At 34.9% G+C, this 72,089-nt stretch overlaps 2 protein-coding genes across 2 annotated transcripts; one reads left to right on the top strand and one right to left on the bottom strand.

The window, feature by feature from the left end:
• The first annotated feature begins 49,204 nt into the window (after nucleotides 1-49,204).
• Nucleotides 49,205-55,084, top strand: LOC141707957 (DEK domain-containing chromatin-associated protein 4-like). Its single transcript, XM_074511410.1, has 12 exons — nucleotides 49,205-49,361; nucleotides 49,719-50,342; nucleotides 50,436-50,469; nucleotides 51,498-51,577; nucleotides 52,002-52,061; nucleotides 52,177-52,287; nucleotides 52,688-52,768; nucleotides 52,873-52,956; nucleotides 53,477-53,927; nucleotides 54,108-54,220; nucleotides 54,410-54,440; nucleotides 54,649-55,084. The coding sequence occupies exons 2-12, from the start codon at nucleotides 49,734-49,736 to the stop codon at nucleotides 54,798-54,800; spliced, it is 1,806 nt and encodes a 601-aa protein (XP_074367511.1). The 5' UTR covers nucleotides 49,205-49,361; nucleotides 49,719-49,733; the 3' UTR covers nucleotides 54,801-55,084.
• A 962-nt stretch (nucleotides 55,085-56,046) lies between these two features.
• Nucleotides 56,047-59,066, bottom strand: LOC141707956 (cysteine synthase 2). The gene is made up of 6 exons (XM_074511409.1): nucleotides 58,778-59,066; nucleotides 58,611-58,685; nucleotides 58,280-58,423; nucleotides 57,804-58,193; nucleotides 57,485-57,720; nucleotides 56,047-56,807 (listed from the first exon to the last, which is right to left on the bottom strand). Exons 1-6 carry the CDS (start codon nucleotides 58,979-58,981, stop codon nucleotides 56,582-56,584), a joined length of 1,275 nt encoding a protein of 424 aa, XP_074367510.1. The 5' UTR covers nucleotides 58,982-59,066; the 3' UTR covers nucleotides 56,047-56,581.
• Between the last annotated feature and the right edge of the window lie 13,023 nt (nucleotides 59,067-72,089).

Raw genomic sequence — 72,089 nt, 5'->3', positions numbered from 1 at the left:
GAAAGAAAGCAACTTTCTTCTACAAAGATCCCAACATTTAATCTGTTGATGAAGAATTGGCCAAGAGACTATACCTTAAGGATAATCCAGGAGTGGATTTAAAGGAATTAGGAGAAAAAGAAGCTAAATTTGTTGTTAAGAAGAGAAAACCCAAGTCAAAAGCTTCTGATGCTAAAAAGCCACCAAGGCCAAAAGAAAAGGGGTTGTGATAAGAGAAAGATCTGCCACAGAGATTCCTAGATCAAGGACTAGATCTCAAACTACTAATGATCCCAAAGACAAGGGAAAAGGAAAAGTTGGGGAGACAGTCAAGAAACAGAAGATGAAGATTCCTCGAATTCTGATGGATCATGTGTGCAAGATGGTTCAAGTCTTTGATGATGATACTGCTGAAGATGAAACAGTTGAAACTCTGAAGAGAAAGAGGATGACAGAAGAATCTGAGACAACCTCTAACACAGCTCAAGTTATTTAGAGTGAAGAAGTTCAGAACTTAATAAATCCTGAAGATATTTCAGAATAGCAAGCTACAGATAAAACTGCAAATCCTGACCAATTCATCAAGACATCAACCTCTGACACTGCTCAAGTTGACATAGACAGCTTAACATTAGAAGACAAAAAGAAGCTGCTATGTAACAAGTCTATTCCAGTTCAGCCTAAGACAAATCAGATGTTGAATTGACTTGCAGCATTTGGGGTAAAAGCCAAGCAAGCTAGAGACACTTTTGGATTAGGTTCTGACAGAGAGAAATTCCAGACTGGGATAGAAGTTGATATTAGAGATCCATTCACATTGACTGACAAGCCATATGAAGAGATCACACAGAAGCACCTTGACAAAGTGCTTTCTGCTCAAGTAGTGATGGATACTCATGATGATTATGAAGAAAAAGAGAAATTGATCTTATTTCTGATTCATGGAAGAACTTATAGATTATCTGAATCTGATGTGCTGAAAAAATCTGTCAAAGAGCTCCAATATATTCATTATCTACTGGAGGTAAATTCTGATATTACCAGGAAATGGTCAGAATATATTCTGAAGACAATAAGAGATTTACTCAGAATTTCTGGTGCAAGAATGACAGAATATACTCCAATGATGAGTGAGGATGATGGAAGAGAAATTTCTATGAGGAAGAATTCTGCTAAGGTAGAAGTAATTCTGAAAGGAAGATGTTTATGCTATAATGACGATTCAACACATCCAAGGGTAATCAAACTGGGAGACGGACTTGAAAGAAATCCAATTTCTGCACTCAGAGCTGCCATATATCAGATTGGTGATACTGAAGATGAAGAACTGCAGCAAGTCAAAGCTCAGTTACTTGAAGTTAAAAGAAATGCAGAGATCAAGCTGGTATCAGACTTTGTAAGGAATCATTATGGATTCAGGCTGATTCAGTGAATTTGGTAAAAGCTGCATGGACTGTAAGTTGTATTTAGTTGTGCATATAAACTCTCATTGCATTTGTACTTAAATGTTTTTGACATCATCAAATCTATAAACTTGTATATTTTTATAATTTACAAGTTGGGGGAGATTGTTAGATATATTTGTGATGTCATGTCTAAACTGATTTGTTTAGTTTCAGAACTTACTATCAGAACTTAACTGAAAATCAGAACTTACTGAAGACAGGAAGTTATCAGAACTTAAGCCATCAGGACTTACATCAGAACTTAAGTGCGGATACATTTCAGGGATGAAAAGCGGTTGATTTACAGGAGAGGATCTGGATTAAACAAAAGAAGATATGCTTTGAGAGTTGTACAGCTAAAGGACTATAGTAGATAATCTCTTATTGATGTATTTCAGGAAACAGAACATATCATATCAATTAGGAGATATCTTGTAACTGTGTAGTATATAAACACAGATTAGGGTTTACACTATATGTGTTATCATTCACGAGAATATTATTCATTGTAACCCTAGCAGCTCTTAGTGATATCATATATCACTGAGAGAGTAGATTAAACCTACTGTAACAGAGTTTGATATATTGAATAAACTTGTTTTCTGTTAAATACTTGTGTTTATAATCGAATTGATTGTAGATACTATATTCAACCCCCTTCTATAGTATCATTGAGACCTAACATACTACATCTAAACAAAAATCAGGAAGAAATGAAGTCAAGGAAAATACAAAGAAACAAAATATTAGAAGAAGTTTTGAAGTCTGCTTACATGTTACTGAAAATATTTCATTAATATGTTCATGCATCAGTGAAGCTTAAGGTTTGAACACTTTCAGGGTTTTAGAAGTGTTTAATATTCATTGTAAAAGTGTCAACAGATAATTTCAGTGTATCAGCATTGACTGAAGATTGACAGTGTTCAAAACATGAGAATATGAAGTATTGAAGACATGGTATAGACAAGGGTTAAAGAAGACGGCTACAGTCTTGAAGTTATACTCACTGAAATAAGTTCATTTATATATTCAATCGTCAGTGCAGAATAGTGGATGAAGTATTCAAGATTATAGTGGCTATGAAGATGTTGTCTGATTACCGGAAAAGATTCCAGTGAAAGTAATAGATAATCAAAGCTATAGTACGAATATCTGAATCAAGGTTAATCATCTGTGAACTAGACCAGTTGCACAAGATGTCAGCATTTCGTGAAAGAAATCCAAGTATTATTTGTAGAAGAATTGTTAAGTTGGAATATACTTGGAAATAATGTTCAATCTTTTAAAGTATGGAAGGTGTAACGCACCCAAATCCGGGGTTAGAGGATTTGGTCGTCACGATGAAACCTCAATGAAAAACAACTTTTTTAGGTCCAAAAGGTACATATATGGGGGGTGAATGTATGTTCTTCATTTTCTAAAATTAATTGCAGCAGAATACCAAAATTAAAACGAATTAAACACACGAAGAGATTCTGGGTAAATATTCTTTTTCTTCAAAAGTATAAATACCCGGAGGTTTGCTTACCACTCCAAATACAAAGATCTGAAGCAACAAATATAAAAAGAACCAAAGTAATAAGCTATAAATCTAGGGTTCTTCTTATCACTCTAAAAATCAAAAGCTCCCATCAAAAGGTATTAAATATAATCAAGAGACCTTTAGATAATGAATGTTACAAGTTTTTAAGCCTTTAAATGGTGTAAAACAAATTGGACATGACCTCCCCTTGTCAAATCAAGCTTTTAAAGTGCGCTGAGATAAATTTGCAAGAGCTTTGCACTTTGTAAAAATGGAGGAGATACAGATCCAATTACTGCTGATTGATTATATAGAGTGGTAAGCTGGAGAGAGAAGGGGACTACGTGGCACAATTAGATCCAAGCAACTTGAATTTACAGCTTACAAATAACTGTTTAAATCCAAGTTGCGACTCAGAAAATTGTAACTGGCGACAACATTTTGTAACTTGCGACTGAGTTTTTTGCTTCAACTTGCGACCAACAAAATATTCTATCAACTTGCGACTATTTCGAAGACTTAACTGGCGACTTGATTTCATTTCCTTTATTCAGTTTTTGAATAAACAAAACACAAAAGAAAAGGAAGTACAGTCGCGTGTGTCCTTGCATGTGAATTGAACAGGTTGGCAGGAATAAAATTCCAACTTACGACGAGTTGTTATTTTTCCATTTTTTTATGTTGCGACTGTATAAACCCAAAACACACAGTACAACTTTTGCTTTTCTATTCGAACAAACAACCAAGACAGGAAGTGAGAGATCAGAGGTACACGCGTGCAAACCAACGCAAAGATGAGTGAAGCAGTGTCACACACGCGTGAGTTCAGCAAAACAGAATAGCTCCCATTTGATTTTATTCAGCTCCCATTTGATTTTATTCTTTGCAAACTTAGGATTGAATAAGTTTTGATTTCTGTTGAAGCAAGGGAGTGGGTCCCGCGTGGAGTTCTAACTTAGATATTATTCATTTTTGTAAAAAATAATCAGAATCAATCCAATGCACGGTAACACAAATATATGGCTCACCGCAACTCGAACTCCAACAATCACTAGTTAAAGAAACCATGCCAGCATAATCACGAAAAAATTCAATTAATTGCGCACGTTGACTATAATATTGTTTTTGTGTGTGACGTTTAAGCGTGTTCCTAGGAATTCTTTTAAAAGCCGGGTTTATTGATTCTTTCATCATGTGCTCTAAATTAGGACTCTCACCGTGAGAAAAAGGTAACTCGTCTAGTGTAACATAAGTAGCAAAAGATTCGATCATTTTATCTCGACTATAGTGGAAAGGCATACCTCCACCGGGAGACGATGTCACAAAACCACCGATTTGTGTTTGTTGCGGTGATTCTCCGCGTGCTTCTCCACTTTCGTGACTTTGTTTCGAAATTCCGTGATGCGTTTTCAAGTGTCGATCAAGTGTACCTGTCGGCACCTTTAGAGTGAAGAAAAGGGGATTGATTTCGGCCGCTTTGAATACAAAGTAAACAAAAGCATTTAAATTTGTTGGGATCCTCCGGTGTTACTTGTCTCAAAAAATAATTCCAAATGTGCGAGGAATGTCTCGAAGAAGTACCAGAACTCCCTGCAAATTTTTAATAAAAATAGATTAGCAAAGTATTTGAATTTTCAATAAAAATAAAAAGATACAAAATTCTGAAAATTCGAACATATAATTCTAAGTTCAAATAATCGATTTTAAAAAATCATAAAAATATATAAAATACATATAATCACATTCACATAATCACAGGATCAAAATAACACATTTAATCGATTTTAATATTTTAAAAAAACACAAATTTATAAATTTACAAAAATAAAAACATAACATATAAATTTTACCAGCTTCTGTATTAGGTCGAGGGGGTCGCATGGAATGTGCTTGACTCGAGCCTTGGGATGACAGGGTGCCCCTCCCTTCTTCCATTTACTTGAAATTATTGCCTGAAAAATTGTAATGTTGCCTGAAAACTCGCCGAAAAATTAAGAAATCTCGCCGGATATTAAGAAACCTCGCCGGAAAATATGTGAGTGAGTGTGTGTAAATGACTGTAAGTGTAACCCGTGAATGTGGAGCTGAAGTGAGAAAATTAAGAGTGAACTGTATGTGACTGTAAGTCTGCAACTGTAAATATGGCCTGTTAAAATTGAAGTGAGAGATCGAGAGAGAGTTTAAGAGTGAAGAGGGATTGAGAGTGAGGAGAGAATTTATAGAGCTTCAATTTATCCATTAATAATTTAGCCGTTAGAATTAGAAGGAGGTTCTGTGACTGTTCTGTGACTGTGTCTGTGACTGTGAGCAGCAGCAGAGGAGCAGAGCAGGTGACCGTTGCAATCTGTGAGGCTGTGACCGTTGAACGACGAAGCACGTGGCCAGGACTCACGGGCCGAGCCGGTTAACCGCGGTTCGAGCCGTGCCGGTTCGCGCCTTCGAGTTCGTTGGCGATTACACCGTGCCGGGCCGGTCCGGTTCCGGGCCGATTACGGTTTTCAGAATGGTAATTTGTGCTCGGTTCATTTAAATTACCGGTTCGATCCGAATAGTGGTTCGGCACGTCACGAGGCGAACTCTACGAATTTCTGGCGAGCCGAATAGCGAGCGGGCCGATCCAAACCGTTCGTTTGGCCGGCTCTAGTTCTAAGGCATGCATGCATGCAATGAAATGTGGCTGGCAGAATAAATTTGTTCGAGAAAATAAAATAAAAATACACATTTGTCTTTAAAATAAATGAATAAATAAAATCTGATTTTATTTATCTATTTAATCAAAATTCAAACATTAATTTTATTTTTCCAAAATTAAATATTGATATTAAATTCAATAAATAAATGATTTGAAACTCATTTATTCATTTAATAAAAAATCAATTATTAATTTATTTATTTTAAAATCAATTGTGATATGAAATTAAATAAATAAATGAGTTAATTTCCATTTATTCATTTAATAACAAATCAGTCATTGATTAAAAATTAATCATGTAAATCATCAGGGTGTACTCATCTGTATCTGCATGCCATCTAATCTCCGGGTTTTGTACCTCAAAATATTTTCAGTCTTCTCGAGTACAAAAATCACTTAACAATATTTCTAAAAATAATACTCTGTTTTCTTTCACGGATCACTGACGTCTAGTGCATGGGTCTGGTTCACAGACGACTAGTTCCGCTCTCAGGCCTTCGTATTGTACCCGTACAAACCACTATTAACTCTTATACCAAATATAATCAACTTCACTAGGAATCCTTGAGGTCTTCAAACTGATTCCGATAACTGCTTCGAATGATTCCAACCTTATTCCTTCGATGCCTGAACATATTAATGAACTTCATACGGATCACTGTTGACGTCTTTTTCACTACAACTAACATAACCTTTTGTGCATATTCCCAATTAAACAATCTGTACTGATCCTAGTGGAACATAGATTATTTCAAAGTCCTTGTTCTATGTTGAGTTATCAAAACCAGTATTGTAGAGTTAAACGTATAGCTTCAATCTTGCTCAACAAACTTGTTTAAAAATAGATAAATGCTAGTACCTGCCCAGCAATCAAATTATATTATCTCGATTCAAATCATACCAAAATCTTTTTAGATTACAGTTCTAGAAACAAGAATTCCAAATTCCACAAGTAAACTTTTCACTTTTTTTAAAAAAAATCAAATTTCAAATCTCAATATTAAACCCGCTAGTATAACTTCGAAAGGAAGTATACTAGGCCCAAACTACACAATAATATAATTATAATATATATAAACAACTTTACAGAATAGAACTTACTCTAGTTCCGCAAATCTTGAACCCATAATCTTTATAAAAGCTTCTTTCTTTGTTTTTCTCGAATTACGCGGCTAAACAGCGCAAATCTACTTCTCACTGGAAGGTAAGATTTAAAACAGGCAAGTATGAGCGAAAGAATTGCTCAGCAAGTTCAGTATAACATATTTATGATCTTTTGATATAAAACTGACATCTGCAATGGAGAAGAACATTTAAAATCATAATTGCTGAACCAAGATATTTTTGTTAAGGAATCCAATAATTGTTTCCCTAACTGTATTCAAAATTCTTTTGATATTTTTGAGCAAAAATATTTCAGCAATACTTTAAATATCGACGAAAATAAAACTCATAAAACAGTGTTAGGAATATGTGTATTAGTTTGATGATAAGTTAAACAAAATACTTAAGTAGAAATCTAGTATTTGTAGCCTCAACGGATAATACCATTCTGGTTATCCGTTGATGGAGTAGCTTTACTTAGAAATAAGTTTAGTATTGTAGCACATTTCAGTTTCTGTATTTAAGTTATAATTTTTAGATGATTGTGGGAAATTATAAGTCATGTTGACTACTAGTGGATACGCAAATAGGAGGGCTAATTGTAAATATTTCATGCCTTGTAATTTTGTATAAGTGAAGTAGTATCAACTGATAAATTAAAGGCCTTCAACGGATGAGAAACAAAGCTTCAACGGATGTCTCTAAAGCTTCAATGGATAACATCCATCACCGGATGAGTGCATCAACGGATAAAGCTTCAACTGCTAATGCATCAACGGATAAAGCCATCAACGGATGAAAGCTTCAACGGATGCTCAGTTCAATAGCAGTTGACGGTGACAATTCATAAGCTGACAGAGGCACATGGGTTGACAGAGACAATTGGAATGTGGTAGCCTCTTGGAGGAATCAAGAAAATGCAGCATTTCCATTCTGGTGCAAACAAGGAAGTATTCAAAGATTCACATATTATCCTAGATCGCATTGGATAGAGAAATGAAGAAGAAACATGTGAAGAATCTTTTTAATTATATTTGTACTTTTGTCTTCACTTGTAAACTTGGTGTTATATAAACCAAGTTGCAGCTAGTAATTAGATGGTGAATTTTCCAGAGCTGTTTAGAAAAACATAGAGAGAAAATCATCTAGTATGTACTAGGACGCAGCTGTGATCAATTCTTTTGAATCACAGATTTTCTGAAATACACATCTCTGGTGGAACAACAAATCCACCAGAAAAGTTTTTAAAGCCTTTGTATTCTTTACATTTGTGTTTTGAATATATATCTGTCTGCACCTGTCCAAAGCAATTCACACACAACTGTTCATCAAAATACTTAGCCTTTGAAACTGCTCAAAACTTGAAAAAGTTTTGAGATTTACATTCAACCCCCTTCTGTAAATCTCATTGTTAGTTCCTTGGGAATAACAATTGGCATCAGAGCAAGCTCTTAACTTACAAAGAGTTTAAAGTTCTATTCTACTAACATCATGAGTAAGAAGGATATTGGTGTAAAGATTCCAATCCTGGAAAGAGATAAATATTATCACTGGAAAGTGAAGATGCATCTACATCTTCTCTCTCAAGATGAAAGCTACATCAACTGCATTGAAAATGGTCCTCACATCCCTCACAAGGTGGCCACAGCTGCAACTGCCACAGTTGCTATTGGACAGTCTATTCTCAAGCCAAAAGTAGAATGGACTGATGAAGATATTGAAGAAGTTCACAAGGACAAGAAAGCCAAGAAACATTCTGTTTAATGGCCTAGATCAAGATATGTTTGATAATGTCATTAACAGCCAAACTGCTAAGGAAATTTGGGATACTGTGCAACTTATCTGTGAAGGTACTGAACAAGTTAGAGAAAACAAAATGCAGCTTCTCATTCAACAGTATGAATATTTTCATTTTGAAGAAGGAGAATCAGTGAATGATACCTTCAATAGATTTCAGAAACTGTTGAATGGATTGAAGCTGTATGGCAGAGTGTACCAAGTCAAGGATTCCAACTTAAAATTTCTGAGGTCTCTACCAAAGGAATGGAAGCCTATGACTGTTTCATTAAGGAATTCTCAAGATTATAAGGACTTCACACTTAAAAGATTATATGGAATTTTGAAGACCTATGAACTTGAGATGGAGCAAGATGAGCTGTTGGAAAAGGGAAAGAGAAAAGGAGGATCATTTGCACTTGTAGCTGACAATGAGAAGACTGAAGCCAGGAATGAAGAAAAGACAATGCCAAGTCTCAAAATTGGCACAAGCAAATCAGAATCAAGCAAGGGAAAGGAGCAAGTTGCTGAGGTTGAAGATAGTTCCAGTCAAGATGACTCTGATGATGTTGATGAACATCTGGCTTTTCTGTCCAGGAGGTTTGCAAAGATGAAATTCAAGAAAAATGATAAATTCACTAAGTCAAACAAGAACATGGTGGACAAATCTAAGTTCAAATGTTATAACTGTGGCATAAGTGGACACTTTGCAAATGAGTGCAGAAAGCCAACCTCTGATAAGAAGAAATTTGAGCAAGTAGATTACAAAAAGAAATATTTCGATTTTCTCAAACAAAAGGAAAGAGCTTTTCTGACTCAGGATGACTGGGCAGCGGATGGAGCCAATGAAGATGATGATATGGAATATGTCAACTTAGCCATGATGGCTAATTCTGATGAAAATGATACTAGTTCATCAAGCAACCAGGTAATTACTACTGACCTCTCTCAGTTTTCTAAGATTGAATGCAATGAAGCTATAAATGATATGTCCAATGAATTATATCATTTGCGTGTTTCCCTTAAATTACTAGCTAAAGAAAACACAAGAATTAAAGAGAATAATTTGTTTTTAAGTGATAGGAATGTTGTGTTAGAGGGTAAGGTAATTGAGCTTGAAAAGATTAAAATCAAATGTTTATCTGTTGAGAGTGAACTAGAAGAATCTGTTAAGAAAGTAGAAATTCTTTCTAAATAATTAGAACGTGAACAAGAGGTAATCAAGGCCTGGAAAACATCTAGGGATGTTAGTGCTCAGATTGTCAAGGTTCAGGGAATTGAATCACTCTGTGAGAATGCCTGGAAGAAAAACAAAAAGGAAGTAGAATTAATTGATGGATTGTCAATGGATGTGGAATCAACGGATGATGAAAGTTATTCGTTGAAGGAAGAAAAGGAGCATATGTTGAAGGCTCATCAATCAAAACAGGCAAGTGATTCTAAAAAGAACAATTTAAAAAATCTCAATAAGAAGTTGGGTTCAACTTCCAAGAACTTTGTCAAAGAAGAAGCTAGCACATCCAAAGATACCAGTAAGGTGAATATAGGACACATGACTTTAGATCAGTTAAAAAATAGGCTTAAGATGGTTGAGGATAAAAAGGAAACTAAAAGGAAATCTAATAGAAATGGGAAGGTAGGGATTAACAAACACAACAATTACACACCTGATAAGTATGCTCCTAGAAAAAGTTGTGTGCATTGCAAAAGTGTTAATCATCTATCTGCTAACTGCAAGTCTGTTAAGTATGCTCCCATGCCTTTAACTCCTTCCATGCCTAATATGTCTATGTCACCTCTGCATGCTATGCCTATTATGTCTCAACAGAATCCTCATGCACATTTTGAAAACATGTCATATGTTAATAATCCTTACTTTGCTGCATTCAGTATGTCTCAAATGCCATATAACATGTCTATGTGGAATAATATGTTTGCACAATCTATGCCTTATCAAATTCAACCAAATGTGCTAAATGATTCTGTGACTAACCCTACACTTCAACCAACTACATCTGAGACCAAGGTTGACCCAATGTTATCTAAGTCAAAAGATGCAGGAGGTATGAAGTCTAGGAAAAAGACTGACAAGGCTGGACCCAAGGAAACTTGGGTACCAAAATCAACTTGATTTGATTTTGTTGTGTGCAGGGAAAAAGAAGGAATCTATGGTACTTGGACAGTGGTTGTTCAAGGCACATGACAGGAGATTTCACCCTGCTCACAGAGTTCAAGGAGAGAGCTGGCCCTAGCATAACCTTTGGAGATGACACCAAAGGGTTCACTATGGGATATGGCTTGATCTCAAAAGAAAATGTCATCATTGATGAAGTTGCATTAGTTGATGGTCTCAAACACAATCTATTGAGCATCAGTCAACTATGTGACAGAGGGAATATTGTTTCCTTCAATTCTGAAGCCTGTGTTGTCACAAGTAAGAAGGACAACAAAGTGGTTCTAACTGGAGTTAGAAAAGGGAATGTGTACTTGGCCAACTTCAACTCTACAGATGCAGATTCAATTACTTGTCTTTTCAGCAAAGCAAGTTCAGATGAAAGTTGGCTATGGCACAAGAAGCTGTCCCATTTGAATTTCAAGACAATGAATGATCTAGTCAAAAAGGACTTAGTTAGAGGAATGCCTCTAGTGGAATTCTCAAGGGATGGACTGTGTGATGCTTGTCAGAAAGAAAAGCAAAAGAGAGCATCATTTAGTAAGAAGCTTGAATCAGCAATTGATGAACCATTACAACTGATACACATGGATCTTTTTGGACCAGTCAATGTATTGTCAATTTCAAGGAAAAGATATTGCCTAGTGATTGTAGATGATTTCTCAAAGTTTTCATGGACCTACTTTCTTGAATCAAAGGATGAAGCTAGTGAAATCATTATCAATCACATCAAGCAAGTCAACAATAATCCAGATTTCAAAGTAAGGAATGTCAGGAGTGACAATGGAACTGAGTTTAGGAATTTTACCATGAGGTTGTCTAGTGAAGAAAATGGGATCATGCATAAGTTCTCAGCTCCAAGGACTCCACAACAGAATGGTGTGGTGGAAAGGAAGAACAGATCACTAATTGAAGCTGCAAGAACAATGCTTGAAGAGTCAAAACTCCCAACATACTTTTGGGCTGAGGCTGTTAACTGTGCATGTTACACTCAGAATATTTCTCTAATCAATCAGGCAAAAGGCATGACTCCCTATCAATTGTTCAAGAGAAGAAAACCAACTTTAAACTTTCTTCATGTCTTTGGTTACAAATGCTACATTCTAAGGAATTAACATGATCACAAAGGGAAGTTTGATGCAAAGGCTGATGAATGAATATTTGTTGGTTATTCTGCTGGAAAATCATATAGGGTCTACAATCTAAGAACCAACATTGTCATGGAATCTGTGCATGTTGTGTTTGATGATAAAAAGATTGATGGACTAACAGATTAGGGACATCATGAAGGACTCAAATTTGACAACATTGAGATATATTATGATGATAGTGAAGATGAGAATGATGGAGAAGGCACCTCGAAAAGAATTCAAAATCTGCCTTTAGATAATGCACAAAATGCTGCATCAGTTGAAAGTCATAATTCAGCATCCGTTGATAGAAGTAATGCAGCATCCGTTGAAAGACGAAGTGCATCATCCGTTGAAGTACATAATGAAGCATCCGTTGATCATAGTCTATCAACGGATAATCAATTCACTTCATCAGTTGATAGAACTCCCAGTTCCTTTCTAAGGATCAGTAACTCAGGGGGAGTTTCAACCAATCAACACTCTATCTCACATCATGACAATACTGAGGCAACCTCATCTAGAGCTAATATACCACCTCAAAGGAAATGGACCAAGAATCATCCTTTTGAATTGATCATTGGTGATGCAACATCTAAGGTGCAGACTAGAAGGGCTACTCAAGATGAATGTCTATACAGTAGTTTTCTATCACAGGAGGAACCTAAGAGAGTGGAAGAAGCTCTATTGGATCCAGATTGGATTTTAGCAATGCAAGAGGAGCTAAACCAACTTGAGAGGAACAAGGTATGGAAGCTGGTTACCAAGCCAAAGAACAAGAGCTCTATTGACACAAAATGGGTATTCAGGAACAAGATGGATGAAAATGGCATTGTCATAAGGAATAAAGCCAGATTGGTTGCCAAGGGCTATTCTCAACAAGAGGGAATAGATTTTGATGAGACATTTGCTCCAGTTGCAAGACTTGAAGCCATCAGAATCTTTCTAGCCTATGTAGCTCATGCCAATTTCAAAGTCTATCAAATGGATGTCAAGAGTGCATTTCTGAATGGAGAATTGGAGGAAAAAGTTTATGTAAGCCAACCTCCAGGATTTGAAGATCCAAATTTTCCAGACTATGTGTATTATCTGTTGAAAGCACTCTATGGACTAAAGCAAGCACCTAGAGCCTGGTATGAGACTTTATCAAAATTTCTTCTAGATAATTACTTCACAAGAGGTACTGTTGACAAAACTCTTTTCTTTAGAAATGTTAATGGCTCTACAATACTTGTTCAAATCTATGTAGATGATATTATATTTGGTTCTACAGATGATAAGCTTTGTAAAAAGTTTGCTAAGTTAATGCAAAGTAAATATGAAATGAGCATGATGGGAGAGCTAACTTATTTTCTTGGTTTACAAGTCAAACAAGTTAGTGGTGGAATTTTCATTAGTCAAACTAAATATATTTATGATCTTTTAAAGAAGTTTGACTTAATGGATTGTTCATCTGCAAAAACTCCCATGGCCACTGCCACCAAGCTTGAATTAAACAAGGCTGAAAAGTCTGTGGACATTACAAGTTATAGAGGCATGGTTGGCTCACTTCTATATTTAACTGCTAGTAGACCTGATATAATGTTTTCTACATGTCTCTGTGCTAGATTTCAAGCTGACCCTAAAGAATCTCACTTAGTGGCTATTAAAAGAATTTTCAGATATCTCAAAGGGACACCAAATCTAGGAATTTGGTACCCTAGAGAGTCTGGTTTTGATCTAATTGGCTACTCAGATGCAGATTATGCAGGTTGCAAAATAGACAGGAAAAGTACAACTGACACCTGTCAATTTCTAGGGAATAAGCTTGTGTCATGGTTTAGCAAGAAGCAAAATTCTGTTTCTACATCAACAGCTGAAGCTGAGTACATTACTGCTGGTAGTTGCTGTGCACAGATACTGTGGATGAGGAATCAACTATTTGACCATGGGCTAACTGTTGACAAAATTCCTAAATTCTGTGACAACACAAGTGCCATTGCCATTACTGAAAATCCAGTGCAACACTCACATAACAAGTAAATTGACATCAAGTACCACTTCATAAGGGAACATGTGATGAATGGTACAGTGGAACTTCATTTTGTTCCAAGTGAAAAGCATATTGCAGACATATTTACCAAGCCACTTGATGAATCAACATTCATAAGATTAGTAAGTGAGCTAGGTATGCTTAATTATTCATAAATTCATGTCCTTATTATAATTTGTTTTGAAGCCTGAAATGAATTTGTTGTAAGAACAAAGTTGGCTTTAAGTAAAGATTATTCTATCAATGGATATTCCCTATCCGTTGAAAGCCAAAATTGTTCTATCAACGGATGTTCACTATCCGTTGAAAGACAAATACATTTCTGGTAATTTTATCCTTCAATGGATAAAACTGTGTTAATCTTCAACGGATAACTATTTACCTCATCTGTTGAAGTGTCACATCAGTTGTTTTAAGTTAGTCACAATCGTTGATTCTTTTACTTAACCGTTGATACATATATATATATACACGGTTGTATGTATCTGTATTAAAGGCAGTTTTTAGAATTCATACAGTTTTCTTTATTCTTAAATGGCTGTAATTTACTTAAAAATATTGTTTAATCATTCTCCTTACATTTTAATTAGAGAAAGTATAAAAGCCCCTTGAATTCTTATTTTCACTTTACGCTTTCGTGCAATTTTTCAAAAGCTTTTACTCTCTTTCTCTCCCAAAACTCTCAACTTTTCTCTGCAACCTCTACCAACTACAATGGCACCAGTAGTAAAGATAATGTCCCAGTCTGGATTTGTCTATGAGAAAAACAATTTCGTAGCTTTGGTGGAAAAGAATGAAGCCCACTCAGATTATCACAAGATGATGGACTTCATCAAAAATTGCAAACTAAGCTATGCAATGCTGGAAGCCCCAACTATTTACTGTGAGGTAATTGAGGAGATTTGGACAACTGCAGAGTTCAACCCCACTGATATGACCATCTCTTTCACTCTCAAAGGTAAAGATTACTGTATTAACTGTGATGATATACAGTCATGTTTCAAACTACCTGAGAACAATGACATGACACCACACACTGATAATGATGTATCTAGCATGTTAGATTCCATAGGCTATTCTTTTGATTCTGTTAGTTTAGGGAGTATTAGAAGAAAAGGCCTTAGGAAAGAATGGAGTTTTCTTGGTGATACCTTTATCAAGGTTTTCTCTGGAAAAATTAGTAATTTTGATGCAATAACTTCATCTCTAGTTAATATGCTTTATATGCTAGTTTCTGATAAGTATTTTAATTTTAGCAACTATGTCATGGTAGAATTGGGTACCAGGTTAGGTAACAAAGCTAATAGACCTCATAACATCTACTATGCTAGATTCATTATGTTATTGGCTAACCATGTTGCTAAAGGTTTGGTCATAACCAATGAAAGTAATAATCTCAAATGCTGGGCATAAGAGAAAAGGGTCCTTGCAGACCTTTTGAGAATTAACCTCAACAATCAGGTGCCATTGGTATATTTGCCAATAATGAATGCACCTCAGGTAAGTGAGGTAAATGCTTCTTCAACTCCTACTACTTCCAACCCCATTATTTCTTTGCCTTCAAGTGTGGCCATGGAATCTGTGTCTTTGACCCAACAGATTCCTACCAAGGCCACCAAACCTAAAGTTTCAAGACCAAAGTCAAAGAAAGCCACCTCTGTTGTTTCTCAAAAGACAACAGTTGTAACAACTACCATAAACCCTGAGGGGAGTGAACAGGGTGTGAGTAGTGAGGGGAAGGGTGAACATCAAGAAACCCCCCAGGATAAGGTAGGAGAGGTGAGAAGAACAACCCTTCCAGAAGGGGAGGTATTGCCGAATGACTATCTATCTGTGTGATAGAAGCCTATTAGGATACCACATGTTATTTAATTGCTTGTCAAGTACTAAAGGTTGGCCACCTTCTGTACTAACTATGCAATAGAACAAGTGTTCATGATCATAGTGATCTCTCAACAAATTCCTTTACTTCTATATGATTGATCAAATTTTGGAAAATAGAAACAGCTAAAAAAGGAGTAGTAAAGTTATGGTGGTATTCGGAATGGAAACACATTCGTGATACTAAGGTTGACGTGGTTATTAAAAGGTTATAGAATGCTAACGAGCAAAAGTATAACCAGTATAATATTAGGAACGGAAGGTAGTAGCGATTACGAACTGGAAAAGAATGGGTATTGAGAAGCAAAAGCTCTAATGCTAAAAGCTATAATGAGAGTCTGTGCAATAGACTTGAAAGAATTTGGAATGATCACTTAACGCGGATTGAGTTTTCTCATGATAATAGATCGTATGTCAGGTATCGAGATGTCGTCTTATGAGATTTTTGAGGGAAGACAATGTCGATCCCACTTATGTTAGGATGAAGTTGTAGAGCGCAAGATGCTCGGACCAGCAGTGGTCCAAAGGACCAAGGATATAATAGATTTAATCAGAGGACGGCTGATAGTAGCCCAAGATGGGAACACGAAGTATGTTGATTTGACACGAAAGGACAAGGAAAAGGAAGTAGGGGACCTAGTGCTGTTATAGGTATTCCCTTGGAAAGGATGGATGAGGTTCGGAAAGAAAGGAAAGCTAAGCCCATGAATTGTTGGACCCTTTGAGGTATTAAGACATATTGGGAAGTTAGCATATGAGCTAGCCCTACCCCCGAACATGTAGCAAGTTCATAACGTGTTCCACGTATCAATGTTAAGGAAGTGTAATTTGGATGCCAGATAAATAGGGGCATATGAGTGCCTAGACATGTAACCAAACGTAACTTATATGGAGCAACCAGGAAGGGTTATGGATTGAAAAGGAACAAGTGCTTAGGAGAAGGGTTATCAAACTAGTCAGAGTTGGTGGTAGAACCACAATGTGGGAAAATTTACTCAAGAGTTAGAAAGTGCAATGCTAAGAGAGTATCCCTATTCATTTTCTATCTGATTCCGGGACGGAATCCTTTTAAGGAGGGGAGACTGTAATAACCCCATTTTTTTGGAATTTTTTTGAAACCCTTATGAATAGTGATTTTGCTGATTATGCTGAATAAGAAAAACTTTTCATGCCACACTATGTAGGGGTTCTTTTATTATTATTCTGAGATCTTATTAGTACTCTATATGATATATAAGTGTATGTAAAGATCGTCAGAATCCAAATTCAAACACTTTGATGTTTCCCGGAAATCTACCAGATACCGAAAGAATTGAGTATAAGGTAACATGATTAAAAGGATTTAAATTCAAGGATTATTAGAGAGGATCATAAAAGGAATATAATATATTGAGAAAGGTTAAGGGAACCCAAGTAATAAGATCCCGGGTATGATCCCTCAAATGATAAACGGGAACGAAAGTTAAGCGAACCGTAAAACAAATAAACGGTCAAGAAACAAGCTTGTAAAAGAATCAAGGGAGATTAATCAAGTGGAGTAGAAAATAGATGACATCATCACTCCATAAGAATTAGACAAGTGGCTAGATGGTGAGGTAAGCATGGTGATGCAAGCATTAATCAAGATATTTATCCAAGATTAAACCTCCACCAAGTATTCTAATCACATTTTTAACCAAGTAATCAACCAAGCAACTCCTTTCTTCTCTCCCCACCTTGTAGCTTCGACTTTTTCATGAAAAATGGAGGTTTAGAAATTTAAAGTCCAAGCTTGGCTCATTCATAATTCTCAAGGTAATTGCCATGGCTTCTTGATATTATAACTTAGTTATCCTAGAAGTTTGAGCTTCAAAAATCATGTCTTTATTAGCTAATTAATTCATCAAAGATGAAGATGAATAGTAATGAATAGTAACTTTCAAGAACTAACTTTGATTTCTTGATTTCTTTTGGAAGTTCAAGGTTGTTTAAGCTTAGATCAGGGCTCTCTTAGGAATTTCAAGGCTCTTTGATGGTATTAAGAAGCTCCAAGAAGGTATAACCAAGCTTTCCCCTTTGATTTAAGTTATAAGTTTGTATGAGCTTGGATTGTAAATGGAGGTTTTAATGGTTGAATTAGTGAATGAGAGAGTAAGCATGTTTAGTTATGTATGTAAGTTATTGTAGTTAATTATTGAGCCGTTATTATACTTGGTATTAAAATTATGATCCATGGATGTTTTGACTTAGAAAATGGTGGAGTAGTATGTTGGTTTGTTTGTGGTTGATGTTTGGATTGTTGTGGTTGGTTTGGTGTTGATTGGTGGTGATTTGATATTGAATTCATTTGGTAAAATTTGGGAATCGCTAAGGTATAGCCGTCGTAATGCCCAATTTTCCTTAGACTGTTTTGTGCATGACTTTTGCACCCGAACACTAACTACCATGAACTGACCATTACCATTATTAGATAGTTTATGATTCAAGCTTCGTTTTGATATGTGGTTCGCTTGAATCCGATGTACGGTTTAGGAGAAACGACCATTTTAAGTAACGGCGTTTCGCGAACGAACCATTACCCCTCGCCTTACTTTGAAACCCTGGTTAAGGCCCTTAAATGACTAATTGGAGTATGAAACAATTATTTAAAGTGGGCTAGGAAGTTATTAGGGTATTCACGAAAGCGTCGCCTTAAAATTTGTAACGGTTAATTTATTAAAAATGGTGGAGCCGAGGGTACTCGAACGACTTATGTGATTTGTTAAGCGTAGAAATGACCATAAGCAAACGTTAGGGTTCAATTAGTTAAAGTCTAGTTTCTTAAGCGACCCTGGTTTAATTCCAGCTTATGTTGTTGTTCATAGGTTACCGGCCCCACTCTAAGCTTAAGTCTACCCCTGGAGCACTCAGGCAACTTTTCATAACTTTATTTTAAATAATGAATATTAGTTGAATATTCATTTGAGGACTTATGACTCTGTTTATTTTAATTAATGAATATTATTAGTTGAATATTCATTCGAGGACTTATGACTCCGTTTATTTTATGAATATTATTTTGAATATTCATTCGTGGACTTATGACTCCTCTTATTTATTAAATAATATTCTTTATTTTATTAAAGAATAATGTTTCGATAATCAAACTTATTTTCGATAATCAAACTTATTTTCGATTATTCAAATAAAGATCATACTTTCGTATAAGTATATCTTTAGTTATTAATATCCATTCCAAGTATGAGTTTTAAAACTTCTACTTCAATTATTTTTATATAGATTATTCTTTATGGGAATATTATTTAAATAATAATATTCAGATATTTTCTAAATATATTGGGACTGGTTTATTTTATTAAATCAGCATTACTCCAAACATTCTTAAAAATATTTTCGAGTCTTCAAAATGATTTACTAAAAGTTAGAGCGGATCCCAAAACTCATTTTTGTATTTAAGATCTTCCTTTCGAAAGGGATTTAAATATTCGCTCAAAACCTGAGGGATCTGGCTCTGTGGTGTATTTTATATTCGCAACGAGGTTGCTGTTTTGATAAATGAATTGATTACTTACCCAAAATTCGGGAAGTAAGTCCATCTATTGAGTCGGCATAAGCAACATGGGCTCAGTGGGCGTCCATGAAAGTGTAAGTGGCTCAGTGGGAGTCCATCAAATGCATAAGTGGCTGAGTGGCAGTCCAGCATAAGGTCCTATTGCGGCCAGGGTGATGACCAGTGGGGAATTCGTCCATCTACTAGTAGAAAATGTTACTTATTGGTATCTTTGCCTGATCAGCAAGATATCAGGTTTATGCCAAGGTTTTCTCCTTTCCAAATTCATTGGATATTGCAACTCTGTTTATAATTTTCATAACAGAGGTTTTCAAGGAGTGTATGAAATGTATATATATATGTGTATATATATCGGGACTTAATGAAGTATCTCGTAACTTCATTATTTATAATGATATTCAAAGATTGAATCTATTCAAATCTTGTCTTATAGTCTCATCTATGTGATGAACTTTTGAAACTAATTATAACTTGAAGGTGGTAGTTCAAGTAGTATTCGGAAAAGATATAAGTATATTGGAGTATCTTGTAACTTCATCTTTTCAACTTATATCTGGTCAATGATTATCTTATGAATGACAAAGATTTTCACAAAAACGTTGAGACAAGGTTAGATATATGAGATCACCTTGCAACAATATTTTTATACAGTTATAAACTGGAACTCTGTGTATATTATGCATGGAAGAGGACTTCCAAGATTTTGAAAAGTATATATATACATATATACTGAATATTTTGCGACTTGGTCGCGTTAAGATATCAAACTTGGTTCATTTCTTCTTGACCAAGACTTTCATGAGTACTATAAGAATGCTCATATATTGTTAATTATTATACATATTATTTCGGTGGGCTTGTTGCTCACCCTTGCTTTCTTCTTTCATCACACAACATCAGATAGACAAGATGAACAGGACCAAGCTCCCAATTCGTGAGCGGATAGGAAACATTCCGCAGTTTCCTATAGGCGTTGATGTCGCTGTAGCTGAGGTAGGAACTACCAATAGGCTAGGCTTTCAACTTTTGATGTACCAGACTTATGTATCTTTATGAATTGTAATAATGGCAAAGAAATGTAAATTTATTCAGAAACCCTTTTAAGGTGTAATGGCATATAATTGTGGAATAAAATGACTCATGTTATTTTTGGATATTCATCTCTGAGACTATAACTTGTGGTGTGTGTGTTTATTGTGGGGTCACAGTACGGAGTAGTTGATTGTTTATTAAGATTGGATGTTATTAAGGGAAATGGAACTCGTGACAACCCGGATCCCCGACCCCGGATTTGGGGGTGTTACAGAAATGGTATCAGAGCCAAGCGTTATAAACCTCAGAGATGATATGACGTTAAAATAATAAGTTCACTAAGATAATAAGAACTCTTGCCAAGTTCATAGTCGGACTACCTAATGTAGTAATGACAGTTAAAACCCTTATGGGAACCCTTATAAATATCGTGATAGAAGTGTAGTTCGTTATCGTATATGGTAGCGGGACTCCGAACCCTGAGGTTGAGGAGCAACAACGCGATGATGTTTTATTACTGATTGGGGATCGGATTGTGGATCCAATGGAACACCCTAATGAGGGACCGGATGATATTCATATTAAGGATGTAGGGTTGAGGATGTTGTCCCAGAAGGGATTGTTGTTGAGAAGGATCTCGTGGAGGATCCTAACAAGACTGAAGAGATGACCGCTGAGGAATTGATAACCATGGTTAGGGTGACTACCAGAGGTAGGATTGGCCGGTCACTGTCGGAGGTTCGTTCAAGTTTGTAAAGATAGTAGCCCCTTTAACACGGCTTACTCGTAAGGCTGAGAAGTTTGAATGGACAGAGAAATGCGAGAACAGCTTTCAAGAACTGAAGCAAAGATTGGTGATGGCCCCTATGTTGGCATTGCCGGATGGAAAAAGGAGATTTTGTGATTTGTATTGACGCTTCGCATAAGGAATTAGGGTGCTCTTATACAGCACAACAAGGTACTCGCGTACGCGTCAAGAAAATTAAGGGAATATAAAATTCAATATCCCCACCCATGAGCTTGGGCTCGTGGGAATAGTTTTGCCCTAAAGATTGGAGGCACTACTTGTATGAAGAGAAGTGCGAAATTTACCTAAGCCATTGTACTCTAGTACATTTTCCCGTAGAAAGAGCTCAACATACGCCAGAGGAGGCGGTTAGAGCTAATCAAGAATTATGATTGGGAGATTCTTTATTATTCGGGGAAAGCCAATGGGGTGGCTGATGCCCTTAGTAAAAAGGAGAGACTCAAGATGATAATGTCTTTGGGAGAGTTTATAAGAGATTTTGAGAAAATGGAAATAGAAGTGAAGGAAACCGGAGCCGGTACCGAAAAGCTGTTTGAGATTGCAATACAGCCCGAATTATTGGAAAAGAACATATTGTGCCAGAAAAAGTGATGAATGAAGGCAGAGAGCCAACAAATAGATAAGAGATTAATACCGAGAAAGATGATAAGGGAATAATGAGGTATTCCTACAGAATTTGGGTTCCAAATGTTCAAGAGCTTAAAGATGAGATCTTAGATGAAAGCTAGTTTGAGGAATAAGATTTAGAGCAAACCCTGAACGTGATAGTCAGGGAGGTCGCCATCAAGATAGAAGGAACCCATAACATAATGAAGTGGAAAATGAGGATTTAAAACATGTAGGATGACCCCGATTATGGGGAGGAGGAGGGAATGTTCAGACTAAGGAAACAAAAGTCGAGTAAGGAAAGGAGACCCGAGACGGTACTCCTATACGATAATTTATGGACCTTTCTAGACAGAACTTAGACTATTATCCCCAACCACCACCCTGAGGAAACAATGCGGTGAGAAATTCTTTCAGGACCTTTAAGTCGCTAAGCTCTCAGAGTTCCAAAAAACAAGCTGACCCAGTCGAGGCAAGAGCCTGGCTAAAGGAAATATAGGAATCATTTGAGATTCTAAATGATTGACAAATCACAAAAGACTGTTTTTGTCACTTACCCTCCTAAGAGAGAGGCCACCCGCTGGTGAAAGACCAAGAAAGGCACGGAGCCAGAGGTTAGAATAAACTGATTAAAGTTCAGTCAATTGTTTTCGGGAAAGTAATTCCCAAGGTTATGGAGATAGTGTAAAAGCTTTAGAGCCAAAACAAAGGCGGACGAGTATGATGAAATATGAAGCTAAGTTGTAAAAGTTGTCAAGATTCGTTCTGATGACAAGAATCCCAGAACGATGTGATGTTTGAAGTCAATGATTAGTGGGTTCATGAAATAATGATAAGAGAAAGGAAAATAAAAAGAAGCTGAAGTGGAAAGGAATATAAAGGCAATAGAGTTTGAGGAATGATAAGGGAGTTGGGTATGAGGAAACCCTAAAGACTCGTAGCAATAGAAATAGAAAAGTATGTAATCGTCAGGATGAAGGTGATTCACCATGAGTTAAAGTTCATGATTGAAGGAATAAGAGATACATATATTTTATCCCCTGTAAGTTAGGAGGATTCGAGGAAACCTTGAGATAGTTCGAAGGATAAATAATGAGACGCGGATAGACTGAGGAGACAAGGAAGTAAGAAATTAGGAAAATTGGATGAAGGAAGTGACCTTCAAGAATGTGAAGTGTAAGACCGGTGGCTTGATACCCAGAAAGGAAGACGCCAGGTATGAAAGATATCCCAACATTGAGATGACTGTTGAGATAAACAACAAAAGTAAATAAGGAATTATTAAGAAGAATTTCACGTTGAACACGACCAATATCTTCCAGAACATCCTTGTTATCGTTACCAAATTAGGCAAGAAAAGTGGATAACCGTTGTTATCTTTTGGAGGCCATATTGATTGACCTCATTTTGAATACAGATGTTATTGTGAAATTAAGCATATACTATCGAGGTGGGAATGATTGAATAAGACACCCTTATCAGGGATATATGACTTGATTTATCCATGGAAGGATGTGTGTACCTTTTAAAGGTGGAATTAAGGATAGAACATCGGTAACTTAAAATGAATCCTAGGGGAATGCATAAAGGTTTGCATTTTACCCTTAATAGGGATAGTATGAGTTTTGACAGTATGAATTGGAAAGGATTAAGGTAATAACAACCTTTAAGAATCAGTGGAGAAATTTTTCAGAAGTATATAGACAATGATTCTGGTATTAATATATGGTATCTTGATATGCCCTGTATCTAGGGAATACAGGAGGAGCGATTCAAGGATAACCTTAGAGGTTTTACAAGGAGAAAGGTAATATTCAAAATTCTCAAGAATAAAAATGTTGATAAAGGAAATATGATGTAATTATAATGATGCCAAGTGGGGCACGTGTTAAACCACGAGAAAGTATGGATCGAACCAGTAAAGGTCGAAGTTGTTCAGGGCAATTAGGGCCTAAGATAAAAGATGTTCTAAGTATGATTGAGAGTCAGTCGTGACAGTGATTAACCTCTAAAGACTGAGGCAATAACTTATGGAAAAATGGTGCTATTTTTTTTACTCATCAGATTTTAAGGAAAACATCTTCACATAAACAGTGATTGAACCGAGGTAGAAAATTTATTTGGCGGTGGTTAAATGACATTGACTGTAAGGAAATTTTACTATCAGAAAAGGCAAAAGAGGTGGCCGACACTTTAAAGGTAAGAGGATAATTATAGGCGCTTGTGCCAAAAGGACACAGTGATGATGGTTAAAGTTATGAAGGTTGTATTATGGTTTGGAAGATTGACATTCCTTCTGATGACTGTGCAATACCCAACCGTAATAGTAGTTGGTAAAGGTTTAATTCGTGTAATCGCCATGAGCGGGCTATCTATCTCAGAAGGTACTATCTTGAGATAAGCCAAGACCATGTTTCAAAAAGGACTAGACGAACCTTTGAGTTAAGTCTTCTATTTAAGGCATATGATTAAGAATGGTATTAACCTGCTATCGTTGCTTAGAAGAATTCTATACGACATGTATGGACTCCGTATGGTTAGATATTAAGATTTTATGGAAAGTGAATGATGACGGTAGGTCAGTGGTGGACCATAGTAATGCAGCAATGATTCTGCGAGTAATGAGCTGATTACAACCGTGAGAGTTGTATTAGAATGGATGTTGAGATTGAGTACCACTAATCGGGTCGTGTTGACGTATAAGTTATCTTTGATAGAAAAACTAGGTCGATTATTTACCTATTGAATATCTATTCCTTCTTATCAATAGAGAGTCGTATTATTATACGAGGAAGGTTGCGATGCAAGCATAGAATTCTAGTAACGATGATGTCTAGAATGAGATCCCAGATTCGATTTTCGATATCGAGGGAGTTTCAAAGGTGATTGCGTATAAGCTCGAGGAAGAGCATGGGTCCATAGAATGATGGACGGAATAGTGAAAATATTTAGGCATGTGAAATATGATCCTATAATACTTGATGTTGATATAAATACATATATGTTTTGTTCTCCTATGACAAACCTCTATAGTTCAGAGGTAGATTCCAAGCCAGATATTTTATGGCAATAATTATTTTTTTACGTATATACAATTCTCTTCAGTTCGTTCTTTTCTCTTCTTTTCATTTCATGTAAGCTGAGAAGAACAACCCTTCCAGAAGGGGAGGTATTGCTGAATGACTATCTATCTGTGTGATAGAAGCCTATTAGGATACCACATGTTGTTTAAATGCTTGTCAAGTACTAAAGGCTGGCCACCTTCTGTACTAACTATGCAATAGAACAAGTGTTCATGATCATAGTGATCTCTCAACAAATTCCTTTACTTCTATATGATTGATCAAATTTTGGAAAATAGAAACAGCTGAAAAAGGAGTAGTAAAGTTATGGTGGTATTCGGAATGGAAACACATTCGTGATACTAAGGTTGACATGGTTATTAAAAGGTTATAGAACACTAACGAGCAAAAGTATAACCAATATAATATTAGAAATGGAAGGTAGTAGCGATTACGAACTGGAAAAGAATGGGTATTGAGAAGCAAAAGCTCTAATGCTAAAAGCTATAATGAGAGTCTGTGCAATAGACTTGAAAGAATTTGGAATGATCACTTAACGCGGATTGAGTTTTCTCATGATAATAGATCGTATGTCAGGTATCGAGATGTCGTCTTATGAGATTTTTGAGGGAAGACAATGTCGATCCCCCTTATGTTAGGATGAAGTTGTAGAGCGCAAGATGCTCGGAACAGCAGTGGTCCAAAGGACCAAGGATATAATAGATTTAATCAGAGGACGGCTGGTAGTAGCCCAAGATGGGAACACGAAGTATGTTGATTTGACACGAAAGGACAAGGAATAGGAAGTAGGGGACCTAGTGCTGTTATAGGTATTCCCTTGGAAAGGATGGATGAGGTTCGGAAAGAAAGGGAAGCTAAGCCCACGAATTGTTGGACCCTTTGAATTATTAAGACATATTGGGAAGTTAGCATATTAGCTAGCCCTACCCCCGAACATGTAGCAAGTTCATAACGTGTTCCACGTATCAATGTTAAGGAAGTGTAATTTGGATGCCAGATAAATAGGGGCATATGAGCGCCTAGACATGTAACCAAACGTAACTTATATGGAGCAACCGGGAAGGGTTATGGATTGAAAAGGAACAAGTGCTTAGGAGAAGGGTTATCAAACTAGTCAGAGTTGGTGGTAGAACCGCAATGTGGGAAAATTTACTCGAGAGTTAGAAAGTGCAATGCTAAGAGAGTATCCCTATTCATTTTCTATCTGATTCCGGGACGGAATCCTTTTAAGGAGGGGAGACTATAATAACCCCATTTTTTTTGGAATTTTTTTGAAACCCTTATGAATAGTGATTTTGCTGATTATGCTGAATAAGAAAAACTTTTCATGCCACACTATGTAGGGGTTCTTTTATTATTATTCTGAGATCTTATTAGTACTCTATATGATATATAAGTGTATGTAAAGATCGTTAGAATCCAAATTCAAACACTTTGATTTTTCCCGGAAATCTACCAGATACCGAAAGAATTGAGTATAAGGTAACATGATTAAAAGGATTTAAATTCAAGGATTATAAGAGAGGATCATAAAAGGAATATAATGTATTGAGAAAGGTTAAGGGAACCCAAGTAATAAGATCCCGGGTATGATCCCTCAAATGATAAACGAGAACGAAAGTTAAGCGAACCGTAAAACAAATAAACGGTCAAGAAACAAGCTTGTAAAAGAATCAAGGGAGATTAATCAAGTGGAGTAGAAAATAGATGACATCATCACTCCATAAGAATTAGACAAGTGGCTAGATGGTGAGGTAAGCATGGTGATGCAAGCATTAATCAAGATATTTATCCAAGATTAAACCTCCACCAAGTATTCTAATCACATTTTTAACCAACTAATCAACCAAGCAACTCCTTTCTTCTCTCCCCACCTTGTAGCTTTGACTTTTTCATGAAAAATGGAGGTTTAGAAATTCAAAGTCCAAGCTTGGCTCATTCATAATTCTCAAGGTAATTCTCATGGCTTCTTGATATTATAACTTAGTTATCCTAGAAGTTTGAGCTTCAAAAATCATTACTTTCTTAGCTAATTAATTCATCAAAGATGATGATGAATCGTAATGAATAGTAACTTTCAAGAACTAACTTTGATTTCTTGATTTCTTTTGGAAGTTCAAGGTTGTTTAAGCTTAGATCAGGGCTCTCTTAGGAATTTCAAGGCTCTTTGATGGTATTAAGAAGCTCCAAGAAGGTATAACCAAGCTTTCCCCTTTGATTTAAGTTATAAGTTTGTATGAGCTTGGATTGTAAATGGAGGTTTTAATGGTTGAATTAGTGAATGAGAGATTAAGCATGTTTAGTTATGTATGTAAGTTATTGTAGTTAATTATTGAGCCATTATTATACTTGGTATTAAAATTATGATCCATGGATGTTTTGACTTAGAAAATGGTGGAGTAGTATGTTGGTTTGTTTTTGGTTGATGTTTGGATTGTTGTGGTTGGTTTGGTGTTGATTGGTGGTGATTTGATATTGAATTCATTTGGTAAAATTTGGGAATCGCTAAGGTATAGCCGTCGTAATGCCCAATTTTCCTTAGACTGTTTTGTGCATGACTTTTGCACCCGAACACTAACTACCATGAACTTACCATTACCATTATTAGATAGTTTATGATTCAAGCTTCGTTTTGATATGTGGTTCGCTTGAATCCGATGTACGGTTTAGGAGAAACGACCGTTTTAAGTAACGGCGTTTCGCGAACGAACCATTACCCCTCGCCTTACTTTGAAACCTTGGTTAAGGCCCTTAAATGACTAATTGGAGTATGAAACAATTATGTAAAGTGGACTAGGAAGTTGTTAGGGTATTCGCGAAAGCGTCGCCTTAAAATTTGTAACGGTTAATTTATTAAAAATGGTGGAGCCGAGGGTACTCGAACGACTTATGTGATTTGTTAAACGTAAAAATGACCATAAGCAAACGTTAGGGTTCAATTAGTTAAAGTCTAGTTTCTTAAGCGATCGTGGTTTAATTCCAGCTTATGTTGTTGTTCATAGGTTACCGGCCCCACTCTAAGCTTAAGTCTACCCCTGGAGCACTCAGGGAAGTTTTCTACCCGTTATACTGTTGTTGTGATGTAAATATATGTATATGCATTATCTTGTGATAAGTGCATGATTGTTATTAGCAAATCTTGCGATATATTGGAGCATGTGATATGGTATATATGCATGTCTGTTTCGTAATCTTGATATCTAATTGTTGATTCAATTGCTTATAAGTTGCATAATACCTATGCTAGAGATAAGCAGTAGTTGCGTATACCCTTAGTATAGGGGACCCAAAGGTGAACATTTTCTATAACCGGGAGTCGATGTTTCCGAGTATATTATATATATATATATATATATATATATTGATATAGTTTTCAAAACTATTAATCGAATAAGTTTTATTCGATAACTTATGACTCTGTTTATTTTAACTAATGAATATTATTAGTTGAATATTCATTCGAGGACTTATGACTCTGTTTATTTTAACTAATGAATATTATTAGTTGAATATTCATTCGAGGACTTATGACTCCGTTTATTTTATGAATATTATTTTGAATATTCATTCGTGGACTTATGACTCCTCTTATTTATTAAATAATATTCTTTATTTTATTAAAGAATAATGTTTCGATAATCAAACTTATTTTCGATTATTCAAATAACGCCCCCAAATCCGGGGTCAGGGGATTTGGTCGTCACGATGAAACCTCAATCCAAAATAACCTGTTAAATCAAATAATAAATGCCAGCGGAAGATATTTATCATAAATGACCCCAAACTAATCCAAGATCTTTTAAGGTTACAGTTCTAGAAACAAGATATCCAAATTCCACAAATAAATTTTTCACTTTCTTTTAAAACTCTTTTCAATAAATTCCAACTCAAAACTAAACCCACTAGTATAACTTCGAAATGAAGTATACTAGGCCCAAATAAAATATACAACTATATATAATATAATATAAACAACTTTACACAATAAAACTTACACTAGCCCGCAAACCCTGGATCAACCACCTTCCAAAAGCTTCTTCTTTGCTTCCTCGAATTACGCAGCTAAACAGCGCAAGCTAATCCTCACTGGAGGTTAAATTTAAAAACAGGCAAGTATGAGCGGAAGAAATGCTCAGCAAGATCATTATAGCATATATAGGGTCTTTTGATATAAATCGATATCTGCATTAGAGCAGAACATTTAAAATCATAATTGCTGAATTATAAACTCTTTTTGATATTTTCAAGCGAAAGGCTTCAGCAATACTTTGAATCTTGACGAGAATAAAACTCGTAAAACAGTGTTTACGGAAATATCGTAAACCACAATAACATGAAACAATGATTATGGATTGAATCATAAACTTTACTCAAAACTCAACTCTTAATATTAATACTTATTTTGTTGTCATGTCAAATTAGATATCAATACGAACTTTGATGCTCACAACACCCATACTGAAGTCAACATCAATCATCTATACTAATACCACCTTTGATATTTAACAACAACGTAAGTATCCACAAAATCAGAAACTGAATCAAAGCCACAATTCACTTTTAATCCAAAACAGAATCAGTACTTTTAATCCAAAAAGAATCAGTTGATAAATTATTTATTCTATGAATATCAAAAATGATATGATAATTTAGATTAGGATCATTCTCCGACGGACGTACTATCACATGCTGATCAGCCCGTGTGATAGCACAAGGTCATGATTCATAGAAACGTGACCCCAAAAACACGAGTACTCAAACAAAAAGGCATAACTAGCCTGTGGCAAAATGGTGTCATAATATTCATATGGCACTTAGAAATAGCCCTCCGCTGGACCGTCCGTCCCGGTCACTTACGCAATTATGATCCAATCTTAAAACCTTTTATTGAAATGGGGTCATGATAACCGACACCCGAAATAATTTTATTCCCCCAATTCTTGGGTAGGAATATTCGCAACTAAATCACTTTTCTCAAAATCCAAAGCATTTATAAATCCGATAATTGGATAAGTAAAATCACTTGACTATTCTGAACATAGAATAGCAGAGGGTACTTGCGTAAACAGAATCATTTAATTTAGCGATATGTAAAACATTTATCAATTCTAAACTGAGAATAGGGAAAGCAATACTTGCATAATATAATTCGAAATAAACGTCACTTGAATGATAAGTGAAGTCAGGGGTACTTGCATAATATGAATCGAAATAAACGTCACTTGAATGATAAGTGAGGTTAGTGTACTTGCCTTTGGGTTTTAGCCGTTAGTCACACTCGCAAAACCACATCTATTCTGACATTCTGTCTCAAAACATCACCGTCTTTCTTTTCAACACTTCACCGATATGCTGCTCCTGCGATTGCTAGAAGCCAGATACCCAATACCATTCCATCTCATTCTTTATCCAACGTCTTGTCCTGATCAACTCGAATGATCCGCATCTATAATTAAAAGATACAACTTTAATTGTCTAAATGATAATTACTTGACGAACGGCGCGTCAAAACCCTATCGTCTACCCATACGATAGCCCACATATAAATATAACAGACAAACACAAGACTCTTAATCCACACACACACGTAATTCACATAGCACATAAGCACATAACTCATGTATCACTTAATTCATATCACATATGACTCAGTTCGTCAAAAGGGTCGACTCGATATGTTTAAAACTGAAATCAGATCAAAAATGTGATTTATCGATAAATAATCGACTTAGAATGACTTGTAAAACAAACGACCTTTCGAAACAAAAAGGATTTGGGTCTCGAAAGTATTTTTAATGAAAGCGGAATATTTTTCTGAGTCTGTACGCGTTCGTTTCGTATTAAACGGACGAACGGTTGATTTATTATGAATAAAATAAGAATTAAATAGAAATTAAATCAATTAATAATAATATTAATTGATTTTTAAATACCAAAATATAATTTTTTTTTTTAAAAAAACTCAAAATAATTTTTAGAATTTATTTGAATTAATTATAAATAATTGTATTTTATTTAACTATTTATAAATAAAATTAATCGATTAAATGAATTAACCAATTAATTAAACCTATAAATAATTAATTAAAATAAATTATAAATAATTAAAACAAATATGAAATTTTGAAATGAATAATAGAAATAATTCTTGGAATTTAAAACAATTAACAAAATAATTTTTGAAATTATAAATAATAAGTAAATGATTTTTTTTTTTTAAAGTTAAAATAAATGATTTCCAAAAATAGAAAACAAATTTTGATTTATTTTGAAAAAGAAAATCAGAAACAGATTGGTAGACAGGGTCATCCCCTTCGCTGGATCAAACAGCAGTTTCAGGGGTGGGGAGTCTCGCCGGGAAACGGGGAAGGAGACCGGAAAAGATGAACCCGTCGCCGGTTTCTGGAAAATCCAGAATTCCGGCCGACCTCCGGTCACTTCCGGCGCCCCCAAACTTGACAAAACCGGCTCAATTTCATCCGATTTTAACAGCAAAATGATCCAAATCACAATCACAACCCGAAAACCACTCTAACGTCCTCATAGCAATACCAGAACTCATTATCCGATCAAAACAGTCAACCCAATTCGATGTTTCCGGCGAAAAACGAAGAATAGCCAATCCTTAACCAAAATCAACGAGCTACATATCAAAACGCAGCTAAAAACTTGTACAATCTAACCCCATAACTCATATCAACCAACGATTAACAGGTAAACAAGAAAAATGAATCAAAATTCCAAAAATATTCATGAACTCGGTTAACTATTTCTAACAGTAAAAGATATCAATTAATAGCATAAATAAATTGCAAATCACATAACCAAACTATCACAATCATCAAAGTCATTCAAAAATCTCTAAATCAAAAAGCCCCAAATCCGAATAAGAACCCTAAAAATCGATTTTATAATTTACTAATCCTCTGATAATTTTGATGAGCAAATAGGAAAGAGGATGTTGAGAGCTTCAAAACGGATATTCATACTTGTGGTTTGGTGTTCAATAACACCTTCAAAACTGTCTTTGATTTTCAAAACTCTTCAAGAACACCAAGAACACATATTCAAGAAATTTTCAGAAAATCAAACCTTAATTTCTATATGATATTGAACTCTATTTTTGAAGTATAATATACCAAATCGACCAGAAAAACATGCTCTACAACATGGAAGCATCAAATCACATCAACAACATCAAGAACAAATTTTCATAATTTAATTACTAAATAATTCGAATATAAATAATTAAATAAGAAAATTATCATGATTTCTGGGCAGAAACTGATGATTGATTCAGAAAGAAGATTTTGAGAGCTTCGTTTTGATATATTGCACGCCCAAATCGGAGTTCGATAACGCCTTCGTTCGTGTGTTTGATTCTCGGGAACGTATCGGTTTTCTCGGGTTTTTCTCTGTATTTACGGTGTTTTAACTGGTTGCAAATGAATAAACGGAATAAACGAAATAAGAAATAGGCTATTTATATTTATGGAATATTGGATCGTTCTGGATCGTTTTGGATCATTAAATTAGTTGCTTAGCCGCTAAGTAACTACAAAAACGATACAATTCAATACCAGAATTGGATAATTATCAAAACCGAGCTTTTTATAAAACACTATATACGAGAATAACGTAAAAATATCCCGTCTCTCGAGAATACGGGTTTTATTGATTACCGAAATAACTATCGTATCGAAAATCTTGCGTCGGGCCGTGCACGGGTTAAACCGTAATCCGGATTGAAAAAGTCAAAACACGGAAAATGTCCGGAATTACCAGATTAGGTTAGGAAGGAGTTTTCGGAAGAGTTTCGGGTTGTAAAAACGCAAAAACGGTTGAAGTCGGACGATTCCCGACTTTATAAAATAATTTTGGTAATTATTCAGAAAATAATTAATAATTCATAAATTAATATAAAATCATCTAACAGTCCAAAAATTACCAGAAAAATATCACAATTATCTATATTTTATTCTGGACATATAAAAATTCAAATATTCAAATAATATCACATCTAAACATCCAAACATCAATTCCACTTATCAGATAATTCACCAAAATTCACCTAAAATCACATAAATAATTCCAATTAATAATAATAATAATATTTGAAAATATGGGATATTACAATCTACCCCCCTTATAAGGATTCCGTCCTCGGAATCAGCAGAAGAAAACACTAAGGGATCTTCTAGCCAACTTTCCATTTCCAAATAACCTCAATTTTCCATAATCTCAAACAAATCTTATATTCCTTGTATAATAAAACTTTTACAGGAGCTTCACCGTGCACCTTGTTCCATTCACACCCTTTGACCAATTCCTCAATAGAATCACTTTTATTGATCGCGAGAAAGAAGAATAGAGAGAAAGATAGAGAGAAGAAAGGAAAGAGAGATAAAGAGAGAAATAAAAGAACAGATTGACTTCGCTATATGCCACTGATATTCTAATCGCATTGCAGTCCACTGTCGTCCTTCGTAATTCCATCACATCGCCTTACTTTGACTTGACCAGAATACTCAACTTAACTTGATTGGCATGCCTTCGAATATTTGGGATGATAAAATCATAGAATTTCAAAAAGAAAAGAATTTGATACCATAATGGAACCAAAATCTGAATTTGAGAAAAAGTATTGTTGAAATAAAAGAATAACTGAGAGATCAATATGATCAAACGAACTTGGTATTGCGTGCCCAAATTAAGACACTACTAAAGGTTGTTAACCTTCATGTATTCACAACACACACAAGTGATGGCGTCCCATCCAACTCCTATCACACAGACAGGTATACCTTGTGTCCCCTATAGTTAGGGTTGTTCATCTCAGTCAGAATAAAAGAATATCAAAGGAATTCAAAATCAAATGAATAAAACTGAAAAGATTTCAAAGATGATATTTCTGAAGGAAATGAAATCCAGAGAACAAAAATTCTGACACCAAATGAGCAAGTGGTGTCACATTACCAAGAAACTATCAACCAAATAAGAAAAGTGGAATTAATTATCATAACTTGACAGAGCTATCAAAACCTGAAAAATAGGCTTCATGACAGCCTCTGGCACATTTAAAACACAATTATGATTGAAAATGAGTGTTAGGGAATATATCCTCTAACAATTACTTCTTTTTGAGAGATGTCAAAAGGAATTATAAAAAGAGAAGGTATTACCAAGGTCTTAATATTTATCTTCTATTTGAATTCTTCTGTTGACTCGTCACCCAATTCTAGACACTTCTCCACGTTCCAATGATATCGATAATCTCCATCGTCGTCGAATCGTAGTCTCGAAAGATTCCACAATAGAAGTTTGCAGCTTTCCGGAGTTCCATCCAGCTCAGCACAACCATCTCGAACAAATGCGCCTATCTTAACTTACTCGTTGGTACTATATCCAATAGTCCAACAGGAACTCGATATGAGCTCAAACGTCCTCACATAGCTATACACACTCCTACACACTCTCGTTTCTAGTTTACTATAACCTCAGCTCTGATACCAACCTGTAACGCCCCCAAATCCGGGGTCAGGGGATTTGGTCGTCACGATGAAACCTCAATCCAAAATAACCTGTTAAATCAAATAATAAATGCCAGCGGAAGATATTTATCATAAATGACCCCAAACTAATCCAAGATCTTTTAAGGTTACAGTTCTAGAAACAAGATATCCAAATTCCACAAATAAATTTTTCACTTTCTTTTAAAACTCTTTTCAATAAATTCCAACTCAAAACTAAACCCACTAGTATAACTTCGAAATGAAGTATACTAGGCCCAAATAAAATATACAACTATATATAATATAATATAAACAACTTTACACAATAAAACTTACACTAGCCCGCAAACCCTGGATCAACCACCTTCCAAAAGCTTCTTCTTTGCTTCCTCGAATTACGCAGCTAAACAGCGCAAGCTAATCCTCACTGGAGGTTAAATTTAAAAACAGGCAAGTATGAGCGGAAGAAATGCTCAGCAAGATCATTATAGCATATATAGGGTCTTTTGATATAAATCGATATCTGCATTAGAGCAGAACATTTAAAATCATAATTGTTGAATTATAAACTCTTTTTGATATTTTCAAGCGAAAGGCTTCAGCAATACTTTGAATCTTGACGAGAATAAAACTCGTAAAACAGTGTTTACGGAAATATCGTAAACCACAATAACATGAAACAATGATTATGGATTGAATCATAAACTTTACTCAAAACTCAACTCTTAATATTAATACTTATTTTGTTGTCATATCAAATTAGATATCAATACGAACTTTGATGCTCACAACACCCATACTGAAGTCAACATCAATCATCTATACTAATACCACCTTTGATATTTAACAACAACGTAAGTATCCACAAAATCAGAAACTGAATCAAAGCCACAATTCACTTTTAATCCAAAACAGAATCAGTACTTTTAATCCAAAAAGAATCAGTTGATAAATTATTTATTCTATGAATATCAAAAATGATATGATAATTTAGATTAGGATCATTCTCCGACGGACGTACTATCACATGCTGATCAGCCCGTGTGATAGCACAAGGTCATGATTCATAGAAACGTGACCCCAAAAACACGAGTACTCAAACAAAAAGGCATAACTAGCCTGTGGCAAAATGGTGTCATAATATTCATATGGCACTTAGAAATAGCCCTCCGCTGGACCGTCCGTCCCGGTCACTTACGCAATTATGATCCAATCTTAAAACCTTTTATTGAAATGGGGTCATGATAACCGACACCCGAAATAATTTTATTCCCCCAATTCTTGGGTAGGAATATTCGCAACTAAATCACTTTTCTCAAAATCCAAAGCATTTATAAATCCGATAATTGGATAAGTAAAATCACTTGACTATTCTGAACATAGAATAGCAGAGGGTACTTGCGTAAACAGAATCATTTAATTTAGCGATATGTAAAACATTTATCAATTCTAAACTGAGAATAGGGAAAGCAATACTTGCATAATATAATTCGAAATAAACGTCACTTGAATGATAAGTGAAGTCAGGGGTACTTGCATAATATGAATCGAAATAAACGTCACTTGAATGATAAGTGAGGTTAGTGTACTTGCCTTTGGGTTTTAGCCGTTAGTCACACTCGCAAAACCACATCTATTCTGACATTCTGTCTCAAAACATCACCGTCTTTCTTTTCAACACTTCACCGATATGCTGCTCCTGCGATTGCTAGAAGCCAGATACCCAATACCATTCCATCTCATTCTTTATCCAACGTCTTGTCCTGATCAACTCGAATGATCCGCATCTATAATTAAAAGATACAACTTTAATTGTCTAAATGATAATTACTTGACGAACGGCGCGTCAAAACCCTATCGTCTACCCATACGATAGCCCACATATAAATATAACAGACAAACACAGGACTCTTAATCCACACACACACGTAATTCACATAGCACATAAGCACATAACTCATGTATCACTTAATTCATATCACATATGACTCAGTTCGTCAAAAGGGTCGACTCGATATGTTTAAAACTGAAATCAGATCAAAAATGTGATTTATCGATAAATAATCGACTTAGAATGACTTGTAAAACAAACGACCTTTCGAAACAAAAAGGATTTGGGTCTCGAAAGTATTTTTAATGAAAGCGGAATATTTTTCTGAGTCTGTACGCGTTCGTTTCGTATTAAACGGACGAACGGTTGATTTATTATGAATAAAATAAGAATTAAATAGAAATTAAATCAATTAATAATAATATTAATTGATTTTTAAATACCAAAATATAATTTTTTTTTTTTAAAAACTCAAAATAATTTTTAGAATTTATTTGAATTAATTATAAATAATTGTATTTTATTTAACTATTTATAAATAAAATTAATCGATTAAATGAATTAACCAATTAATTAAACCTATAAATAATTAATTAAAATAAATTATAAATAATTAAAACAAATATGAAATTTTGAAATGAATAATAGAAATAATTCTTGGAATTTAAAACAATTAACAAAATAATTTTTGAAATTATAAATAATAAGTAAATGATTTTTTTTTTTAAAGTTAAAATAAATGATTTCCAAAAATAGAAAACAAATTTTGATTTATTTTGAAAAAGAAAATCAGAAACAGATTGGTAGACAGGGTCATCCCCTTCGCTGGATCAAACAGCAGTTTCAGGGGTGGGGAGTCTCGCCGGGAAACGGGGAAGGAGACCGGAAAAGATGAACCCGTCGCCGGTTTCTGGAAAATCCAGAATTCCGGCCGACCTCCGGTCACTTCCGGCGCCCCCAAACTTGACAAAACCGGCTCAATTTCATCCGATTTTAACAGCAAAATGATCCAAATCACAATCACAACCCGAAAACCACTCTAACGTCCTCATAGCAATACCAGAACTCATTATCCGATCAAAACAGTCAACCCAATTCGATGTTTCCGGCGAAAAAACGAAGAATAGCCAATCCTTAACCAAAATCAACGAGCTACATATCAAAACGCAGCTAAAAACTTGTACAATCTAACCCCATAACTCATATCAACCAACGATTAACAGGTAAACAAGAAAAATGAATCAAAATTCCAAAAATATTCATGAACTCGGTTAACTATTTCTAACAGTAAAAGATATCAATTAATAGCATAAATAAATTGCAAATCACATAACCAAACTATCACAATCATCAAAGTCATTCAAAAATCTCTAAATCAAAAAGCCCCAAATCCGAATAAGAACCCTAAAAATCGATTTTATAATTTACTAATCCTCTGATAATTTTGATGAGCAAATAGGAAAGAGGATGTTGAGAGCTTCAAAACGGATATTCATACTTGTAGTTTGGTGTTCAATAACACCTTCAAAACTGTCTTTGATTTTCAAAACTCTTCAAGAACACCAAGAACACATATTCAAGAAATTTTCAGAAAATCAAACCTTAATTTCTATATGATATTGAACTCTATTTTTGAAGTATAATATACCAAATCGACCAGAAAAACATGCTCTACAACATGGAAGCATCAAATCACATCAACAACATCAAGAACAAATTTTCATAATTTAATTACTAAATAATTCGAATATAAATAATTAAATAAGAAAATTATCATGATTTCTGGGCAGAAACTGATGATTGATTCAGAAAGAAGATTTTGAGAGCTTCGTTTTGATATGTTGCACGCCCAAATCGGAGTTCGATAACGCCTTCGTTCGTGTGTTTGATTCTCGGGAACGTATCGGTTTTCTCGGGTTTTTCTCTGTATTTACGGTGTTTTAACTGGTTGCAAATGAATAAACGGAATAAACGAAATAAGAAATAGGCTATTTATATTTATGGAATATTGGATCGTTCTGGATCGTTTTGGATCATTAAATTAGTTGCTTAGCCGCTAAGTAACTACAAAAACGATACAATTCAATACCAGAATTGGATAATTATCAAAACCGAGCTTTTTATAAAACACTATATACGAGAATAACGTAAAAATATCCCGTCTCTCGAGAATACGGGTTTTATTGATTACCGAAATAACTATCGTTTCGAAAATCTTGCGTCGGGCCGTGCACGGGTTAAACCGTAATCCGGATTGAAAAAGTCAAAACACGGAAAATGTCCGGAATTACCAGATTAGGTTAGGAAGGAGTTTTCGGAAGAGTTTCGGGTTGTAAAAACGCAAAAACGGTTGAAGTCGGACGATTCCCGACTTTATAAAATAATTTTGGTAATTATTCAGAAAATAATTAATAATTCATAAATTAATATAAAATCATCTAACAGTCCAAAAATTACCAGAAAAATATCACAATTATCTATATTTTATTCTGGACATATAAAAATTCAAATATTCAAATAATATCACATCTAAACATCCAAACATCAATTCCACTTATCAGATAATTCACCAAAATTCACCTAAAATCACATAAATAATTCCAATTAATAATAATAATAATATTTGAAAATATGGGATATTACAGTATGAAATGTATATATATAGGTGTATATATATATCGGGACTTAATGAAGTATCTCGTAACTTCATTATTTATAATGATATTCAAAGATTGAATCTATTCAAATCTTGTCTTGTAGTCTCATCTATATGATGAACTTTTGAAACTAATTATAACTTGAAGGTGGTAGTTCAAGTAGTATTCGGAAAAGATATAAGTATATTGGAGTATCTTGTAACTTCATCTTTTCAACTTATATCTGGTCAATGATTATCTTATGAATGACAAAGATTTTCACAAAAACGTTGAGACAAGGTTAGATATATGAGATCACCTTGCAACGATATTTGTATACAGTTATAAACTGGAACTCTGTGTATATTATGCATGGAAGAGGACTTCCAAGATTTTGAAAAGTATATATATACATATATACTGAATATTTTGCGACTTGGTCGCGTTAAGATATCAAACTTGGTTCATTTCTTCTTGACCAAGACTTTCATGAGTACTATAAGAATGCTCATATATTGTTAATTATTATACATATTATTTCGGTGGGCTTGTTGCTCACCCTTGCTTTCTTCTTTCATCACACAACATCAGATAGACAAGATGAACAAGACCAAGCTCCCAATTCGCGAGCGGATAGGAAACGTTCCGCAGTTTCCTATAGGCGTTGATGTCGCTGTAGCTGAGGTAGGAACTACCAATAGGCTAGGCTTTCAACTTTTGATGTACCAGACTTATGTATCTTTATGAATTGTAATAATGGCAAAGAAATGTAAATTTATTCAGAAACCCTTTTAAGGTGTAATGGCATATAATTGTGGAATAAAATGACTCGTGTTATTTTTGGATATTCATCTCTGAGACTATAACTTGTGGTGTGTGTGTTTATTGTGGGGTCACAGTACGGAGTAGTTGATTGTTTATTAAGATTGGGTGTTATTAAGGGAAATGGAACTCGTGACAACCTGGATCCCCGACCCCGGATTTGGGGGTGTTACATCTAGGTTTGAGGGAAGGGAGTGAAAATTTGAGTGAGAGGTTGGGTTGCTCCCAGGCAAAAGGAGAGCTTGAGAGTCTAAATATGCATGCTATTTCTTCCAGCATGGCAAAAGAAAGTGAGAGGAGTGCCACCTTAGTAGGTGAGGGTGAGGGTGTGAGGAGTGTGAGCCAGGGGGAGCCCCTGATGCAAGAAAAGAGCGACATTGAGAGAAAAGCAGGTACAGAAGGTATAAGGGTGGATCCAGCCATTGCTAATGAGTCAATGATTGTGGATGATGCTGAAAAGGAAAGACAATTTCAGCAACATTACAAGGCTGTAATTGATAACATTTTCTTGGATGCTGACACTTTTACTCATCCTGTGGCAACCTATCAATTGTTGGCTACTCAGGGCAATGAGGAGGCAGAAAGGACCTTAAATCTAGTACATACTTCAGAATCTCTACAAAGGGATAAAGCTGCTGTCAACTTGATGCCTTCTACAGCTGGTGAGCCATCTGAAGAATTCAGAGTAAATTCTAATTTTGATGACTCTGTTTCATTTGATAGAAGCATGAACTTAGGGGGAGATGAAGGCCCAAGTTCTATTCCAGACTTACCTGAATGGGCATTGACAAAGAAGTCAACACCAGGACAATTCAATGTCTCCTTAGTCAAACAAATCATGTCAATCCAAAGAGCCATTCAGAACACCTCCAATGCTGGTACCAAGGCTCTTCTTCAAGCCCACCTAGATTCTCTACATCTCATGAAGCTACAACAATTAAGACAGAATCTGAGTGTGGATGAGCTCAAGAAGGATATAGCTGACTTAAAGTCCTACAATTCTGAGAAGCTGGATTCAGTCATGCCCTATGGTACCATGCAGGACTTGTTACTGAGACTAAAAAGAGAATCATATGTTGAAAAGAGGCTGGCCAAGTTGGAGGATAAAGTTCATGTCATTGAAAACTCTGTGGTCACCATTCTTCAAAATCAACAGTCTCAGACAAGTCTACTCATGCAACTGGCTAAAGAACAAGGCTTGACTTCTCTCCTTGATAATAACAAAAAGGGGGAGAATAAAGAAGGGGGAGGGGAGCCATCTACAAACATCCAAATATCCAAAGTGCTAGTTCCTGCCATCACTACTTCTCCAACACTTCAAATCAAAGGAAAGCTCGATGGAATTGATCTAATCCAGCTAGCAGCAGCTGAGATGAAGGTGAAAGAGCAAAGAAAAAGAATTGATGAAAGGATGCAACAAGTGTTTGGCTCTAAAACTTCAAAATCATTATATGTGAAACATAGCACAAAGGTTGAGCCAATCATTATGGAGCACAAGCCAGTAAGGAGGAATAAGGGTGGAGAAACTTCCTTCAGGAATTTAAAACCCATGGTACTCAAGCCATCCATTAGATTCAACAGGGACTCTACAAAGAACCCTCTAAACTTTAGTCAATCAAAAGAAGTAGATTTTCCTCTTCCAAAACCTGATGAAGACAAAGTTTTGGGTGGCAGCATCATAAAGCACAAAGAGACCAATGATATAGTGGAAAGAATGAGTATGGCTATCATTTATAGAGAGGGAAAGAGTATCTGTGTGATGCAAGGACATCCCAAATTCTCTAAAGCCAAGAGGGAAGAAACCATGAGGTTAAAGGAAGAAGCTAAAAAGCTGAAGGCTGACAAAAGAGCACAAGCAAAGCTTGAAAAACAACTAAAATCAAGTCAGGATGAAGAAAAGAAGAAGATTGAAGACAAGAGTGAAGAAGACAAGATTGAAAGCGGAAATGTGGATATGGGGAATATGGTTGGTGAGAGTGTGGAGGAAAGAAAGGAATGGCAGAAAGGGAACAGAAGGAAGGACAATGCAAAAAGGAAGAGTGGAGATGACACTGAAGAAACGCAATTAAAATCTAAACCACTACCTTCCGTTCCTGAACCTTTTGTTGCTGATCCTAGTATAAATGTCCATGGTGAACCAATCATCCCTAAAGAGGAACCTATTGATTGGGACACCATCAACTTGCCTACCTTCCTAACTACATCTCCACCACCAAAGAAACTGAAAAGAAAATCCAAATCTACACCTCCCCTAACCTCAAGTAAATTCACTCAGAAATATAAACCTAAGCCTAAGCCACAAGCCTCAAAGGATGATTATGTTCACATTTGTGACATAAAGGAGTTTACAGATATTGAACTCTATCTGGATGAGCTGGAGGAAGTAAGGGGAATAAGTGCATACAAACAGCTCCCAGAAAGGCTAGTGTTCAAATATAAAGGAAGTGAGGAAATGACTTGGCCTCTTCAAAGAATTCTGAATGAAGGCTATTCTACCTTGGTTAGAGTCTACTCAGCTATCAAAAGGGATTCTGGCTTTACCAGGACTGCCAAAACTGAGATTCTCAACAAGATTGCCAGCATAAGGAAAACTTGGTGGGAGTCTAATTCCTTGCCTAGAACATTACTCATACCTGAGCATGGAATTACAATTCATAAATCACCTCATTGGTTGATGGAGTTCAGAGACAATAAAGGAGTCAGAAGATTTTTCAGACTTGAAGACCAGCTTAAAATTACCGGTAATGAAACTCTCAAGGACATGCAATCTAAGTTGGACATTAGTGAAGAAGATGAAGCTGAATTCTACAGACAACTCCAACTCCAAGTAGAGGAAAATGACAGGAGGCTAGGGAAGAAAACAAGGGATCAAAGGAAAAGAAAATAATCTGCTCAGCCTAAAGGAGCATCCTTGGTAACAATGTAATTCTTCAATTCTATCTCAGTTCATACACTTTTACAGCACTTTTGAATTTCTACTTGATTTCAGTTCATATATTTGTTAAGTGTTTTGTTATCATCAAGTTAAATCCAAATTTATGCCTACAATTCCAGTAGACATAAATAGGGGAGATTGTTAGGAATATGTGTATTAGTTTGATGATAAGTTAAACAAAACACTTAAGTAGAAATCTAGTATTTGTAGCCTCAACGGATAAGACCATTCTGGCTATCCGTTGATGGAGTAGCTTTACTTAGAAATAAGTTTAGTATTGTAGCACATTTCAGTTTCTGTATTTAAGTTATAATTTTTAGATGATTGTGGGAAATTATAAGTCATGTTGACTACTAGTGGATATGCAAATAGGAGGGCTAGTTGTAAATATTTCATGCCTTGTAATTTTATATAAGTGAAGTAGTATCAATTGATAAATTAAAGGCCTTCAACGGATGAGAAACAAAGCTTCAATGGATGTCTCTAAAGCTTCAACGGATAACATCCATCAATGGATGAGTGCATCAACGGATAAAGCTTCAACGGATGCTCAGTTCAATAGCAGTTGACAGTGACAATTCATAAGCTGACAGAGGTACATGGGTTGACAGAGACAATTGGAATGTGGTAGCCTCTTGGAGGAATCAAGAAAATACAACATTTCCATTCTGGTGCAAACAAGGAAGTATTCAAAGATTCACAGATTATCCTAGATCGCATTGGATAGAGAAATGAAGAAGAAACATGTGAAGAATCTATTTAATTGTATTTGTACTTTTGCCTTCACTTGTAAACTTGGTGATATATAAACCAAGTTGCAGCTAGTAATTAGATGGTGAATTTTCCAGAGCTGTTTAGAAAAACATAGAGAGAAAATCATCTAGTTTGTACTAGGATGCAGCTGTGATTAATTCTTTTGAATCACAGATTTTCTGAAATACACATCTCTGGTGGAACAACAAATCCACCAGAAAAGTTTTTAAAGCCTTTGTATTCTTTACATTTGTGTTTTGAATATATATATGTCTGCACCTGCCCAAAGCAATTCACACACAACTGTTCATCAAAATACTTAGCCTTTGAAACTGCTCAAAACTTGAAAAAGTTTTGAGATTTACATTCAACCCCCCTTCTGTAAATCTCATTGTTAGTTCCTTGGGAATAACAAACAGTGTTTACAGGAATATTATAAAAAATAATATAAAACAATGATTATGGACTGAATCATAAATTTTATTCAAAACCCCACTCTTGACATCAATATTCAGTTTGATGTCAACGTCAAAATAGATATCAGTACTAATCTTAGATGCTCATAACACACTAGTACTGAAGTATTGAAGTCAACATTAATCATATATATCAATACCAATTTTTGATATTAACAACAAATTAAATATCAACATCAATCAGAAACTGAATCATAACCGTATTCCACATTTTTATCCAAAACTAAAATACTTGATAAATCATTTATCATATGATTATCAAAAATAATATATCAATTTAGATTGAAATCAATTATACACTATGATGTTCCTGATGATCAGTCCCGAAACAACATCGGTATCCCGCAGTCATATCATAAATATAGGGCATCCCAAAAGGCATATATTTGCCTTGCAAGATATTACACTTTCATATAATAGCTCGCGCTGGACCGGTGTCTCGTCCAGTTATGCTGTAACCAGTAACCATCCACTCTTAAAACCAATTTATGAAAGGAGCTGAATCAAATGACAGAAGGAGGGTTGAATACAACAACGGAAATACAGAAGGAGGGTTGAATAAAATTATGGTTTCTTTTTGCTTTTCTGAAAAACTCTTTTTTTAAATATACAACTGTGTTTATGAATATGCAAGAATGCAGATAGGGCTTATAAGTGTTCTACTAACACAAAGTAAATAAACACAAGTTTTAAAACTTTCTGGTGGATTTGTCTTTCCTCAAGAGATGTATATATTGAAGAAATCTTTGTGATGTAAAATGCACACAGTTGCTTACAAGTATTTGTTATAACTTAGAACTTGAGAGTACTAAAGATACAGCTTGCTTGTTCTACTTGTTGTTCTAGTTAGTTCTAAGATACTTGCTACACTTGGTTTATATATTCACCAAGTTTACATATGCAATAAGAAAAGAATAATATTCTTATCTGCTAGGTCCAATAACATGTTTCTTCATTTCTCTGTCCAATGCAATCCAAGTAAGATAAAATTTCTTTGAACGAGCTTATTTTGTATGGAAATGAAAATGCTTCATTTTATTCTAAAACCTGCAATCAGACTGCCACATTCTTTTTGTGTACTATCAACTCATGTGACTATGTCAGCTTCTGTCAGGTCACTATCAACTGCTACCTTTGATGATCATCCGTTAAAGCTACATTGGTGTTATTCGTTAAAGCTTTATTGAGTTATCCGTTGACACTATATTAGTGCCACTCGTTGAAGCTTTTTTGTTAACATTCGTTAAAGTTTTATCTGATATCAGTTGAAGATGCTTATCCGTTGAATGCATATGAGTTATCCGTTGAAGCTTGTAGAGTCATCTGTTGAAACTTGTAGTTTAGCCGTTGAAGATGTTTCCTTAGCAGTTGATAATCTTTCACTTATAAAAAATTACAAGGCATTTTATATTTACACTCAGCCCACCTATTTAGTATATCTTACTAGTGGTCAACATGACTTGGAACTTACAATAATTATCAAATCCCCCATCTATTATAGTGTACAGAATGTGCTACAAACTTATTAACATAAGCTACTCCTTCAACGGATAGTCTAACCGAGGCTATCCATTGAAGGCTATAAAAGGCACTTAACAAATCTACTTAAGTTGTTTTGGTGAGTTATAATCAAGTCTACAATATATTCCTAACAATTTCCCCAATTTATGTCAAAGGGAATTATAGGCAAATATTTAGGTTGTCTTGATGAACACCCATAAAACTAATACATTAAAAGGTAGATTATTTGTACAGTGCTACATTATGATTGAAATGTACAAAGAAGGTTAAAAGAGTTTGCATGCCATTATCAAGTTGCTCCTCTAGACTGAGCAGATGATTTGATTTTCCTTGATTCCCTTGTTTTCTTTCCCAACTTCTCATTATTTTCCTCAGTCTGGAGTTGGAGTTGTCTGTAAAATTCAGCTTCATTTTTTTCATTGATATCCAACATCTCCTGCATTTCCTTGAGAGTTTCATTACTTGAAATTTTAAGCCGGTCTTCAAGTCTGAAAAATCTTCTGACATACTTCTCATTTATAAACTCCATGATCCAGCAAGATTTCATGTGCACTCTATCTTCAGTATTTGGAATAGTTAGAACCCTTGATAGTGCACTAGGATCTCTCCAGCTTTGTCTGATCTGACTTATTTTTTTGAGTATTTCTGACTTAGCAACCTTTTTGAATCCAAAGTATTTCTTCAATGCAGAAAATACCTTTACTAAGACATTGTAGCTTTTATTAAAAATCATATAGAAAGGCCATATTATCTCATGACCACCCTTCTATGATATATAGGGACCTAAAAGATTTCCCATTCCTTAGCCGAAAGTTATGTGGCCATGAAAGAGGGGGATTAAGAGGAACATAATTTACTAGGTGGTAGAGTCGCTAAAATGCTTGTTTCTTTCATATTCTGGGCCTTAGCTCCCTGGAACATTATACTACTGCTGAAATACGAAAGAATTGAAAATATTAGATCAAAACATTTTGTATGGATGGTATGAACAGCCTACACAAAAATTATCTAACAACGAACAACTAATTCATATATTCACAACCAAGAAAAGAAGTACTAAATTTTCTGTCAGATAACCATGAAAGGAAGGAAGGCTAGAATGCCAACATGAATCTATTATTGAATTCACTTAACCCAATGGTACCCATTTTGTGAAGTTCAGTGCAAAAAGTCACTGAATGGATTAATCATCAATCCCTAAAAACAGACTATATAATGTACTTTATCTGTTTGGTTGCGGGCAGACAATTTACTAAAGGTTTCTAGGCTACCCTTTTGTAATTCCTGTTGAAGCATATACTGATGGGTGCAGGGCAGATGATTTTTAAGCAGAGATTTTTTTAAAAATTCTGAAATAATTTTTTAAAAACTATTTGACTGATTTGTTTTTTTAAATCTTATTTTGTTTAAATTATTTGACAACTAAATATTCTATCATAAATATTCCTAATATATTAATATTTTTAAAATATTAAAGTATATCCGATTTTTTTTATGGTTTACCGATTAATCTATAATAGGTAACTCAATCGATTAATTCTGATTTTCGATCATAGTTATAATATAATTTATAATTTATCAAACAAATCACCAACTTATAAGTAAAGTTATCAAAATGTCTAAATAACTTATAAATTATATGATAATTTTTTATTATAAGTAACAAGTTAAATACTCCCTCCGTCACCATCCATTTTTTACGGTTTTCATTTTGGGCTACCACCCTCATTTCTTTACATTACCAATAAAAGTAAAGTTATATTATTATTAAAATAGAAGAATCCATCTTATTATCTCACAAATATCATCATTATAATTAATCACACTTCATTAACTTAATTAATAACATGCTATACTTATCATTTTATACTTCCGCCCACTTCACCTCTCTCTCTCTCTTCCACTTCGTCCGTCTCTTATCTTTTGTCCCCTTAACCCTAAAAATTATTTTATATTTCTCTTCATTTTCATCTGATATTACCAATTAAACTATATAATATAATTTCAAATCATATATGATTCAGCCCCGTTATTTAGTTCTGATTCTAAAACTGAATTTTCTTCTTCCTTACTAGCCCCGTCACAGATTTATGAGTATTCGAATATTTAGCTGCCCCTCGTTGACAAGCAAGTGTCTGAATATTTATTCTTAAGTGCAAAGAAATTGATTTTACCTTTTTCTAAATTCAAAACATATTATTGATTGTCGCCTTTATATTTTTTCTGCACATTAGGAAGTTCACCATGCTTTATTGATTCTGGAATAACTTGTCATATGTTAGAAATTGTTACTTTGATGACGGCATAAACATACACAATTTGGTTTGGTTGATGATCACATTCTTTAGCTGATTGTTGTTGTAATTTATTGATAGCATTTGAGCAATTTGATTCTTTTGTAAATTTGTTAATCTCTTTGCTTTTGCAGTTTGACCCTTTACCAAACCAAATAAGACAGGTCCTACCTAATCGCGGAGTAACAGCCGCGTTCGGACCTGATCTATCTATTCGGCTATAACTACGGGGCCTACAACGAGGTAGTCGTTGGGTGACCTAACCTAAACTTAGAAGATTAAACCTACTTGAATAAAGAAGTGTGAGTACCATTAATTGCGGATCGACACTATTAGGTTGTTGATCTTGGAAAGGCTATCTTTTGAAAACGACATTCTCCCTTGACTTTGGAAACATACAAAAACATTTCAAATGAAAATCTCTCCGGGCTCGAAGCGCTTTGTTTATGACAAAAATCATAAACGCGGTCAGGGGTCCCATCCCTGTGCCCAGAACAGAAGCTGAAATTAAAATATCATGATTTTCTCTTGAATTTGAAAACATGGATATTACTGCCATTTTTAACTACTTTTGTATATATGAAGTTTATGTATAATAAGATTATGTAATTTTTGAGAAAAAAAGTTTTGTATATAGGTGTCGGCTACTCAAGTTTGTTTATCTAAAGTTTCTTTTTGTACTTTGGGAGGTAAAATCGGTGGAGTCAAATCTTTGATAATTTAGGGGTTATGTAGTTAAGTTTCCCAAAAAGTTAATTATAATACTTTATCATTAACTAAAGCTAGACGTGTATAGAAACCGGTCGAACGGATGAAATATTTTATTAAACCTAAACAAACTCATAATATAAATTTGATAAGGCTCACAAATTATATGAGCCAAATAATTTAAAATATAAATTCGATTGAGGAAATAATTCAAAAAATTCAAGTTCGAACTTGTCTCTATTACAAGCAGTGTTCCAGAAATCGCTAGGCGTGCCAGGGCGGTGAGGGTACCTTCGAGAGATTAATCGGCAAGTCGGAGATTAATCGGACCGATTAATCGGAACATTACTCGAAAGGATATAAATATTATTTTTAATTTTTATAATTATATAATGATCAACATGTCAAATATTTGTTTGAAAAAAGAAATTAGAATGGTTTTAAACAATATCTACACATTTGACATGCCTAATGTAATTATTATATTTACAATATTAACTATATTTTAATTCACACTTTTAAATTAATTATAATATGTTATTTTTATATTTTAAGTGAGAAAATAAATATATTAAATTACTTGTTACTTTTTACCAATACTTTATATTATAAATTGACATGATATTGTGTGAAATTATGAAATTAATGATTTAAAATTCTAAAAACGTAAAAAAAATAGTTTTTTAATTATTTTCCGCCTAGACCGCCTATGACCGATTTTTGACCGCCTAGCCCGCCTAATCCCGATTTTGACCCGATTTTTGAAAAAAATGCCTAAATTACCGCCTAGGTCCGAGTCGGGGCGTTTTATCAGGCGAGTAGGCGGCGCCTATACCGATTTTTAGAACATTGCAGGTGAACCGGATTCAAATATTTAATGAGCGTCCACGTGTTCCTTGGGGGTTATTCCGACGGTACACCACATCCGTCATGCCATGGAACTAAAGTTGTTTTTAAAATCCGCACTTGAAGTCCGCAAGTAGTAGTAGTACGTGCATTCCCTGTTTCTAAACTCTTTTACAGGACAACGGAGTCGCCCAATTGAGCCCTAAATTTACAGGTTAAGTTTTTAATTCCAACTTATTTCTATACCCTCCTCTTCTTTTTTGTATTTTGATTTGTTCTTTGTAAATTCTACTTGTAGATTTTCTTTTTTATCAAGGCAAGTTAGGGTTTTGCTATTGTAGATCTTGCTAGTTTTACATGTTTATGTTTTCAGGCTTCAACTTTATGCTGAATTTTATACATTTATGTAACCTTTTTAATCTCTCTCTCTCTCTCTCTCTCTCTCTCTCTCCCTCTCACACACACTCACTCCCCCCCTCTCTGTCCCCCCTGTGTGCTATTTAAAATAGGTAGAATTTCATCTAATGAGCTTAATTTTATGATGGTTTAAATGATTATTACTGTTGTTTAGTGTTGATTCTTAGTTATGGGTGATAAGGAAGAGGTGGTTGCAGCTGTCGCTAATGGAGTTTTGATGGAGAATGAGGGTGATTCTGTTGTTGATAACAAGGATGATGCGAAAGACGGAGTTAAAGATATCAAAGAGGAGAACAAGGATGAGGAAAAAGTCGAGACTGAGATGGATGTAGACAAAGAAGGGACTAAGGAACTTGAGAAAGATTATGTCAAACAAGAAACTGGGAAACTCGAGATCGATGATGTGAAAGAAGATTCTGAATCCAAGGAAGAGAAACAAGTTGAAGAGCCCAAGAGCAAAGGTATGGAAGAAGAGAATGGGGAAATAATGGAAGGGGAGAACGAGGGTAAGGTAGAGAATGTTCCAGGATTGTCTGTTGATAATGAAAGTGCTGATAAGGATGCGGAGAAAAATGTCTCAAAGAGAAAACGTGGAAAAGATAAACCAAAAGTAGATGATGAAAAAACCAAAATTAAGAAGACTTTGGAAAAGAAAAAAGAGGAACCAAAGACCCCTGTAGCTCTTGCAAGCGATCGCCCTGTACGTGAGAGGAAGTCTGTAGAAAGGCTTGTTGCGTCTATTGAGAAAGATTCGGGTAAAGAATTCCATATTGAAAAGGTATTATTACAGTTTAAAAATATTCCATATTGAATGTATTTGGTTGATTTTTTTTTAGTTAATGATTTTTTTTGTTAATGTGGAAATTCGCAGGGCCGTGGTGCTGCACTAAAAGACATACCTAATGGTACTTCCTCTCATTTGCTATACAAGTAAATGATTTTGATGGAGAAATATTTAATAATTTGAGATTCTAGTCACTCTACTGGTTCGTGTTTGTGAAACAGTTAATGTTTGACATGACACATCTGTATAAGATGTAGTTGAATTTTTGTGATTTTATACACCATATAAGGGACAAATCTTGGGTTTAGGATTGTCTGTATAATTAATCAAAGCTTATCTCAAGACGACATCTGTTCCAGCTTTCCAAATGTGTTCTGTGTAAATAAATCATCTAGCTTGATCAGCTATTGAAACAAGCTTCATTTTGGTTTGCCTAAATTCAGTTTCCAGTAACCTACTGAAAAGGGAAAAAACCATAACGGGTTAAAGCTACAATCTTGTCTACTTCCGTCTCCCGGTGCAAGACGATTGTAAATTTTTTGGATTTAGTATTTTCTAATTTTTGTAAACCTGATTTTTCTTGGGTCCGAAGTTGCCTTCACATGTCTAGACATTAAATACTACATATGAGATACGAAGTGCTAATCTATTAATTAATTATCTCATGTCTTATTGTATATTGTACAATTGTATATTCTTTAAATTTCTTGGATGCCTATTATACGTGTGTGTGTGTGTGTGTTATGTGTATGGGATTCTGTGTGTTTGAAGTACTGAAATATATAACATAAAATCTGAGTAATTATATACATGCTAGTTATGGATCTCTTTCGAGTTTATGTTGGTGACTTGGTGGTGAAGTTGTTTAATGCAAAACTGTGTGAACATTGTGGTAAACCTGTATAAAGATGCTTATATATCCATCTAAAAGCATTGCCTTACAAAATATTCTCCTTTAGGCTGTTGTCATGATTTCAGACCACTCAGTTATTGAACAGTGGTTTTGAAATGTTTTCTAATTTAACTCGTTATTTTTGCTCATCTTATAAACTTTTTTGACTTTTTAGAATTTAGTTCTGTGTTACTCTCGTTTCAACCCAGCCTACTAAAATCTGTTGGATATTAACTCATATCTAATTACTGTAACAGTGGCATACAAATTATCAAGGAAGAAGAGCGAGGAGACTTATAAATTGCTTCATACAATTCTCTTTAATCGAAGAGGAAAGGTGATACACCTGAATTTATAAATTGTTTGTACTTTCTACGAATAACGCTGGCGAAGGATCATAATTACCTCATTATTAGAAAATGGTAGGATTTGTTTGACCCGTTACTGTTTATAATTTGTGGTTCTGCAACCATGTGGCTAGTTGTAGGAGCTGGCAAAACCAATTTGGCATTTATAATTATATAATTTCATTTGAAATTAGACAAGGTGAATAGTTTAAGTACATCATAAACTTACCTATCACTTCATTGATTGGAATCAGTTATAGGTTGTTACTTTCTTGTTTGAAAATGAGTCAGTTGGCAATTAAAAGTCAGATTGGTCTATATTAACTTTATCATAATTTTTCTTTCCCTTTCCGAAAAAAATAGAATATCAAAACTTTAACAAATCAGATGTGAGTATAGTATTCGACTTTTCAGGCTGCTGAGGTCAAGAGTAACATCTCCCAGTTTTCGGGCTTCGTATGGCATGAGAATGAGGTAACAGTGGTAATTTGCAGACTGTTTTGTTGATGTTCTACCTACCTTGGCAAAGTGGATGAATTGTTTGAAGGACCATCCTTCGTTTTGTTTTTTGACATGTCTGTTGTTGCAGGACAAACAAAAGAACAAAATCAAAGAAAAGCTCGACAAGTGTGTTAAAGAAAAATTGTTGGAATTTTGCTATGTGCTTGATTTGCCAATATCCAGGGCTAATACTAAAAAGGTCTGCTGATAATAACTGCTGAGTTATAGTGCGTTCTACTTGTTGATATGCTAGAGATTTAGGTATTACAATTGATGTAAGGATAATGTACCTAATTATATAGAGGCAATATACTCATTAGCTGATCAGAAAACAACTAATGTTTTAGTACTTTCCACTTGCTCAATGTACATACTTTTGACAACTGACATGTACTAGCTAAGATAATCCAATATTTGACTTGTCATTGGAATGGATAAAAATGTTATTCGAGATTTATGAACCTGTCATTTGAACAGTCCAGATGTAATAGTTGTACTCCAATGCTTAGTTTAGTTTACCTCAATTTATGTTGCATTTAATCTATTTCTGTGTATCATATTTGTAATTTATATTTATGAGAACTTTAATGTGGATACAGGAAGATATTGTTACAATGTTGTTTGAATTTTTGGAAGCTCCTCAGGCCACAACCAGTGAATTACTTGCTGATGAAGAACTGGTTAGTTATGTAGATAAAAGCTATATCATTGTGCAATGTATCCCTGCTGAATTTGCTCTCAACTTGTTATATTAATACATATTATGTATGTCTATTGCTATCAGACAAGCAAAGGTAACAAGCGCAAGAGTTTGAGCAAAAAGAGCACATCAACGTCTGGGAGTGCACCTTCGAAAAGCTCGGCTAAGGTATTAGCCCGTTCAGGATATCACATTATAGCCTTTTTTCGCTTTATTCGGGGACTTCAACAGGTTTTGTTACTAGCCAAATCGTGAACAGAACAGTACTGCGAATTCGCTCTTTGAAACTTTGGGATTTACATTTACTGCCATGAAATTAATCTTGCCATTCTCTGGGGGGATATAATTTACTGACTTTTGAGATGGAGCTAGTATATGTTTCTTATTCTTTCTTATAATCTATAAGAGTAAGTGCATATTTATCACATTCTTTACATACTTGCCACAGTGCTAATTTAATTATTTCATGTAATTTTTGTGTCACTACCGAATTTGGGAACGCTTCCTTTGATTTATAACATATGAGTTGCAGATAATCGGTCTTTTTTTTAATGCTGAACATGAACTTGTTACATCTTATGTGAGTGAGAAATGCTGGTAGGATGTAAGCACAGGAACCCAGGAAGCCCCTTCTTTATGTATACTGCATGTCTTATGTTGGTATTTTCTATGTTTTGGATATTTGTAGAGTAACAAGAGGAGTGCATCCAGAGGGGAGGATACACCTGAAACAGACAATGATCAAGAAGAGCAAGAGGATGATGTGCATGGAGAACAGGGAAATGTGGATGGTAGTTCAGACGGATCTGAAGATGAAAAGACTGAGCGTGCCAAAAGTGAGGAACAAGAACCTGATACCGGTGCTGAGTCCGAAGAAGAGACTAAAAAGCAGATAAGGGTTTCCTCAAAGAAATCATCTGTAAAGAAGAATTCCTCTAAGGAAGCTACACCCAGAAAAGTGATAATAGTTAAAAAGTCGAGTCCGCCACCAAAGAAAGCACCTTCAAGACCGTCTTCTAGTCATTCCAAGATTCCGGATAGTGATACGAGTCCAAAATCATTCACGAGGAAGAAGACTAAAGTAGCAGAGGAGAAGTCACCAGCAACACCAAAAAAGTTTGCTTCCAAAGATATTGCTGGTGAGAGTTTGTTGTCCCTTGAACACTTTCAGCGACTTTCCTCTCCAAATTGTTTTAAAGAATTTAGTATGTTCCCAAGATCAATGTTAAGAGTTCAGAAGTTGCTTTTAAACAAAGTTATAGATGATCATTTGAGAAATTAAGCTACTTCGCGCTCTGATATTCTTCTTCATTTTCAAGGCAAAAAAGTTCTGAAGGGGGAGAAAAAACCTAAAGTAGAGAAGTTGAAGCCCAGTGATGATGAGCTTAAAATTGCAACAGGCGAACTTCTTAAAGAGGTTGACTTTAACACGGTGAGTTAATTAACAATCCTGATATTGAAAATTAAACACTCTGTACTCGCTATTAGTTTTACTACAGATCTGTCTTCAGGGTTCTTTAAAATGCAGCTGACAAATTAGCATATCTACATAATATATAATTTTATTTGTTACTTCTCGACAATAACTGAATATTGATCTTGACCCTTGGTTGCACTGCAGGCTACCTTTACGAACATTCTTAATCTACTTGGTACGCTCAAAACCTTTTAATATGTATACGTCCATGTTTTAAGTTTTAATTTGCAGGCTTTATTTTTCTATATATACTTCACATTAATTCTGAATGCCTTGTGGGTCTTTAGTTATAAAATGCATTTCTTGAAAAATTAAGTTGAAAGGGATGACTTGGATGTTGTTGTACATTTCTGTTTGGTGATGAAAACTTTGTGTATCTGCAGGTAAGCGATTTAATACAGATCTCATACCCAGAAAATCGACTATTAAGATGATGGTCCATGATGAGCTAATCAAATTAGCCGAGGAGGAAGATGAAGAAGTTGAAGCCTTAAAAGATGAAAAACATGCTTCAGGCCCGGGGCTGGAAGTCTGACGATGCAGATGAAAGTTCATCAATAAGAGTAGTATAGGTGGATAGCTATTAAGTTAAAATAGTTACTCTTGCCATCACAACCCCTTCCTTTAAGTTAGTGAAGTTCAATTGTTGTGCCGTTTAGGTATATTCAAGTGGAATTGTCCCAACTGCTTGCAGATTTCTGAAAATGGTACAAACTAATAGGCATAGAGGATGTGTTGTATAATCATGAACACATCTGTAGAGAAATTTAGATGATGTTTCTTTCTAGTCCAGTAATTAAAGAGTAATCATTTAGCTGATTGAATTTTATATTGGGTGGAAATTGGATTATTTATGTTTTATCATCGTCAAATTTTGTTGCTAGTTTGCCAAAAGTTTATGCATTTGTTGTCAGAAGTAATAATATTTATCAGTTCTTGTGAGGTTTAAATTTGTTAAACACGGAGTTGCCTTGATTTCTTGATAGTCCATTTTTGGATCACCCAGTTCTTGTGAAGTTTAAATTTGTTGAACGTCCTTGCACTCATTTGAATTTTTGTTGTCGTATTCTCTTGCATCCATTATGTATTGTTGCTTTGTGTTGGATTTGTTTTAGTTAGTTATTTTCGAAGACATTATATAACTATCAGAGTTGGAATTACAATGTTATTATTTTGAGAAAAGTGTTCCTGAGTATGCACTTGGGAGATCTACCTAGTAGATGGTGTATTTCAAATGCATATCTGTAATTTTTTTACTCAAGTTCTATAATTTAAAAAGTAACCCTCCATTCACAAAAGAACAGAAAATTTATGTACCCGTAGCATTGTAGAACACCAAAGGCCGTGTATTTTTCATCTTTTTTGAAAAATGTTAACCGAGCGTCTGTTGAAGTAGTATCCCCCTCCCTGGATAATAGGAACTGTAGCTGGTATTCTTGTGATTGGTTTAATAGGTATTTTCTTTTATGGTTCATATTCTGGATTGGGTTCATCTCTGTAGTAATCAGATGAATTGAGTTGTAAATTGTAGCCATGAAAGCGTAACATGCAGTACACAATGGAGAAATGCACACTGAAATTATCTCCCTTTTCTTTCTTTCTTTTGCACACAATAAAAAGAAGCCCATTTACAACACTCTTACGGAAAAAATATATGTTATTTTGGTCAATTTTTGTAAAGGAGTTATTGTTTGTATCATACTGTGAAAGCAAAGCAATCAGGGAACTATTTGATTAATAATAGAGTAATAAATGGAATATACTTTTATATGTTAATGTACTAAAAATTAAGTATGATATATTTATTTTTATTGGAACGTTTTCTATAGAGAGTTGAAAGGGGCATTCACCATGCCAAGATACTCTATTAAACTTAAAAAATTGAAAATGACAATAAGTTGTGCTAAAAGAATAATTCGTTTTAGCAGTTTCTACTGGTTAGAAATATGAACCTTTGACATGATGATCCTCTCAAGTCAGTTGTCAATTTTTAGAAGTCCATATCTGATATAGCTTACATCAGTGCCACAAGAGTTGCAAGTCTTCTTTCAAATGTTCTATATTCGCTGCTCTTCTAGCAAGTGCCAAGTAGCAGTGTTCAACTTCAGCTCAACTCGAGATATGCAGTCAACAGCGCTTCACCACTGTTTAAAGTACCTTTACGAATGCTTCCCATGTTTACTCAATACTTGGTTAAAATTTATCAACAACCTCTAAACATTCATACTACGAATGCTATAAAAAAAAATACTTGTGACTTAACATTCAGATGTTCAATAAATATTTCGGACATGGCAAATGAATCTGATGATTAAGTCAATTTCTAAGGCCAAGAAATTCTAAACCAGTAGCTGTAGGTGTCAGGCCATGCTGAGATAGATATTTAGCATTGTGAAATTTACTCAGATGTCTCATCCCGCTGTCACACAAAATTGTAACAATAATGTGGCCTGGACCCAGGGATTGTGCAACTCTTACTGCTCCAACACAGTTCATAGCTGAAGAGCTACCTACAAATAGCCCATCGTTTTTCAACAGAAACCTAAATGTCAGGAGCAGCAGCATTAGACCAGCAGATCCAAAAACAAAAAACAAATATATTACTGCTTTTACCTGGTAGAAAATTACAATAAATCTCATCTTTCAATATAATAATCATTCGTCTGTATCAATGTTATATCACTTGGCAAAGTCCTAGTCATATGGTTTAGGTAATTGTTTGGAGTTTGGTAAATCTTGTTATCAAGTTGGTCTTAGGCAACAAGTAGGTCTAGGTTACTAATTTGTGGCTTCTAAATAGACAGGAATAGTTGTGTATAAGGAATAGTTGAGCCTGTTCGTATATAAATTGGTCAATCGATAGAGCAACTCCGTACTCGCTGTACAATCAATATAGGTGATCCAGAACTGTCATTTAATACCCTCTCAAGGATTTTCCACGCTCATATTGTGTTGTATATTATTGGGTTTGTAAATGTAATCAGCAAAGTGTGTTCGTGGAAGTGACCATAACATTACCTTAACAAAATGACAATTAATAAGTCACTGTAATTTCATTATTGAGTTAGCAAGAGACTGATCTATACTTGGCACTTCTAAGAAATGATAAATAAAGTGGTCACTGGCGAAACCATGAATGATACTTTAAAGTTACAATTAAAGTTGGAAGTATCCATAATTTTCAATAAAGCGAGGTTTATATAGAGACCAAGTACTAACCTGGACATTTCAACTGCTTCCATATCAGTACCACGGAAAGCCCCATCAAGTTCTGCCATTTTAAAATTCTCGGTTAATCTATTGATCCCAATTCCTTCAGTTATGGTGTCAAATGGGTTCTTCAGTCTCCGTCCTTCAGCTTCCTCTGTTGTGTACATTACTCCCCTTGTTACCTTGTTAAACAGCCCGGAACCAGGAGGATCAATGAGGAAGCACTTGATATTTGGATCTTTTTCCTGTTGAAGATGTAAAAGTTTATACTACAAAACTAGCAACACCAAAGAAAAGCGAAGAATGGGTAACTATAAAGGCAAGGAACCTTCAAAAATCGTGAAACACCGGCCACCGTCCCTCCTGTGCCTGCAGCTGCAACAAAAGAATGCAAGTTCCCACCAGTCTGTTTCCAAATTTCAGGGCCAGTACCCTCATAGTGGGCCCTAAAGTTTGCAAGATTCTCAAATTGATCTGCGAAGAACCCACCTTTGCAGTCTGCTGAGAAAAATGTAAACTGTTTTTCTCCTTTAGGTATAGCACCATTTATTTGTGCTACATATTTGCCATTTGTTTGTTTCAATATTTCTTGGTCAATGGCAATGTGATTTGCTTCCAATGCCCTTCTCTTTGCAATATTGACATAGTGGTGTTTGTGCGTAATTGATACTGGCCTTACCCTTTCAACAGTTGCTCCAAGGGCCTCCAGTATTTGAGACTGAGCTAGGTGATAAATAGAATAGTAGGAATTTAGATGACACCACAGATGAAAAAAGAGAGGTTTAAGAGGCATTTATTAAATACTTTCTCAACAGCAGCATCATCTGGGATAACGACATGACATTTACATCCATAAGCAGGAGCAACTGTAGCAAGACTAATAGCAGTGCTTCCGGCACTTCCTTCAGTAACAATCCCACCTTTAGGTAGAAGACCAAGTTGTAGAGCCTAAACAGGCGTAAAAACATTAGATGGGTGGGATGCAAAATAACAAATGTACTATTTAATATAGGGTTTAGGGTTCAAATGTATAGCCATCCAGAGAAACAATTTGCAGGTCATTAGTCGGTTGGCATATAGTATGATAGATAGTAATACTGGTGATAAACATCAAGAGGCATAGAAAGAATGGCACCTCCTGGATAATTTTGATAGCAACCCTGTCTTTGACACTTCCTCCTGGATTAAAAAACTCAGCTTTCCCAAGAATCTACCAATTATTATTATTATTAATAATCAACAATACAAATACATACATACAGAAATAGCAACAACAACCAACAACAAGAATAATCGGCTGACCTCACAACCAGTGGCTTGAGAAAGACTGTTGATTCTAATAAGAGGGGTGTTTCCGACTGCTTCAATTATTCCTCTTTTTATTATCTTCTTTTTACTGGAACAACAACAACTTTTCTTGTATAATTTCCACACCACAAAGTAAGCCACCAGAGTTACGGAGGCTGTTGCTGTTACAGCCGCCGCATTTCTTGTGATTTTCATCATAACTCAACTGCTGCTTTGCACCCCCCTTTTCAACGACTGCTTCAAAAATCCAAATCATCTGATTCGAACCGAATTCATCAAGACAAGACAATAATTTTGACATATGGGCCCAAAACATGTTTACCGATAACAATTCAGTTACATTAGATTTTAATTTAATAATTAGTACAAAGTATAATACTTTTTAATATTAATATTATTAATATATTATGTTGTATATTATACTAATACTACATATATATATATGTAAAAAAATTAACACGGATTTTGGGCCGGATTCGAAATATATGCCTTAAAGCCAAATCCCCCGTAAAAATAATTCGGGTTTAAAAATCAAATTCAAAACCGAACCCAAACGCAAAATATTCAGATTCGGTAAAAATTGATCGAATTAGAATGAATTGAATATTCATCGGTTCGGTAAAAATTGTCATTCTTACACCCTAAACCTTTAGCCATATGGTGGTTTTTTTGGATTTTTAAAAATCCAACTTTATTAGATTAAAATTTTAAGTAATTTATTATTCTTAAATTTTCGAAATACTCGATAAGGATTTTAAAATCTTATGAGATATTTATCAAAATTTAAATTTATTTTCAAAAATCTTACATTGTAATTAAGATTTTAGATCATCTTTTAAAATTTGATGATGTTTAGAAAAAATTGGATTTTATAAAATAACATATACATTTTTGGGAATTATATTTAATTTTATATGATTTTTTAATTGTATCCTTTATATATAATAAGCGTAAAAGACTTTTTATTTAAAATTTTGGTCATGTAACCCCAAAATAATCTCAGCCATTGATATGATATTTTTAACAATAGATGATCAAGATTATATTTTTATTAGAAAAAAACAAGATCTTGAAAATCAATTGAATTTTTTTAATATAATTAGAAAATAAAAAATAATTATATTATTTTACTACTATTTAAACATAAAAAGGCAATGTAATATTATAACCCAATTCTAAATTAAATAATTTCTCATACTTTTGTTGCTGCTATTGATAGTACTTGATATTAATTTTTGTAAATAGAAAATATATTAATTTTTATAGCACAACATTAGCTTAGTATAGCCTAGAAGTAAAAGTTAGATTAGTATAAAGTTAGTTATAAGTAACTTTCCCGCCAGAGCTTGTATGTAAACAGTTTATTGTACAAATTTATTAATCAATGAATCAATTTTTCACACAATCTTCTTCTCTCATTTCAATGAAGCTTTACTAAAATATTCATGGTATCAGAATTAGGCTCTTTATGTTCGTTTTTCTTTTCCTTTTCTAAACATCACCTTTACAGTTCTTCATGATCGACATTTCTCTTCTATCATTATCTTTTTTAGTTCTGATCTAAATTCTGCACATAACTTTAATTTGCGTCTTTTTAAAGAAATTTCAGATTTTTTCTTTGATTATCTCGATATATACATTGATGTAAACAAATTCTTAATTGAAAACAACAGATTCAATTGTGATTACCAGAATTTCAATGAAAGTTTTCAGGTGTTTTCGATGATTTTTTTCCCTATAGAATTCAATTTTGTTTTTGTTGATAGCTTCTTATTGATTGATGTTATACGTTGAGTTTTGAACAATATTTCACAATTTGAAGTTATTTCTTCAAGATTTCTTCAAAAATTCTACGTTATTAGTGTTGCATATCAACTGTTTGATAAAATTATTCTGGGATTTTTTCTTGAAAATTAGTATTTGTTAGTACATCATGACAACGACGAATGCATCTGCACAAACTAGTAGCCTAGATCCTTCGAGTGTTTACTATATCCATCCATCATATGCTTCATCAACTCAGCTTTTTTCTGCCAAGTTCAATGGAACTGGTTTTAAGAATTGGAAATGATCTATGATGTTGACACTCCCAGCTAAGAACAAATTAGGATTTGTTAACCGAACAATAGAGATTTCAAACATTACTACACCTGAGTATAAGCAATGGTTTAGATGTAATGATTTAGTCATTTCTTGGTTGATTTTCAATTTGGATGAAATGTGTTAGGTCATACACACTGTAGAAGGGGGGTTGAATACAGTGTATAACACAATCAAATCGAATTCAAAGAACACAAGTAACAGAAAACAAACTTTATTAAACTCTGTTACAATGTAGAACTGTCCTCTCTCAGTGATGAACAAATATCACGAGAGCTGCTAGGGTTACAATGAATATTATTCTCGATAATGATAACACTTATAGTGTAAAGCATATGTCTGTGTTTATATACTACACAGTTACAAGATAATCGCTAATTGATATGGAATATAATTCTGCTTCCTAAACTATATCAACCAGTTATCTTTTCTTCCAAGTATTCTATTCTTCATAGAATTCCTTCTTCATGCATATCTTTTCTTGCGTTTGTCTTGATCTTATTTCCTTTTAATCAGCCGCCTTCCTTATCTGAAAGTCTTCTTTAAGTCCTGATATTATCTCCTGATAAATATCTCCTGAACCTTAAGTACTGATAACTTAAGTTCTGTCTTCAGTATAAGTGCTGATATCCAGTTAAGTACTGATTTGTCTAGTTTAAGTAAGAACTGAAAACTGAACACAAATCATATTAGACATGACATTATCAAATATAGCTAACAATCTCCCCCAACTTGTAAATTAGCATAATATACAAGTTTAACAGATATTTGATGATGTCAAAAACATTAAGTACAAATGCATGAGAATTTGACTAGATAACTACAACTTACAGTCCTTAAAGCTTTACCAACTTTAACTTCTGATAACAACTTTAGTATGTACACACATCAGAATTTGAGCAGTTGTAGATCTTGACTTGGCTTCACTTTCTGATCTCTTCGATGTTAGGAGTTGTTCTGAGATAGTTCTTTAACAAACATCTCTCAGCATATCTGAGTTCATCAATCATCCTCCTTTTAGCATCTTTAAGCTCTGCAGTATCTTCACCAGTTTGGAAGATAGCATATCTGAGATCATTAATTTTTGCTTTTCTCAACTCCTGATCTAGTCTGATGACATAGGCTTTGTCAAACTCTAGATTGAATTCAAGTCCCTTAATACCAAGATATGTTCTGATCTTTTGAGTATTAGGCTTCATATCAACAATATCACCCTTCTGATCTCTGTACTTGGGACAGTATGTGCTGTCAGACTTCACTGAATAAAGCTTTTTCTGTCTCTGAATTTGAGTCTTCAAATAATTTACAGCACTTTCTGTTAATCTGTCCTTTACTTGAAGTAAGAATAAAACATGTTCTAGTTCCTCAAAATACTTCAGTGGTATAGCATTTTCCCTTATATGATAAACCCTTCTATCTGTCATAAAATATAACAAGATGTGTTCTTTCAAGAAGGTATGGTAAACCATCTGTATAGATTCAAGTTGATTCAATCTTTCAGGAGTTGCTCCAACACCTGGTTCACTTAAGGAAGTTGGGTCATTGGTTGTGTTTTGCACTCTTCTTTCATCAGCACTACCCAATCCAGATTTATCTCTTGCTTCCTTTTCAGTAACCACTCTTGCTTCAAAACCACTTGCTGCATTCTTCAAAGATTGAGTCTGTTTGGCTTTAGTGAATCCTGGTAGGAGTAACTTTGAGGATTTAACATGAGCAGTGTCAGAGGTTTCCTTTGACTTATCTTTTGATATCAAGCCAACTTGAGCTATGTCAGAGCTTGCTTGCTTCATAGTTATATCAGAACTAACTATATCTTGACTCTGAACAACTTGAGCCATGTCAGAGGTTGTCTTAGAAATCTTCCTTGAAGTCAGAGTAAGATTAACATCTTCATCAGAAATTTCTTCATCCACAGGAGGCACATAAACCTTTACAGGTTTACCAACTTTTTCTTTGCCCTTGGACCTTGGATCTATCTGCAATTGTGATTTGACCTTGGTTGCCACAGGATTTTTCCTTTCTTTTATCACAATGCCGTTAGCCGTAGGAAGTTTCTTTTCAACAACAGAAGCTTCAGATTTGGAGTTGACTTTTTCTAACTTAAGTCTAGCTTCTTCTTCCTTTAGACTCTCAAAGTTCATTCCTGGATTTTCTTTCAGAAATAACTGTCTTGAAATTTCTTCATCAAGTTCCAAAAGTTCATCAGAACTTATCCTTTTACCAGTATCAGAAGTTATTCTTCTCCCAGTATCATAACTTGTTCTATGACTTGTAGTTCCAGCTTTACTTGATGAATGATCTTTACCTTAACCATGACCTCCACCCATTCCAGAGTTTCCCGGGTCATTACCATCATCCCTTTTCTTCAGTGTCCTAACAGGTTTGCATTTGGACTTAATTACCTTCTCCCCCTTTTTCGCATCAGCAGGTAAAAGAAGAGAGATAAGCAATTCCACTGAGGATTGGATCTCATTGAGTTGATCTTGCTGAGAAGCTTGATTTTTCAAAATTTCATCAATCTGAGACTGTTGCTTCTTTTTGGGTTTTCTCAATGTAGGCAATTCTGTCAAAGGTAGGTTTGAAAAACATCTTCTTGTCCAGCTTGGCAACTGTATCTTGCTGATTCAAGGATTCTTGAATCTTGTCCACCTTGGCCTGAGTTACAGAGTGTTGACCTTGAAGGTGCCTTGTACTAAGTGCAATAACTCTTAGCTGTGTCTTGAAATCATCATTGACTAGCATCTCATCAGCTTTTGCCAAGTGCTGAGCAAGAATTTTTTCAGAAGGAACAAAACTGACTGAGTTCCATTCTTTAGTCCACTCCTGTCCTCTAGGAGTTTCAATCCAAGGGACTGGTGCTTCCCCTGTAACAAACTTCTTGACTATCTCAGCTTTTGAAGGAGTTTGTAGAGGTGCATGTCCAGAAGGACCAACTGCATCAACATCTATATTTGTAGCAGCATTACCAGTATCACCAACATGTGCAGCATCAGAACTTACAGAGTCAACATCTTCAGCATCCTCTGATAAAAGAACAGTATGAGAGGCTATGGAGGCTTCAACATCATCCTCTAAGTGCTGATCTCCAACTATGTTCTGATCAACAGCCATATTCTGATGCTCACCTAAAATCTGATCTTCAGTATCTAGATGCAGAGAAGGTGTTGTAGGTAATTCTGGATTAAAATCAACCTCAGGAATTGGTGTTGTTGATGGAGTGACATGAGTTGGTGGAGCTTCTAGATACAAAACCCGAGGCACTTCCAAGTTATGAATGTCAATTTCATCACTTGGCCCCTGGTTATCATCATTTACTGGAGATACTGGAGGTGTGGGAATTTGAGTAGTTTCTGGCTCATATAGTGGAGAGTGATGAGTTGCATGAAGGTCTGGATCAGCACTAGGAGAATTGTGAGCTTCAACAGGGTCTTGTGAGATCAAAGATTCCTGACCCCTTTCCTTAGCTGCTGCTTCCATTCCTTTACCAGAAGCTTCAGGCCTTTTTGCCAATGTTTTGAATCTTTTAGCTTTTAAGGAGACTTTAGGAGCTGTTTCATCAGAATTACGCTTTCTAAGCCTTTTTAGGGGCCTAGAACTCCCAATATCAACATCCTCCTGAGAAGAGACCTTCTCAGCTTCTAGAACAACAGGTTCTGATACAGGAACCTGTTCCTCAGCATCTGATTCATCTCGCAGAATGAATCTCCTTCTCTTCTGTTGTGTCTGAGATACTTTCTTAGTCCTCTTAGGTTTGGAAGATGAAGGCTGCACTGTAGGATCTGAAGGTTGAGGTTGAGAAGTTTGAGGTGGTTGAGTAGAGGTGGTAGGTGCTGATGGATGAGGTGCAGACGGTTGGACATCAGGATATAGTGCAGTGTATTTAACGGGATCATAGGTTATTAAGGCTTGTTTGACAGATAAAGGAATTAAGAGGGGGTCTTAACACAGCCTTCTTATTATCAGTAGATAATAAGTCAGTAAAAGCTCTTTTAGCTATTCTGAATGATGAAATTAATTCACTAGCATTTCAGGGCTTATTATCACAACAGTAACTATAGATAAGCTGACAAAATCTAGCAAAATAAACAGTAGATCTATCTTCATTCATTCTGTCCCTAATAAAACCTAAGACAACACTTGCATAGTCAAAATCAGTTTGATTTATGAGAGCATACCCGATTTGTTGGCTGAATATGGGAATTGCATCAAAATTGGAACATTTGTTTGCAAAAGCCTTGGTTATGAAATCAAAGAAGAAACTCCATTCCCTCCTTATGAAAGATCTCTTCAACTGGCCCAGCTTTGCCAATGTCCTCTCATATCCCAGACTAGCCATCATGTTTTGAAGAACTGGCTCGTCAACAGTAGAATAAACACAGTTCTCAGGTAGCTGCAGTGCTTGTCAAACCGTAGACAATGTCACAACATACTCATCCTCCCCTGATGAAAAAATAATACTTGGGGACCCTTGAGCACCACCATCATCATATACACCGCTTCTCCAGAACTCCAGTACTTGAGTACCAAAGACTGCTTCGGGTTCAGTCAGAGCATACCCAATATCAGAACTAGCAAGAAAGTCCTGAATGAAGTGAAGTTCAGAGGGTGCTTATGACTTGCTAAGAATAGCAGAGAAGTTATTAAGAACTAATGTAGCTCCATCGAAAATTATGTCCTTGGGTGCCATGAGAATTCGTGAGAAAGAAAATTGCCTTTTAGGTGTTTGATAGAATGGTTGTATGAGAAATCGTCAGTAGATGAGAGAGAATAAAAGTAAAAAGAGAGAGATAAAATATGAAAGTAAATAAAAGATTTTACAATCTTTTCTCTCTTTTACTTATACACAGTAGAAAAAGTAACCGTTGAGACACCTGTCAGACATGCAGCAGTAAAAGATAATTAATGGGCACGGGTATTCAGTAATCATTACTTATCACATGCAGTTTTTCAAGGAAAAACCGTTCCACTTACCAAGTAATCCCATTAATCAAGGTCGTTCAGTTTTATTTTAAATTTTAAAAATGTTCCCACTTAATAAATTTTTATTACTGCTTTACCAATATTCTGTAAAAATATGACCAATGAGAGAATGACCATTAATAAACCAAGTAAACAAATACTGCCACGTCAGAATCAGAACTTGATTTGTATCAGGGCTAAAAAGGTCATCAGAATATGGTTAGTATCAGGATTTAAAATGTTATCAGAATATCAAACGACTTAAAGACAAAATCTTGCATAAATATAAAATTCCATTAATATATTGAGCAAATACATTTCATGAAATTTAAATTACATGCTTAAAATTACAAGATTGTCCTAAGCTACAAATCCTAACATCAACAGCTTTACTCCTAAGCTAAGAAGCCAGACAAAGCTGACAGTGAAGAGAAACAAATAGCTGCAATTATTTCTTCTTCCTACTCTCAACAAAGAGAACAGCAAGACGAATGATTCGCTCCTGCTGTCGGAGAGCTTCTCTCCTTTCTTCTTCCAGACGCTCAAGATGGCGATGATAGTCCATATAGAAGAACAAGAGGTCTGTGAGAACCTCTTGGGGAACTGAGTCCCAGATTTCATCAAGAATGGCAGTGACATGCCATTCCTGCTGCCATTCAGTACACCTCAGCTCGATAGTGAAAGTGTCATAGTTCAGAACTAAGTTGAAATGAACCATGTTTTTTATGAGTAAAAAAATGAGTTTGAGAGAAAATGAGAGAGGCAAGGAAATGCCTATTTCTGTAATTCTTCACACAAATTCTGATTTCATTTCTTCAGAACTTAATCATCAGAACTTCCATCATTACTTGTCCTCAGAATTTATGCAACTGACACTTAAACGTTCATCTAAAACAACATTTATCACCACATTAATTTTCATCATTCATATGGAGTGTATGCGTGTGCAGTAAGCTAAATATCAGATAAAGATTAAAGTCTGATTCACTTCAGTATATCTTAGAAATAAGGCATAACTAAGAACTTTGCTCAAAATCTGTCATGATTCTGAAGTCTACTTTAGAATGAGTTCATGCATGAATCCACCTCAACTATTTTGTGCTCATTTTATGCATCTTTTGAAATTCCATTTTACAGTGGCTTCTCAGTGTAAGTGAGTCACGACTGCTTATCGGAATTTATGCTATTATCAGAGTATTTCTCCAGTAATCATAGAGTGTGAAAAGTCACTAAGAAAATATTTATTTTGTTTTTCTGATGCATATTACTTAATACCGGCAATGCACTTGGGTCTTTCCTTCCACATTTTTACTCTAGATCTCAAAGGAGTACATGATTTTTATTTCTTTTTTATTTCTTTTTCTTTTGATAAGTGAGGCTTATCAACACTTAGTACATTCACCAGATTTACTAACATCAGAACTTAACAGATAAGAAACATTATTCTAATTTTTGACTTAGTAATATGATAGACAAAGTAAACTTAACTAAGCTCAATATCAGAATTTGCTTGTGTTAAAAAATTTCCACATAAATAATTACTTCCAACATGGGATATTTAGTATATTAAAGACTACTAGGTCTGCATCTAAATTAGTTATCCTCATTGGATTGAATAGTCATAGAAACATTCATATCACTATCAGAGTGTAGAAATTCACATCAGACAACAATCAGTACTTAAGATTTTTTCAATTAAGCACAGAATACACAAAGATAGTAATATCTGTAAATACTGATCATAAAATCTGATGAAACAGAACATAAACTAAGCAGACTTAGAGAAAGAACCTGAAACCATTCCAAGTTCACTTACCAATCTTGTAAAAGTAGCTTCACACAGTGGTTTTGTGAAGATATATGCTAGTTGTTGATCTGTTGGAACAAAGTGCAATTCCACTGTACCTTCATCCAAATGTTCCCTTATGAAGTTGTAACACCCCCAAATCCAGGGTCGGGGATCCGGGTTGTCACCAGTTCCATTTCCCTTAATAATACTTAATCTTAATAATCAACCAACTACTGCGTATTGTGACCCCACAATATACACACACACCACAAGTTATAGTCTCAGAGATGAATATCCAAAAATAACACAAGTCATTTTATTCCACAATTATAAGCCATTACACCTCAAAAGGGTTTCTGAATAAATTTACATATTCTTTGCCATTATTACGATTCATAAGTATACATAAGTCTGGTACATCAAAAGTTGAAAGCCTACCTTATTGGTAGTTCCTACCTCAGCTACAACGGCATCAACGCCTACAGGAAACTGCGGAACGTTTCCTATCTGCTCACGAATTGGGAGCTTGGTCCTGTTCATCTTGTCTATATGTTGTTGTGTGATGAAAGAAGAAAGCAAGGGTGAGCAACAAGCCCACCAAAATAATATGTATAATGATTTACAATATGTGAGCATCCTCATAGTACTCATGAAAGTCTTGGTCAAGTAAAAATGAACCAAGTTTGATATCTTAACGCGACCAAGTCGCAAAATATTCAACATATATGTATATATACTTTTCAAAATCTTGGAAGTCCTCTTGTTAGGTCCCAATGTGTTTGTAGAAGGGGGGTTGAATACAAACAGTACCAAATAATCGAATAAAATGCGGAATAAAAAATGTGAAACAAAATTCAAGTTAAATAAAAATATTATTAAACTTGAAACGTGTTACAACAACTGTATCGATTACAAGGTATTAATCTCAAATCAATTATTACAAATCTAGAATAAATTCGACATGAACTTTTTCTATTTTTGCAATAATTAGAATCAAATGCTAAATGCGATTTGAGATTAAGTTCTAGGGATTTTGATCCGCTAGATTGTTACACAAGAACAAGATAAATAATTCTAGTGGTTTGGATTTAACATTAACAAACTAGAAATTGATCTTGAATTTCTGCAGAGAAGATGATTTTATATTTCAAGGCGGCTGCTCTTTTGTTCTTGACTTGTGTGTATGATAAAATGATATGCTGCTTCTCTGCTTCTATTTAAATCAACAAACCAATAGAATTGACTTGGCATGACAATCCTATAGCTGGCAAGACTTTCGGTGAGACAATTGAATGAACTAGCAAGACAATCTGAATGAACTAGCATGACAATCAGAATGAACTAGCAAGACAATCATCCTCCTAGAGTAACTTTCGGTGTGACAATTGAATATGGCCTAGCATGACAATCGGTATGACAATCCTGATTGTCATGCTAGTTCATTTTCAATTGTCTTGCTGATTTAATGCTTGAATTTAATCCAATTAAACTTCTGAAAATTCCTAAAATTAATTCAGAATTAATTAATCAATTAATTCAATTAATAAATAAATTATTCTTTGCAGATATAATTTATTTTCTTAATTAAATTAGATGAATTAATTAATTAATAGAGAATTAATTCTAGTCTTGAGCAGCAACCATTCTTCTGCAAATCTTCTGAAAATCACTGAAAATTATGAATCAATTCCACCACTTCAACGTTGACACTCGATGTACTGTCTGGTTCATGAGTGACTAACTTCCGTGACGTTTCTTCATGTCTTGACTCTGACACTTTGATTTTCTTTAGATTAAATCCTTGTAATTAATTGATACTCTGACGAGATCTCTGTCACTTGATTAAATCCACGATCTTGATTTATATCACTGAGGCATGATCAACTTCTTGAACTTCTTCCAGTGAATTACCTCCTCAAGTCTGTAGATGAACCTTGTTTCTGAATCCTTTGACAGATATTATTTTGCGAGATCTCTCTGACGGTCAATCCACTATTTACTTATTACATTCTTATTTGAGTTGAGTTGAATCCTCGAATATACAAATAGGCTATGACATATGACTTACAATCTCCCCCTATTTGTTTGTTAGACAATAACACACAAATACCTAGAGGATAACTCAACTAACAAATAAGAAAAAGATATAAATATACATGCAAAGTAAATAATAGAAAAGTTCTGGACTAGATTTAACATTTTCCAGATTCCAAGTAGATGTTCCTCTAGACTGAACATATCTTCAAGTAGTTTCATCTTCTTTTGTACAATCACATTTCCTGTTGAGAAGCACATATCTCTCTTGCTTCTCCCCCTATGAGAATCAACTGATTAAAGAAGATCACCTTCGTTTTACCACCTCTCCCGTACAATAGGATCCGCAGATAAAAACCAATGGTACTCCCCTAACAGCTTCTTCCCTTACTAGGAAATCACCTTGTGTTTACCACCTCTCCCGTACAATAGGATCCGTAGTTACAAACAACAATGGTGTGGTGTAGTGTACAAGTAGGATCTTTTTCTTACTCCCTGCTATTTCTCCCCCTTAGTTGAGGAATCCTCCAAACTATTACTTAAGCTTCTATCTCCCCCTTAAAGAAGGAATGTATGCCGTCGTCTGAAGGAGTTCTCATATTTCACTTGGTTGGAAAAGAAATAACAAGTAGTTTCTCTTTCTTCCTCACTGTGAGTGTGTGATCCTGTTTTAGTGTACCTCACATGTGTTTCACTCTTCTCTCCACTCATGTTTACACTCATTCTCACAAGTGTATCACTCCTCTCATAGCTCCATAATCCAGCTGTACCTGCAAGGAAAATCACCTTAGCCATCCTTAAAGGAGGTCACAGGTGGTGCAATGGGAGTTCACAAATCCCCATCCTTGTTAAACTCATCAGATAAATCTGAGTCATAATCTACAAGTTGCTAGTTTCCCTTTTAGGGTTCCAGATTTGAATTCTGGGAAGGTAAACAATGATCCAACGATTTTAGCATAAAGATCAAGGTTCCCTTCTAATGTCTGTGAAGACATTTCCTTGTGACTCATCAGGTTATATCTGAATCATTGTCAACAAGTTGCCGATCTGCGCCTATGTCAGATCCACTATCCGCAGATGCATCCAGGGGATTTAAGCCTGGGGAGGTAGACACTGACCACTGACATATGGCTTTTGGATCAGTATCCTCTCCTAACACCTGTAAAGGCAATTGGTCCACTAACGAACCTTGAACAATCGAATCTGACCTTAAAATGGTCGAAACTCTTGTTTCCGTCAACTCATCCTTTGTGTGTGTAACCTCTCCTTGTGCATCAAGAATTGATTATGTTTGAAGTGGTGACACTACATCGGATACCTTGGCCGACAGGCAAAATTCAATAGACTCACCCTGTTGAGAGAATGAATCTAGTAACTATTTTTGAGCCTTTTCAGCCATTACATCTTTTTGAGAAGATGTATGGGGGCTAGCAGTTGTCTCGGTTTAAATACAACTCATCTATGTAGGAGACAGAGCTACTGGGTTGACTACAGAACCTTCCTTATGTGGTGCACTAAGGCACTATCTCCCTCACGCTCATTCATACTACATTTAGTGGTAAGAGAGTGTTGGTTGGTCCTGTTTTTGTGTTTGTCTTTACAGTCTGGGATGGACGTTGTGGGTTTTCAACCTCATGACTGTTAATGAAAGAAAGCCATTGGAGACTGAACCTGTAACACAGAACATATGGTAATAGAGAGAAAATGATTTACAATAGTGATTTCAAAAGATTTTACATGAAATAAGAAATCACTAATGTAGAAAGAAGTTTGATTTTGTTTTTCAATATGAATGAGTTTTTGATAAAACATTGATCACTTAGGGTAAAGTCTAAGTAATTCTCATTCATATCAAAAGCTTACAAATATCTGCAACATAATGTTAACAACATATCATTGACCGATACTTGTCAAGTACTTTAGATACTAATTGTTATGTTGCATAATCAATATACCACTGCACATATAAAACAATATGATTGTGCTTAGTGATAAGATAGTTATTAATATGACGACTCTACTTATTCATATAAAATTATAACTTCTGTTAGAGTGCCATACCATGTCCTTGACGATTGCTTGAGCAGTATACTAGTTCATACCAACCTGAAGTGAGATTGTGAAGAAGAGATTGCATAGTCCAATAGATCTGCAGCTGCAAAGTCCATGAACTGTGGTGCACTGACTTCTTCTTTTAACTCACCAATCAGGAGTACACTTGTACACATCTTACTAGAGTACAATTCCAAGTGTAATGTGCAGCAGGTGCCTGATATGTCGTAATATTCTCAAGTCTCGTCACTGGTGCTATATGTTAGATACTGCTTCCTGATAATAACCTAGCACAATATACAAAATTACAATGATAACATTCCCAGCTTGCAAACAGCCATATCCCTCAGATAAACCTTTGCTGTTATCTCC

The sequence above is a fragment of the Apium graveolens genome, chromosome 2 (assembly GCF_009905375.1).
Source record: "Apium graveolens cultivar Ventura chromosome 2, ASM990537v1, whole genome shotgun sequence".
In the NCBI taxonomy this organism is placed as follows: Eukaryota; Viridiplantae; Streptophyta; class Magnoliopsida; order Apiales; family Apiaceae; genus Apium; species Apium graveolens.
Note: the sequence above shows the minus strand (reverse complement) of the source record. Positions and strands in the feature narration are given on the sequence as shown.

Excerpts from the sequence above, each read along its gene's own strand:
- LOC141707956 (XM_074511409.1), bottom strand. The coding sequence starts at position 58,981 with ATGATGAAAATCACAAGAAATGCGGCGGCTGTAACAGCAACAGCCTCC. Across the intron at positions 58,686-58,777 it reads CTCAAGCCACTGGTTGTGAG|ATTCTTGGGAAAGCTGAGTT; the intron begins GTCAGCCGATTA and ends AATAATTGGTAG. Across the intron at positions 58,194-58,279 it reads ATGATGCTGCTGTTGAGAAA|TCTCAAATACTGGAGGCCCT; the intron begins GTATTTAATAAA and ends CACCTAGCTCAG.
- LOC141707957 (XM_074511410.1), top strand. The coding sequence starts at position 49,734 with ATGGGTGATAAGGAAGAGGTGGTTGCAGCTGTCGCTAATGGAGTTTTG. Across the intron at positions 51,578-52,001 it reads TCTTTAATCGAAGAGGAAAG|GCTGCTGAGGTCAAGAGTAA; the intron begins GTGATACACCTG and ends TCGACTTTTCAG. Across the intron at positions 53,928-54,107 it reads TGCTTCCAAAGATATTGCTG|GCAAAAAAGTTCTGAAGGGG; the intron begins GTGAGAGTTTGT and ends TTCATTTTCAAG.